Source organism: Mus caroli, unplaced genomic scaffold (assembly GCF_978045245.1).
Source record: "Mus caroli unplaced genomic scaffold, Mus_caroli_1 scaffold_8, whole genome shotgun sequence".
NCBI lineage: Eukaryota > Metazoa > Chordata > Mammalia > Rodentia > Muridae > Mus > Mus caroli.
In genome coordinates, this window is record NW_028227263.1 from 136,796,055 (window position 1) to 136,868,143 (window position 72,089).

At 37.6% G+C, this 72,089-nt stretch overlaps 1 protein-coding gene across 3 annotated transcripts; it reads right to left on the reverse strand.

Moving 5' to 3' along the window:
- Positions 1–11,416: 11,416 nt before the first annotated feature.
- LOC147003681 (vomeronasal type-2 receptor 116-like) lies at positions 11,417–30,437 on the reverse strand. Of its 3 annotated transcripts, none has more exons than XM_085842297.1 (6): positions 30,179–30,437; positions 27,084–27,375; positions 24,670–25,482; positions 22,994–23,221; positions 16,422–16,545; positions 11,417–12,343 (listed from the first exon to the last, which is right to left on the reverse strand). In XM_085842297.1, exons 1-6 carry the CDS (start codon positions 30,373–30,375, stop codon positions 11,589–11,591), a joined length of 2,409 nt encoding a protein of 802 aa, XP_085698423.1. In that variant the 5' UTR covers positions 30,376–30,437; the 3' UTR covers positions 11,417–11,588. The 3 variants fall into 3 exon arrangements, with proteins under 3 accessions (XP_085698423.1, XP_085698422.1, XP_085698424.1); XM_085842296.1 differs by having other exon boundaries at positions 11,417–12,493; XM_085842298.1 differs by lacking the exon at positions 11,417–12,343 and adding an exon at positions 12,951–13,039.
- Between the last annotated feature and the right edge of the window lie 41,652 nt (positions 30,438–72,089).

Consider the following 72,089-nt stretch of genomic DNA (forward strand, 5'->3'; position numbering starts at 1 on the left):
AGCTCAGACATGATCAAGTGCCAGGAAGTAGACATACGTCCCCAGATGGAGCTGTACACTCAATCTCTTAGGGAGATTGTTGTGATTATAGATGTGCCGAAATTTCCTTGAGCTACTGTGGGAAGCCACATCCTCCATTACAAGGTGGTGCTGGCTACCACCCATAAGTTTGGGTAAACAAGCAATGTGCACAAGTGCATTAGTTTTTTTGCCGAGTCACTGCCTGGCCCAAGGCATGCAAATGAGGTACTGAAAGCATAACCAATCAGGTGTAGACATGCCTCTCCTACGCCTATTAAAGCAACACCAGTTCTGGGGCTCGGGGTCTTTTCGCATTTGCAATCAAGCTCTCCCAATAAATGTGTGCAGAAGAATCCTGTTGTGGCATCTTTCTTGCTGGCTAGTCAGGCACTCACAAGTGGTGCTGAAACCCAAGATTAGATATCTTCAGGCAAGAGCAAAGACCCCTGTTACAGGGAGGATTCAGAACTGCATCACAGGGAGGAGAAGTGTTCCAGCAATAAAGGCTGTTGAGAAGGATTGTCTTCGTGGATTCAGAACTCTTCAGCTGGGGAACGGCTGTACTGGTAAGTAAAAAGTAATTAATGTAAGTCTCTGAGAGGTATGGTTTCCTACAGAGTAGATCCGGTAATTGTTTTGGGGGTTGTGCTGCTTGTTTTCTTTCTTGTCCTTATATTGTGTTATTGTCTTAATTTTCATCGCCCTGGACATGAGTGTATGTGCTGGGAATAGCTTGGCACATACATAAGATCATAAAGAGAGTGTAGATAAACTCGTGAGTCGATCTTGGGACTAAGAATTGCACGTAGATAAGTAAGTGTCTCAAGGAAACCTTAGTCCATGACTACCATGGGTACTGACCAGTCTATGCTGTTAGTAGGGCCTGTGCAAGCCTTGCTTAAAGAACAAGGTTTAAAGATTTCTGAAAGTACAGTGAGAGGGTTCTTAAAAGAGATAGACAGACTTGCTCCTTGGTTTGCCCCTACTGGGTCACTGACACTACCTAGTTGGGAAAAGTTAGGGAGAGATATAGCAAGAGAGGAAGCTGAAGGGAAAGTGAAAGCAGGAACAAGACCACTATGGAAGTTGATTAAGGCTTGTATCCAGGACAAGAAATTTGAACCAGCTGTTAAGGAAGGGCAGTGACTTTTGCAGGAGCACCAGGAAAGCATGTCAGAAACAGAGAGAAGTGAAAAGGAAGGAGCACACAGAAAAATAAGTAAAGGAAGAGATATAAAAAAAGAAAAGGAAAAGAAGCCAAAATATAGAGATTCAAAAGATAATATAAAGAATGACGATCGAAAAATTAAGTCAATCTACCCTCCTCTCGAGGACATTGAGTTATTAGAATTATCTAGCTCGGAGGACTTGGAATTATCAGCAGGGGAGGAGGAAGATTTGGAGGAGGCTCCTGCAGAGTATGAGGCGAAAAGATATGGTCCAATAGGGAGGAGTATCAGTGCTCCCCCACCACCTCCACCTTATACAGAAAAGAAAACAATTGGCAATGGCCTCTCTTTTTGTACTCCTAGAGGGTTGTGGAAAATATGTCAGGTTTTCCTGTTTTTTAGGATCAAGCTCAACAGAGATATTATGAGTCAATATCGCATAAACAAGTGAAAGATTTAGCAGAGTCAGTAAGGACCTATGGAGTCAATGCCTCTTTTACTCAGTCCCAAATTGATAGACTGGCTCACCATGCCATGACTCTTTCTGATTGTATGAGTGTGGCAAAGGCATGTCTTACAATGGGACAGTATCTAGACTGGAAGTCTATATGGCATGATCTGTGTTTGAGTCAGGCCTGTGCTGTGCTAATGCTACGGAAGGGCAACCAGCATGGAGCTTTGAAATGCTTACAGGTCAGGGTATATGGACAAACAATCAATTAGGATACCCAGTGCAGGTCTATGATCAAATCAAACAGGCAGCAGTGAAAGCTTGGAAACCATTGCCTAATCGAGGATAGGTATCTGGTAATTTGACAAAAAATATTCAAGGAGTTAATGAGCCGTTCTCTGAATTTGTGGCTCACATGATGGAAGCAGCCAGATGCATATTTGGTGATTCTGAGGATGCAATGCTGCTAATTGAACAACTAGTTTATGAGCAATATACAAAAGAATGCAGAAATGCTATCACACCTTGGAAAAGGAAAGGATTACAGGTGTGGATGAAATCCTGTAGAGAGATAGGAGGACCCCTCTCAAATGCAGGGCTGACTGCCTCAGTTTTGATGGTGCAAACAAAAGGAATAACCTGCTATAATTGTGGACAAATAGTTCACATACAAAAGCAGTGTACAAAGGGTAGAAAAAGTAGGTTTGAAAAGAAGGTACCAGATATGTGCTCAAAATGTGGGAAAGGAAGACATTGGGCAAATGAATGTAGATCAGTCAGAGATACAAAAGGAAGGCCACTACCTCAGTTTAAAGTGCAACAGCCAAAAAACGAAGTGAGGGGCCCCCGTCCCCAGGGCCCCCAAATGTATGGGGCACTCCAGACCACAGTGTCCATGAGGCCACCCAAAGACGGAGGAGAGCCACTCTGTGTTTAGCAGGATTGGACATCTCTGCCACCTCCAGAGTAATTCTTACACCTCATGATGTGCCAACCTATTTCTTCAGATTTTAGAGGTCCCTTACCAAAGGATACAGTGGGCCTACTGTTGGGTAGGTCCTATTGTGCCTTGAATGGATTGATGATACATCCCGGAGTTATAGACTCAGATTATGAGGGACAAGTTAAGATTATGTGTTCTGCACCCCAAGGTATTGTGGCCATTTCTCCTGGAGACCACATTACTCAATTGCTGATTCTTCCTAGTTTGCATAACATGTTCTCTAGTAGCCAGAATTCCCGAGGGGATAAGGGATTTGGTTCTACAGGAACGAATGTGGCCTACATATCTTTAGATTTGGATAATTGTCCCACTTTACAATTACAAATAGAAGGAAAAACCTTTAAAGGTATAATGCATACAGGAGCAGATAAAAGCATTGTATACAGTAACTGGTGGCCTGCTTCTTGACCTGTTAATCAATCATCACATAGCCTACAAGGATTAGGATATGAGGCTACCCCAACTATAAGTGCAAAATCCTTACAATGGAAGGATAAAGAAGGAAGTACGGGCTTTTCCAACTTTATGTGCTCCCTTTACCTGTAAATTTATGAGGAATACATGTGTTGTCAGCCATGAATCTTATATTGACTAATGATTATTCTCAGAAAAGCAAGGACATAATGAAAGGAATGGGATATATACCTAGACAAGGTCTTGGAAAATATTTACAAGGCAGAATTTCACCAGTTAAAGGAACAGAAAAATCAGATAGGAAAGGACTGTGTTTTTTCTAGAGGCCACTGAGGAGCCTTTACCCATTCCATGGCATATGGAGGAAGCGATATGGGTACCTCAGTGGCCTTTACCCTCTGAGACGTTAAAAGCCGCTAAAGAATTAGTACAAGAACAATTAGACCTGGGGCATGTAGAACCCACACAATCACCCTGGAATACCCCTATTTTTGTTGTACAGAAGAAATCAGGTAAATGGAGATTGTTACATGATCTACGCGGCATTAATGCACAAATGCTAGCTATGGGTCCTGTACAAAGAGGACTCTCCCTACTCTCATGATGCGTGTGCATCCCTTTTATATTCAGCATATTAGAGCACATACCTCATTACCTGGACTTATGGTTAATGGAAATGCAATTGCTGATTCAGCCACCAGAGATATGGTTTTGCTATCACAAAGTTCTATAGAAGGTGCTAAAAATTTTCATCAACTTTTTCATGTCCCTGCTTCTACATTGTGACAGAAGTTTAAGCTCACATGAAGAAAAGCTTGAGATATTGTCTTACAGTGTGGTAAATGTGTAGAATTTATTAATGCACCTGCCATGGGCATTAATCCTTGCGGAATGTGACCCCTAGATATTTGGCAAATGGATGACAAGCATATCCAAGCTTTTGGTAAATTATAATGTATACATGTGTCCATCGATACCAGTTCTGGTGTCCTTCATACCTCTCCCTTGACAGTGGAAAAGGCACTTCATGTCATATCCTACTGCTTAGAGGCTTGGGCTGCATGGGACAAGCCCCTGCCGTTAAAGACAGATAATGGTCTTGCATATACCTCTTCTAAATTTAGTCAATTTTGCAAACAAATGCAAGTGAAACACATTACTGGGTTCCCTATAATCCACAGGGCCAAGGAATCATTGAAAGAGCCCATCATACTTTGAAACAATATTTGCAAAAACAAAAAGGGGGGAATAGAGGAAATGACGCCAAAGATGGCTCTATCCCTTACAATATTTATTCTTAATTTTTAAAAAATTGGATGATGCTGGAAGATCACCAGCCGAAAATCATGGAAAATGGCCTCAACTGCCCAACGAAATGGTCAAGTAGAAAAATGTACTTGATAATAAATGGCATGGCCCAGGTCCCATATTGATCAGATCCAGGGGAGCTATTTGTGTTTTTCCACAGGGTGAAGATAATCCACTTTGGGTTCCGACTCAACTGACAAGAACCATGAAAGATCAAGATGAATCCCAAGATGATCCTGTTATTCTTACTCCTGGTGATTGAGACAGGGATAAGTGTACCTTTGTGGGCCATAGAGAAATCATGCCAGTACCCTTACCGGTACATTCCAATTCCTCTAACTTGCCTTTGCTTTTTGCAACTGAATGTTTTTTGGATGTGCCTTGTGAACGACAAACTACTCAAGAGCCACAGGTGTATAATAGTATGAGTTTTCATTTAAATTATACAATATGCTTTGTGCATAATGTGGATAAACCTTTTACACCCTATATGTTTTTAAAGAAAAAGATTATCTCTAATTGGGCAGATCCCATTTACCAAAATAAAGTGAGCTCTTGAGTGTTACTTAATGCTTTAACTCAAGTTGCTCAAGGAGCACAATCTGGCTCAAGTGATGTTGGAAATAATGTAACTTCACTTATAAACATCACCACTATCATGATAAAGGGAAATGTGACTATTCCGAAAAGATCACGATGGCCTGTTTGCAATGCTACTGCTATAAGCAGTGTGTCCTGGTGTCATCTGGACCTTGCATTTCCTATAGTTTTTTTTTTTTTCACCTTGTCAATCAAAAATTTTTCCTCAGAAAGAAATAGCAAAGAGTTTTGTTTTTCACCTCCATTGGATTTTGCCATAATGAATGATAAAGGAGATGCTACAGGAAAAGAAAATATTTGGCCATATTACCAATGGATTTTATGTAATGAGGCAGGTGCTAGTACCAGTTTGTTAGCCTTTGCATTGCTGACTGGAACCTTTCATGAGATATTGAATGTTTCTGACACACTTTCCAATACCTCTGTTCATTGAGATAATGTAACATCTAATAGAGGTATCAGAAATACGACTACTTCTCCAGTAGAAGTTTGTGTTAATCCTCCATTTTTCTTTATGTTGGCTGAATTTCAAAACAATTCAGAATGGTTAGATTGTACAAATGTCACTTGTTTTTTGACACAATGCTGGAATGGAACCACTTTCTTAGCCTTAGTGGTACATCTACCAACCTTTGTCCCTGTGCCTGTTGAGGCAGATTCAGAGAAGTTCCCAATTATGAGTCTTGTATGGCAAAAGAGAGATTTTGGAATCACAGCTGCCATTGTTACTGCCATTGTGGTGTCTGCAGAGTCAGTGGTTGCCGCAGGAATTGCTATGGCCAATCAAGTTAATACTGCTAACACCATAAGTCAGATAGCAGAAAAAACGTCTGAGGCATTGCTTAACCTTCGAAGGGTGGATTCTCATATTGCCTTAGGGTTAATATTAGTGAATCAAAGAGTGGATATTTTACAACATAACATGGAACAGATGATGGATGTCATACAAATGAGTTGTGTGACATCAACTCCACATGTGTGCATTACTCCCATTAGGTATATTAGTGATTCTTTTATTAAAAGTACAGATTTATCGAATTATTTGAAGGGGAACTGGTTGCAGGAGCTGGAAATTTTGCAGACGAAGCTGCAGATACAGATCCTGAACCTTAATGGAACCAGAGTGGAACCAGTGACCCTTGGAGACTTTACCTCTTGGCTTACCTCTGCATTTTCTTACTTTAAGGAATGGGTGGGAGCAATTTTGTTTGGTGCTGCCATATGATGTGGAATGGTATTCATGGTTTGGTTTGTTTGCAAATTCAGAACCCAACAAAAATGTGACAAAGTGATTATAACTCAGGCACTTTTAGTCATTGAAAACGGTGCCTCCCCTGAAGTTTGGTTATCTATGCTGAATAATTAGTCGGCATCTGAGTTCTCTGCTCTTTCACCACATGAATTTATGGATCCATTGCACTGGCATGAGAGAGACTCAGCGATCATTGATCAGCCCTTGCACATCTCTGAGGTTTCCTCATTGCACGCGGTAGGTTGATCATGATTTCCCTACTAATTCAGTCCCTTAAAACTTGGATGGCCTCTTTTGTAGAGTTCGCCCTAGGTCATTTAGCAGTTGCTATCACACAGCATCGCAGTATCCAAAGATGGGCAACTTTCTTCGTGCACAGACCAACCTAAGACACGGGGCCTGGTGGCAATAGGGTAACCCTATGATGGGTAAGGCTGTGACACTAGAGGAACAACCTAAAACAGGAGCCACGGCAGATGGACATAATTTCACAGGCCTAGACCAGCATCATTTTATTAAAATTAAAAGGGGGATATGTGGGAAGCCTCATCTGCCATTCCAAGGTGGTGCTGGCTACCACCCATAAGTTTTGGTAAACAACCAATGTGTGCATGTGCATTAGAGTTTTTTGCCAAGTCACTGCCTGGCCTGAGGCATGCAAATGAGGTAACGAAGGCATAACCAATCGGGTGTAGACACACCTCTCCTAGGGCTATATAAGCAGTGCCAGTTCTGGGGCTCAGGATCTTTTCGACTCTGCAATCAAGCTCTCCCAATAAACGTGTATAGAAGGATCCTGTTGTGGTGTCTTTCTTCCTGGCAAGTCGGTCGCTCACAAGCTACAAAGGCCTGGCTTTCTGAAACATTCCTAAATTACAGAACTGCTGGCAGAGGCAAGTTAATGTCTGGGATTAGAACCTAGCCTGTCACTGTGAGTTCCAGACCAGACAGGAAAACTCTGGGCGAGTTGCAGAGTGAACATGACCCTAAGCTGGGCCATGTGAGGAGAGGAGATCTGAAAAGAGAAAGAGGGGCCACCAACCAAGAGGGGCAGCCTGAGTGAATAGATTAGCAAGGCTAAAAGTGGCTGAGTTTTCTAGGTGTCAGAAGAGCAGGAAGGAGGAAAGCCCAGGGGATCACGTGGACTAGAAAGTTTGGGGGGGGGTCTAGGTTGGGGAAGCATGCCAGCCAAAAGGGATCTATATGCAGTAGAGACAGAGGGATGCTGAGAGAAACTAGAGGCCACTGTATACTTGATATGTAAATGGACACTTTAGTTCAACATTTTTGCCTTGGATTTAAGACCTATCTGGTTTTAGGCCTTTGCGTGAATGATACTTGACAGGTCTTTTTGCAAAGAAAACTCAGGAAATTACCACAGAGGAAGAAAGAAAGGACATATTTGAAATCGAGTATTCTTTCAACACTGATCTCAAGAATTCAAATTCTTCTCAGTTATACAAATCAGATATGATGTCATCACCAATAACTTTTCTATGGTGCATCCCCACATTAAGAGAAATTTGGAGATGTATAACGGAATTCAGCCCACAAATCACTTTGGTGTAGCACTGAGGATGTACTTCAGAAGGAAAGTCTAGAGCAGCAGCTTCAGTGGGGAAGGGAACACTGGAGCATATGTAAATGTGATCTAGTCTGCCGGGAGTCCCATTAACTCCTTACACTTTGGTTCTCCACTGTCCATCTCTGCAACTGCCCTGGTATCCATGGAGAAGCTGTCTGAACTACATTAACCAGAACCCACTGTGTGCATAAAGGCAGGAAGAGTAGAGGGAGTTGTTAGTGCATACATATAATCCCAGTGGATATCTGAGTTTGTGGCTAGCTTGGACTACCATCTAGTGCAGCCAAGGGTACACAGAGAAAGCCTGACAGAAAGGAAAGAAAGAAAGGAGAGAGAGAGAGAGAGAGAGAGAGAGAGAGAGAGAGAGAGAGAGAGAGAGAGAGAGAGGGAAAGGCATTCACCCTGAGCCTAGACAGGTCTGAAATTTGCACCACCACAGTATAACTCGTCTAAACCTTGGGTAGAATCACCCCTATTCATGTGCATGTCTGGACAGCCCTGTCTGAGGGCCTGGAGATGCTGGATGGGGTGGCAGAGGATCCTTAGTTTACCTGATTTTTGCAGCAATCTGTGGTGTGGGTCCTAAGCCCAGGCAGAGGGCTGATGCCCATGAGAGTGGTCCAGTATTACAGTCTTGTTTTATTTATTAATTTTACTCTTATAAAGATGGTATTTGCGGCCATGTGGCATTGGTACATATAGCAGACATATGATGGAGTTCAAGGTCAGCCTGGACTACAGAGTGAGTTTCAGGACAGCCAGTGCTACACAGCTATTATAAATATGGTTGCTATGAACATAGTGGCACATATATCCTTATTACAAGTTGGAACATCTTCTGGGTATATGCACAGGAGAGGTATTGCTGGATCCTCCAGTAGTTCTATGTCTGCCAATTTTCTGATGAAACAACAAATTGATTTTCAGAGTGGTTGTACCAGCTTGCAATCCCACCAGCAATGGAGGAGTGTTCCTCTTTTACCACATCCTCCCCAGCATCTGCTGTCACCTGAATTTTTGATCTTAGCCATTATGACTTGTGTGAAATGGAATCTCAGGTTTGTTTTGATTTGCATTTCACTGATCATTAAGGATGTTGAACATTTCTTTAGGTTCTTCTCAGCCATTCGGTATTCCTAAGTTGAGAATTCTTTGTTTAGCTTTGTTTGTACCCCATTTTTAATGGGGTTATTTGGTTTTCTGGAGTCCAGCTTCTTGAATTCTTTATATATATTGGATTTTAGTCCCCTATCAGATTTAGGATTGGTAAAGATCTTTTCCCAATCTCTTCATTGCCATTTTGTCTTACAAACAGTATACTTTGCCTAACAATAGCTTTGAAATTTCATGAGGTCTCATTTGTCAATTCTTGATCGTACATCATAAGCCATTGCTGTTCTGTTCAGGAATTTTTCCCCTGGGCCCATATAGTCGAGTTTTTTTTTTCACATTCTCCTCTATAAGTTTTAGTTTGTTTTTATAAGACACTACATATTCTATATACACAAATATGCATTTCTATATATATTTTTACATTATACATATATGTGATATATTTATATCATTTCTATATTATAATTATTTTATATATTGTATATTATAATTTATATTTATATATTTATATTACTTTATATTAAATATTTATATATATTATATAAGACCATAATTTTTTATAAGTTTATTTATATATACATATGTATATATATGTTTATATTATAGATGTATATTATGTATTTATTTTATTTATATATTTAATTTTATATATTATATACTGTAATTATATATTTGTATATTTTTATTATTTTTATATTAAATATTTATATGTAAATATAAGACATATATATATCATATAAGATAGTAAGTTTTTATGAGTTTTTATAAGACACTATTGCCTATGCTAGCAACATTTTCTGAAGGGACCCTGATATAACTGTCTCTTGTGAGGCTATGCCAGTGCCTGGCTAATCCAGAGGTGGATGCTCAGTCTCATCTATTGTAAGGAACACAGGGCCCCCAATGAAGGAGCTAGAGAAAGTACCCAAGAGCTGAAGGGGTCTGCAACCCTATAGGAAGAACAACAATATGAACTAACCAGGACCCCCAGAGCTCATGTGTTTAGCTGCATATGTAGCAGAAGATGAGCCACTCCACCATCATTGAGAGTAGAGGCCCTTGATCTTGTGACGATTATATGTCCCAGTAGAGGGGAATGCCAGGGTCTGGAAGCAGAAGTGGGTGGGTTGGGGAGCAGGGTGATGAGAGTATATAGGGGATAGTATTTGAAATGTAAATGAAGAAAATATCTAATAAAATAATAAGAAATAAAAAAGAATAAATTCGTGAAGAATTCCATTAAACCATAGTTCGAATATCAAATCTTTCTTTGCAACAATGCCGTCTTCCATGAATTTTCAATGAGTAAAATGTGGATGTTAATGAAGAATGTGTTCCTTAAAGGGATATTGCTAGTGATCATATTTCTATGAAGACTGACTTAGGGAAGTGATTGTTTTTGTTAATGCATTTTAGACCCATTTGGTTTCCCATTATATAATGAGAATTGATAAATGTGAAATATTTAGTGTAGCTGCAAACACTCAATTGTCTTATTGAAAATGTTGTTATCTAGAAAGCAGAGTAATTAAAGCATCTGCCTCTCATTCTGTTTTCCAGAATTTTCTGAGTCCAGAAACTCAATCAGAACTGCACACAAAGGGCAATTTCTGAAAAAAAAAATAGGTTCATGCAAATGTCAGTAGTTTTACCTATCCCTTCCATGACTACAATATAAATATCATGTTGACATATCTACATGCTTATTTAATTTTATTTTTTTATTTATTATTACTCAATTTCTTTTTTACAGTCTAGTAGTTATCTCCTGCCTGGTCAGCCCCCTGACTTCCTCATCTAACAGCTCCTCCCCCATCTCAAAGATAATACCCTACATCCCCAATGCCCATCCCATCCCAATCCCTGGTGACTTAAGTCTCTCTGGGGTTAGGTGTGTCTCTCCCACTGATGCTAGACCAGGCAGTCTTATGCTGCATATATATTGGGGGCTTCACATCAGCTAGTGTATGATCCTTGGTTAGAGGCTCAATGTCTGAGAGATCTTGCTTGTCCAGGTTTGTTGAGAATGCTGGTCTTTCTATGGGTCACTCTCCTCCTCAGCTTCTTACAACTATTCCCAATTCATCCACAGATTCCCTGGGATTGTGATCATTTTTGGATATAATATATTTGTATTTGACAGCAGAAAAGGAACATTTCCTCCTTAGATTATTGGCCAATAGCTTGAAGAACAGATGAAAAAAAGGCAGTATTTTGTTATGTGTGTGCTCTTACTGGAAATGAGAAAATATGTTCTGATTTCATCTTTGCTGATTATTTAGTTAGTCTGTGTTTCTCATTGATTATTTGATTTGGTAGATGGTTTCTATGTGTAACCCTTTCTGTCCTAGATCTCATTTTTCTACACAAAGTGATGGATTCAACTGCCTTATCAAAATTTTTTGGAAGTTACCAGAGGGAAATCTCCTTGAAAGCTAAACGAAAAATAAAATTGAATTAAATAGAGAGTTTAGTTCTGTGAGAATAAATGAAGCAAGTGAATGGGTGCAAGATTTTATGAACTCAGTATGGAAGTTCAGTAGATGTGATACTTCCTGATATCACTAGAGCAACCAGTGAGAGTGATTCTAAAACTAGGCACATGCACTATAACCCAATATTTGGTGGGTATGTACCAACTTTACATTTGACAGAATTCCTGAAATATTTGTTCAGAAATATGATTTTTCCCTGATCTTTTGGGTAGAATTTCTCTCTGGTCGCATTAAAATGATATATATCTTCGGTACAAAAATACATCCAAGAATCCCTGCACTGGATGCCAAGATGGAGAAGATCTCCACAGCAACCATGACCTTGCCCTTGGTGCTATGGTAGACAGGGAGGAAGGTGACCCAGACACTGAAGAACACTAGCATGCTGAAGGTCAAGAACTTGGCTTCATTGAATGTATCAGGCAGATTCTTGGCCAAGAAAGCCACAGAGAAGCTTCCAAGTGCCAGGCAGGCCAAATATCCCAGGATACAGTAGAATGCAGTTACTGAGCCTTTGTTGCACACAATTATGATGTGGCCATTTAGAGTGTGTTCATCAATATCAACAAAGGGAGGAGAAACTGCTAGCCAGATTGCACACAAAACACATTGGATTAGGGAACATATGGGAATAATGTAGTTGGGTGTCCCTGATACCAGGAAGTTTCTCATTCTTCTTCCTGGGTCTGTGACTTTGAAAGCCAGAACCACAGTGACTGTTTTGGCCAGAACTGTGGAAACAGCCACAGTGAATACTATTCCAAATGTGATTTGCTGTAAGATACATATGGCTCTGTTTGGAAGGCCAATGAAGAAAAAGGAGCACAGAAAACAGAACATGAGTGACATAAGTAATATGTAGCTGAGGCTTCTGTTATTGGCCTTCACAATAGGAGTGTCATGGTGCTTCACAAAGACACAAAGTACCACAGCTGTGAATGCAGAGAAACAGAAGGCCATTAAGGCAAGTGCCATCCCCAAGGGGTCTTCATAGCTTAGAAATGTGACTCCTTTCTGAATACATTTGTTCTGTTCTGTGTTGGCATAGTGGTATTCTGGACAATTCACACATTGATCCATATCTGATTTCCAAAGGAAAGCTTAGTTAAGTCTGCTTTAGAAATTTTATTGTCAAGGCATTTCAAGTAAGGGTAATGAAAGAATCCTTGCAATGCTGCCTTTGATGCTGAGAATGTAATGTGTAGGATATTGCTGCTGAGCATTGATTTCAATTCGTAATGTTCATAAAGATTTAAAGGAAATAAAACCAAGCAATTTTTTCTTTGTCTAATTAACTTGAGTGTATCATTTATGATGTTATTAGAAAGGGGTTTGTGGGATGTGGGGGGGGGGGGTGAGAGGGGAACCAAGCCCTGGCGACCAGCATAAAGAATACAAACAGGCAACTTCAGGTAATAAGAGGGTGGATGGACCCACCAAAATGCACCAGAGACTTGGGAGGTCAGAGACCCTAGATTAAATGTACTACAGTAGATAGAGGGAACATATACAGCCCACCTCCAGCGGGAAGACAGGACATCAAGTGAGTGATGGGGTTCCCATCCCGTAGTCACATCTCTGACCCATAATTATTCCTGTCTGAATGCAAAGATGAAATGGAGAGGAGCCTGAGGAAAAGAATTTCCAATGACAGGGCCAAAGTGGGATCTAGGTCAAGAGGAGGTCCTACGGTCTCACATTTTCCTGAGGCTCTGGAGCACTCAAAGAAAGAATCTATCATGACTGCCCTCCTAAATACAGTTATTTGCACCCAACCAATGGACAGAAGCAACTAACCACTGAAATAGGGAAGGCTGAAAGTAGTTGAGGAGTAAGGTGATCTTGCAGGCAGACCAGTCTCAATTAATCTTGACCCCAGAAATCTCTCAAACAATGTACCACCAAACAGACACAGTACACCAGCTGATATGGGACCCTCATTACAGTAAAGGGCTTCTGTGTCTGTGTTCATTCAGAGAACATGCAGCTAACCCTCAAAGACTAAAGGCCCCAGGGAGTTTAGAGGTCAGGTGGTATGCAGCATTGGTCTATGCATAGACAGGCTCGTCTCCAGTCAAACTGAGATGCTGAACCCTGGGACTCAGTGGTCATAATTTACCTACATAGGAGGGAAGGAGTTCTCTCATGGTCCTGGAACTCTGGCTCCTGCGAATGTTACCTTCCACTACAGCCCCCACAAGAGAAACAAGGCTAGAAATCATGTAGGCAATATCCTAAGCTTTTGGCCTTCAGGCTAAACTCCTCCCCAGTTACCTAGCAACAGAAAAGACAGCATATTTTAAAAGGGGCTGATTGGCCACTTCTTGCCCTCTCTCTCTCACTCCTTTGTTCTCTTGCTCTTACTCTCCTCTCACTCTCTCCCTCTTACTCTTTTTTTCTAGTCCCCCCCTCTCCTACATTGTTTCTTTCTCTTGGCCTTTCTAAAATAAAGCTCTAAATGCATAGACAGTTTCTGATCATGATGGATGTGCTCACTCTTGCCTGTGTGGGAACCTGTCTCTCTCTTCCCTCTATCCCATAACCCCTGCGTTACAGGGTGTTGCTCCATGTCCCCCAGGTTGGGCTTCCCCTTGTTCATCCCCTGTTGAGTGAGTCAGAAGCTTCGATGCCCACCTAGAGCTGAATGGAAAGTGTCTGGCAGCCCTCTCATATCTGTCTGTCCAGGGCATAATTGGACCTCTACGGGGAAATGGGTCCTCACTCCCCTCTCTTTTCCCAGGCTCCCTTTTAGTTCCTATAAGGTGGTGTGGGGGATGGGGGTTCAACGTGAAGACAGGTTGGGTTGGGGAGAAGGTGTGGGATGTGGAGTATTCAGTCGGTGTATGAGGGGATGGGGAATGGAATATGAAATGTAAAAAATAAATAAAAAATAATGTTATCAGAAAGCAAAGATTTCCTAAGCCATTTTTTTTGGTTCTATGTTAACATCAAGTAGATTATTTAATTCAGAGAAGATATATTCATAAACCACAATGTGGTTGGGTATATTTTATAAATACGAAACTCTATACTCTCTTTTTTTGAGATCACTGACTATTTTATGAATTTATTCTCTATGACACATTGAGACTGACCTACTGGGAAAGGATGTATAATAGCTACTGGAGAATTTACTTGCTCAAACTTGTTGACACAGAAACAACACAAAATTGAACAGGTAGGCTGTATATATGTAAATACTTATATGTGTGAGTTCATGTGAAGGTAGATATTGCATTATTGTATTTAAGTGATTCCTGTCATGTCATAGGAACAAGATGGAATATGAGAGGAAATATAATGTTTATGTTTGAATAGTAGAAAATATTAATGAAATAAGCCCTAAGATGTTTCCTCATCTGGCAGTAATTAATCAAAAGTTCTGGTTATTGTTCATGAGGTGCACTAATTTTTGCACTGAAGGAAAAATACCTCTGTAGATACTTTGTACTGAAAGATCCTTCACCTTGATTCCATCTTCATATGGAACGCTCAGCACTTTAATCCTTGCCTCACCGCCATTCTTATGAGAATCAAGGATGAAATCAGTGTTGAGAAACAGAATGAGCAAAATAACAGAGAAATCCTCTGGAAAGGATGGTAACCCAGGTGGTTTGTGTTAAGCAATTATACTCCATTCTAAAATTGTAATCCCCAACATGGTAACAACATTCACAGTGATTGTAATTGCACTTAATTTCCAAGTCATTTCAGAGAATGTTGATGTGCTTCTTTGGGTTTCAGAATTCTTATCTACAGCAATGCATATTTGGATAGATATTATTTGATAAGTTGCCTAAGAGCCTAAGAAGTTGGATTAGATATAAATAGAATATGTTCTACCAGGCAATCTGATTTCAGATCCCAGTACCCATGACAGATATCTCACAAGTAAATATAAATTTAATGACAGCAGTATTATTTGCTCATATGTACACACCTGAATATGTGTTATCCACTCCACACACTTAAGCAATTAATGCAATAAAATATTTTATGGATTTTTGTATTTAATTTTGATGTACGTATTAATTTCTTTTATGTCGAAAACAATTTCATATACTTTAAATTTGTTTTCAAGCACAGTATATGTTAAAATGGATGACTTCAAAAGACAACTTAGTAGATTGCTTGGTTTTACTCCATGCATCATGGGAATAAACTCAAACTGTAAGTCTTAGCAGCAAATGATTTAACTGTTTAAGTGTCTCACAGGCATAATATGTCTTTTAAGAATTTTAATTCGTTATGTAGAAGGAAAGACAAAATATTTGAAAAGGTAACCATAAACTTATTGCATTTTGCCAACCCTAAAAAATTATCTCAATAATGGGTGTAGTATGTAATATACTGAATATGAGTCTCGTGGTATATTCCAATTCATAGGTCAACTCTTATCCCCTACATCCTGGATTCTTACTACATCTGCTTTTGAACATGGCCCTCTTAATATCGAATACTTAGCCTTTTTCATAAATTTGCAAATACTTTTGTCTTCTATATTAATCTTACAGAGAACATGGACTTTGCACCTAGTAGTCTCATAATCTCATCCAGTAGATTAAATATAATATTCAGTTCTTCATGGGCTCTTATACGTACATAGTGTGCATAATCATATTTAGGATAGATAGATTCATGAAATATGACTAAATCAATACTAACAAAATTCGTGACTAAAATGTAAATGTACATGTAGTTTTATAATAGATCATCTCTTTGGAAAATCTTGTGCAGAATTCCTGCAAATTGCAGTTATATTTTCTAAAGTATTTTCTTTGTGAAATATAATCTACCATGAATTTTTAATGAGTCAATATGTGGGTCAAGGCACCAGGCATGTTTGTTTGCTTTTGCAAGACTTTGTTAAGGATTTTTGTATCTACAAGTAGTAAATGTGATAAGTAATATACTGTGTATCTACAGTTGCCTTTTAGCTGACTTCATTATTTTAGGGTGATGCAAGAGAAATACATAACTTCAGGATTTACCAAAGCAGCAAATACTCACTTGTCTCATTAGAAATTTCATTTTCAGGGCAGGGGCTGCAATCAAAACAGCAGGCTGCCATTCCCTCCTTCCATAATCTTCTGAATCCAGGACTACAATCTGCACTGCACACAGAGGATGGCATCTGAGAAAAATTAGACACATATTGATAATGAGTTTTAGAAGGTTCTTTTATGTTTTAGATTAGCACTTTAAGATTTCAATAAGCTCATTTTATTCACACAAACTAATTGACATATATTTGTTTGTTTGTTTGTTTGTTTTGTGTTTTGAGACAGGGTTTATCTGTGTAGCCCTGGCTTTGCTGGAACTCACTTTGTAGACCAGGCTGGCCTCAAACTCAGAAATCCACCTGCCTCTGCCTCCCAAGTGTTGGGATTAAAGGTGTGTGCCACCACCGCCAGGCCCCTGATTGACATTTTACACTGCCCATTATTTAATGGCCAGAAAAGAATATTGGAAATGCATTGAAGAAATTTTGCATAGTATGTGAGCGTCTAGTAATTTAGGAAAAAGTGCTGATATTGAGCTGTATGTGAAAACTACAACCTGTTGTTTTTTTTTTTTAATTAATTATTTTCAACTTGGTACTAAATGCTATGGACAGAGGAATCTTAATTGAAATATTCTCTCAGCCAACACTAGCATGTCCTCATATCTTTGAAGCATTTTCTTCTTTGGTAATTGATATAAGAATGCCCATCTTACTGTGGGTAGTTGAGCCAGTAAGTAGTGTTCTTTTCAGATCTCTTGGGGGAAAAACACAGCCTAAAGTAATGTTGGCAGTTTTTTTCCATTAATGGGAGAATCAGAACAATGTTTTGGGAAACTGATATTAAAAGATTTTGCCTTGCCTTATCATAAAGAACAAATCTATTCTTTAGTTCCAGTTTCCTGATATCCACACTTGTCTTTCTATAACTTGAAGCCATATGTCAAATCACACCTTCCTCCTCCCTTTCCTTATTATCAAAGTTTAATTAAAGAATCAGAGAGGCAAGTGAGTATTTGAAGAAATTTGAAATAGGAAAAATATGTCCTTCAGTCACAGATAACAAATATGACCTCAAATCAATTACTGTTGCAAAGCATGAGAAAATGTATATAAAAAATAGTGGAGTATGCAGACACTGGTTTAATATGGTTGGAGATGATAAATTATTCCATAGCGACCTTGATATTGGAGCATTACATGACGTCAAAATGCTCTACAGTGGCTTCAAATATTGGAAAAAGCTCGATAAATATTATATTGTTTAAAGTTAATTGAAGATTTGAAGAATTCTTTCTATATTTTTGATACTGTTGAAAATGGTCTTACACTTTCCCATCAAATATCATAGTATATTTCTCCTGTCCATCATTTTCTTTCTTTCTTTCTTTCTTTCTTTCTTTCTTTCTTTCTTTCTTTCTTTCTTTCTTTCTTTCTTTCTTTCTTCTTCCTTCCTTCCTTCCTTCCTTCCTTTCTTCCTCCCTCCCTCCCTCCCCCCCCTCTCTCTCTCTTTCTTTCTTTCTTTCTTTCTTTCTTTCTTTCTTTCTTTCTTTCTTTCCTTTTTCTCCATCATTTTCTTCCCTCCCCTCCCCTCCCCTCCCCTCTCCCCCCTCCCCCCTCCCCTCCTCTCCCCTCCCCCCTCCCCTCCCCTCCCCCCTCCCCTCCTCTCCCCTCCCCCCTCCCCTCCCCTCCCCTCCCCTCCCCTCTCCCCCCTCCCCCCTCCCCTCCTCTCCCCTCCCCCCTCCCCTCCCCTCCCCCCTCCCCTCCTCTCCCCTCCCCCCTCCCCTTCCCTCCCCTCCCCCCTCCTCTCCCCCCCTTCCCTCCCCTCCCCTCCCCTCCCTTTCCTTCGCTTCCCTTTCTCTTCCCTTTTCCTTTCTCTTCCCCTTCCCTTTCTTTTCTCTTTCACTTTCCTTCCCTTCCCTTCCTTTCCTTCGCTTCCCTTTCTCTTCCCTTTTCCTTTCTCTTCCCCTTCCCTTTCTTTTCTCTTTCCCTTTGCCTTTGCCTTTCCCTTTTCCTTTCCCTATCCCCTTCCCTTTCCCTTTCCTTTCCTTTCCTTTATTTCCCTCCCTCCCTCCCTCCCTCCCTCCCTTCCTTCCTTCCTTCCTTCCTTCCTTCCTTCCTTCCTTCCTTCCTTCCTTCCTTTCTTTCTTTCGTTTTTTTTTCTTTTTTCTTTTTTTTTTTTTTGTTTTTTGAGACAAGGTTTCTCTGTATAGCCCTGGCTGTCCTGGAACTCACTTTGTAGACTAGGCTGGCCTCGAACTCAAAAATCTTCCTGCTTCTGCCTCCCAAATGCTGGGATTATGGGCGTGTGCCACCCCACCTGGCTCCCATCATTTTATTTAGCTGTATATTAACCCTTTGTTATATTTGAAGACTATTTTGAGTTAGAGTATGGAAAGTCTGCATACTTTTGCACTTTATGATAACTTATTTTAAGGTAGTGTCTCCATATCACACATGACTGTTTTGGACTCACAATATAGGGTAGACTGGGATGAAACAGACAGAGATTTTCAGATTTTGTCTCTAAAGTGCTTGGATGAAAACATGAATCACAAAAACAACCTGACATTATTTCTGACTTTCATAGATAAAATTCACTCTGCATGTATTATAGTATTGTAAATAGTTTTGTGAAAAAAAAGTTCTAATATCAATATAAGTTCCTTCTGTTCTATCACTATTTTTGTTTCTATATCTATGAATTAATGTTGGAGTTGGCTAAGAGCAATTTCTGAAGGTTTTTTGGAAAATAATATAATTCTATATTTTGTCTTGTACTGAATTTAATGGAACTGCATATATTGAAGTATGCTTGCATCCCTGAAATAAATTTTCCCTTAGAGGAATAAATGAGTGTGGGGGGAAATAGGAGAAGAATCAGGTATGGTAGAATATGGAAGATGTGTACAGAGGTCCGGAAATAGAACAGAGGTGTATGTCAATCAGGGATGGGGTTCTTTGGGTAGCAACCAGAAAGTCCCAGATGCCAGGAAATCAATAGCATCCCAAGAACCCATAGGGATGACATTAGCTGAAATATCCCAGAATTGGGAAGAAGAGTCTGTTGATACCATATCCAGAGGTTAGGCATGGCCCCCCAGTTGAGGAATAGGGCCACCCACACATCTACAAAATTTAACCCAGAATTGTTCCGGTCTAATGGAAATAATGGGACAAAGAGTAGAGCAGAGACAGAAGGAAAGGACACACAGAGACTATTCCACCTCAGATCCATTCCAAATGCAGTCACCACACCCACACAATATTGTGGATGGCAAGAAGTGTTTACAAACAGTAAATACAGCTATCTGATACAGCTATCTCCTGAGAAGCTCTGCCAGATCCTGACCAATACAGATATGGATGCTCACAGTCAACCATTGAACTGAGTACAGGGACCCCAATGGAGGTGTTAGGGAAAGGACTGAAGGAGTTAAAGTTTCCTATCTAGCATCAATGGGAGGGGAGTCCTTTGGTTCTGTGAAGGCTTGATGCCCCAGTGTAGAAGAATACTTAGGTGCTGAGGAAGGAGTGGGTAGGTGGGTGGGAGAGCACCCTCATAGAAGAAGGGTAAGGGGGGATGGTATAGTGGGTTTGTGGAAGAGAAAGAGGGTAGAGGAGTAACATTTGAAATGTAAATAAATGAAATCTCCAGTTGAAAAAAATTTAAAAAATGCCACAAATAGCAAAATCACCATAAACATGGAAGTATAATTCATGTGTAGCTTCTAGCCTAACACATACTAGGTTCAATCTTCAACCCTAAGAATTTAATAACCCACAGCAAAATAAGACCATTTTTTTGTTGTTTGTTTTGTTAAGGCTTTATATGTCTTACTTTTATAAAGCCAAAGGCAGCTTAGCATTGTTGTACACACCTTTAATCCCAGCGCTTGGGAGGCAGGGCAGGCAGATTTCTGATTTTGGTCTACATAATTAGTTCCATAACAGCCTGATAAAACTAGTTTTTGTTTTGTTTTATTTTGATTCTTTTTGTGTTTGATTTTTTTTTTGGATTTAGTCTCTTTTATACCAGTTGAATGTTAGGTATATGATTGAAAATTTTTCCCATAAAAGCCCTACTACATATCAGGATCTATTGAAGGCACAAAGGTAAAAAATAATAGAGTTGTATATATATATATATATATATATATATATATATATATATATATATATATACAAGTAAGAATTGTATATATATGTACATATATAAAAATATATACATATATATTTTTTCTATATATATATAGAAAAAATAATAGAGTTGTATATATATATATATATATATATAAAACTCTATTATTTTTTCTATATATATACTCAGCAAGTATATGTATATATATATATATATATATATATATATACTTGCTATTTACTTACTGTTTCTTCATATAAAATATTAAAATATACTGTGATAAATGATACTTTCATGCAGTGTGCCACATAGATACATGTGAGGGGTGTCTAACACTCATTTATTGTCATGTAGTGCTTCTTAAATATTTTATAAGTAGCACAGCTCCAAAAATAACAATTTTCAGAGTGAATGATAAAGAGTTGATGAAAATCCAAAGTAGAAAAAAGAATGAGCAAGCCAGGATTATCATCAGTTGTGGAGGTGTATTAACTCTGATTAGTTTGCAAGCAAAACTGAGAATTGGTCTCATCCCACAAACCTCAAGAAATCCTGTCTACAATAGATGGAATAGTCGAGTGGAAGCAATTAGTTGGTCTCATTTGGGCTCAAATATCAATGTGATTGTATTTTCACACTTTTGTTCCCAAGTCCTGAGTACATTCAGTTTATATAAGATTAATTTCCAGGGAGGGGAACAGGGCATTTGTGAGTTACAAAAATTTTCCTAATGACCCTTGTATTTGGTAATTATGTTATGGTTAATCAGTGATAAAAGAAGATACCAACAGTGTTTGACTACCAGATTCTTGTGTTTTGGCTGGCCCTGAAATTACAGTCTATTTCATGGTGTTTGTGTAGAATTCCCATTGACATATAATATCACTTTGTCCAAGGAATTCCTTTTGTAGTTTGACATTAATAGTTTATAGGCGCTTCTTCTTATGTTTATTCACATGCAAATGTGGAATAAATGATTTGTATCAGTAGTTCCAGATATTCTGATTATCGAACTGACAGTTTGAATTATATTTTCAAAAATAAAGCATTCTTAGTCCTAAACTGGGAATAACTGTCACTCAATTGTCTATCACTAACTCATGATTCACTCACTACTATTCATATGAGGTATGAAGTAGGATTTCGTGGTCTTTTCACCTAGCTCCATTTCATATGTCTGGTTACTATAATGTGTTATGAAAATTTTTTTCTATTATGATGGCTTAGTTTTGTTTAATCCTGTTTTATTTTATTATTCTCCCATAAAATCCTGTCATTTTCTAATGAGTAACATAAAGTTGATCTGATGAAAAAGGAAGGAAATAGGAATATTAAATATGATATATTTGCCAGTAGAACTGACAATTGTTCACATCCCAATAGAAGGAATGGAAACTGTAATTAGGATATATTATGTGAGAATAACAAATTATTTTCAATAAATAAAACAATCAAAATTTTAAAAAACTCCCTGTTCTCAGACAATGATCTTCTGTTGTGTGTTTTGTTCTTTTGGTAGGTGTTTTGTCAAGAATTTTTCCATTCATATCCATCAAATGTAATGTTCTTGAATGACATTTTTTTCCTCTTATTAAACATTATACAGTTTTCCTCCATTTTTTAATAAAGAAAATTTCTCCTCTTGTATATGAATGTGTCTTCTTACCCTCTGCAGGCAACTTAGGAATGCCTTAAAAAATAAACCAGTTTTGTTGTCTTTGATTTCATTTAGAGAATGTTAACAAAAAAGTTCAATGATAACTGAAAATTATTTGTTGCTTCTGTCTGGTTGCTCTTATTGCTGTACTTGAGGTGTGTTAATATCCTTTATTTTTTCTGTTGTTCTAGTTCTGTCTATAGGTTCCTTTGACCTTCTGGTCATCTTATGTAAAAGAGTGAATGGATTCTTCAAATTTACTAAAAAGTCTTGTTTCTATGAATATGATTTTCTGTAATTGTGTTCATTAGTGAATGTGTTGAATGTCCTTTTATTATATGGTAAATATTTTTGGATATAATGACAAGGGTTAGCAATTATGACTATTGGTGTTTCATAACTGTAACATTAGCCTCTTTCATATCAATACCTGTTCCAGAAGTTTAAGGTAAGGGAGGAGATTACTGTTTCATTAGAGCAATTATGTGAAGAAAATTTTTTTTAATTTAAAGGAAAGAATATCTAAGAGTGGTGAAGAACAGGTTTTTTTTTAATTTATTAAATTTCAAAAAATTGTTCTGATATGACAAAGGTATATTTTATGCATGTTTGTAATCTTCAAATAATTGGTAAAAATGTGAAAAATGAAAAAAAAATATCATACTGGAACTAGAAAGTGATTCCTTATGTGACTAAATTGTTCTTTTCAATATGTTGCCGTGAATTCATCTGACACTGTATACTGCTCTGTATTATAAAGCAATAAGCTAGCACACACTTACCTTTCTTCTTCCTGTGGCCAACTCAATCATGTCTACGTAAAAGTGAAAGTGTCGACCATGTGGTAAATATGGGCTGAACTTTCCTAACTTCATCTTCATCCCAAGATGTTGTGAGAAATTCCCAAAGTGAATAATGTCATATTCATCCTGCATTATTACTCTTTGTTTCATAATCACTTTGTCACCGAGAGGATTAATGAAGTAGGACCTTCTTAGAAAGGAGTTTACCTAAAATACAAGCATTGCACTATAATGTATATATCATTCCTTCAAGTCATAAAATTCATTCTGATTTCATAGCAAAGGCACACATATTTAAAGAAAGAAAGAGAGGTATCAAAACTAATGCAATTGTATAAATGAAATTATCACAATGTTACAATAATTTCAGTTTTCTCAGTGAAGAATACCAAACACAAACAGAGAAAAATGCAGATCCAAACACAGGTATGCAACACACACACACACACACACACACACACACACACACACACACCAAACACACACAAACACATAAATATACACACAGATACTGAGAGAGTCTCACATCTTTTTTAAGTCACACATATAGTACAGCTATATATTTATTTACAAACAAATATACGTACATGTTGGCACGCATATGTAAATATTCAGGGACATAAATGACAATCATATCCACTCAAATAAAAACACAGGTATGAAATCACAAAAAATAATACACTGGCACACATACAAAAATACACACAGATATACACACACACGGAGCAAGAGAGAGAGTGAGAGAGAGTGAGACAGCAAAACAAGGGGAGAGGTTTAAATATTTAAGGAACAGCCATGAACAATATTGACACACAGAGATTTTTATACTCACACCTAAAGACAAAAAAGCAGGAAAAGGCCTTGCCGAGTACAAAGAAATATGCAGACACATACTTAGTAAAGCACGTACAAATCCATATTAGTACTTATAAACACTTACAAAATACATACATTGTACACAATGAAACCTACTCTGACAAAAACCCCAAAGAAACATATACACATATATAAACAAACACTGATAGAAAGAAATTCCTACATAGAAAAAATTGTTGCTCATTTCCACTTTCATACATAGAGTTAAACATATATGTTGAAAGTAATACAAATATAAACACAGACACATAGAAAGAGTAGAAAATATATATATACTCAATGAGAAGCATACATTCACACATATAAACACATTTCTACATACAGAAATGAGTACCAACACTATTTCTTGTTCAGTTACTCTCAGAAAACCCAGAATGCTCTCCAGAGCCTACACACTTGGCAGAATCACTGGATTACACTAATGAAAATAATTCCTCCAAATGATTTCCATATGATTGACAAATATAAGTAAAAACTTATCTTCTAATCATGGAGATAATTAATGAGGAAAGACTGTTTATATCCAATATTGGAAGGGGCATGCTAATAGATATGTGAGTGCTCTGTATAAAACCACACATTTTCATTGCTAATCTGTGAATTCTTTTTCCAATCACATTCATAACAATCTATAGATTTGCTTTTGTTAAGGTAAAACGTTTGGAAAACTATCTATTTTGGAAAATATTTCTTATTTCTTTAAGTCTGGGCATCTGAAAGACTCTAAACAACTATGCAATTGAAGCCACCAAACCTCGGCCAATAGAAGAAACTTTTACCTTCAAGCAGTGAGAACTGGCTCCTTTTCCATTGTCTATTGCCTGATTATCAGCCTGTTGCAGATTCATCTCGTGGAGGGCATGGGCTATGGCATGCACCGCATTGTATATGTTATAAGTATTCTCACTAAAGGTCATGTCAAACTTCTGTTCCTTTAGCCAATCAAATGAGGCATCAGATGAATTGTTCTTCAGTATTTTACAGTTAGATGTTGAGTCTTCATAGTTAAAATATTTCCACTCTGGCATTACTAGATATAAATCTGTTTTTCTGAGATGAAACCATGTCTGTACAAAATTTTTAAAGCCAGAAATCTCACCATGGTGGGGTAGAAAAGTAAGTGAACCATAGAATGTGCCATGACTTATGTCTGTCTTACTGGTAGGGAAATTCAATTGTTTTGTGGTGATCCATATTCTCTGTAAAATGGGAGGGTCCCATATTCGGAAGATCAAATAAATGAAATTGTTTGTTTCTTCATAAATGATAATAACATTTGTTAATGACATCACAATTTGGTTGTAGTACATTTCAGTGTTTTGTGGAAATGAAACTTCATTAACAGGGATCATTTTCACAAAGGCAAAGCAAATTTCCTTGTTTTCACTCTGTTTCTTCAACTCTAAAAGAAATTGGTTTCCTTGATCGTCATCTGGGATGACAAGTCCAATCCAGTTCCATTTGAAGTAAAGTATGAAGGAGACCATTGCCAATGCTAGAGATGTGTCCTTTGGGGCCATCTGATAGAGATAGGGATATTGTTCATCATCACTGAACATAGAATGGAAAGGTCCATAGGTAAGCTGGAGGAGCTACAACACAAAGAGCAGCATGGGGTGTGGTGCATGGGAAAACTCTTGTAATCATATTTACCTGCAAACAGTTGATTACCTGTGACTTTTTCTCTCATATCTGATTCAAATTAGCAAACGTGGAAGCCTGGCACATCCACTTCTAATGGGAACAGCAAGCTTAGCTGTTTGATAAAAATGTAACAAATATATTCACATGTTATAATGACTGCCTTTCTATCTTTCAGTTTTAGTCTTGATATATGTGTTTCAAATGTTTGAAGGGATTTTTATACTTTTACAATTTGGGGATATATGATTAATATTTTTTAAAAAGGCTTTTATGCCATAATAAATAAATACTTCTAAGATTGAAGAGGATAGTCCTGCACATAATACTGATATAGCATTTGGAAGATATATTCTTATATTGCCCTACTTGACAGTAATATTGTACACTAGAGGTTGTGACCCACATAAAACTGCCAGAGATCTCCTTTTTAGGTTTTGTTCTGAATTACAATGTCTGCCTCTGTGCCTCCCCAAGAAACAGACAATAAGATCAAAGAATTTGTAAAAGTATAAACTAGATTTTGCACACTAAAAGTGTTAGTAGCAAATTGTATTAGAAAATCTCTTCATACTATATATTGAGGTAATTCTGGTCTGTAGAGTATATAATAATATTATATACTGATAATAATATAATAATTTAAATTATTTACATTAATAATATCATCATATTATTAAAGAAAATGACTTATTACAGGTAATAAGGTATCACATCCATATTCACTATGGGTGTGAAATTTTTGCCAGGGATGTAATGTCAATTTAAATTCTGACTTTTAATAGTTGGCCATACACCCACAGGTATTCAAATGACTAACTCCAGAGACTGGATAGGAGCTTTTCATCCTTTCTAGTACCACTGAAACATCATGAGTTTCCAGATTAAGAATGGTATCTCATGCCTTTTCAAAAATAAAAATACTCCAGATAGTTAAAAGTTACGTTATAGTGAAAATGTTGGTAAAATTTATTTCTGTTCCATCACAGTTTATCTCTGATGACTAAACTCATAACACCACCATAATTCTATTATTTCATAGTTTACCAATGATAATTTAATCTTATAACCAAGATGAAGATAACACCTATCTGGGGACAGAAATAACATGCTTTATATTTTGGAAAAGCATGAACAAATCTCTGCTTGCTGAGATTGATATAAATAATGAAACACTCTGACGGACAGTCAGTGAAGGTTGTAAGATACCTTCTACCACCATGCCAGACTCAATTCTCTATGGCCTCTTCTATTCTGTCTTGCTGGTATCTTTCTACTTCTGGTGTTAGCCCTTAACAGAAGGCCTAACATGTTTCTTCCATCATGACAACTTAATTCTACATAGCCTTCTCTATTCCTCCTTGAAGGTATCTGTCAACTTCTGGTGGTAGCCCCTAGTTGAAAGCATATCATATTTCTGAATAGTAAGTATCCTGGAACTACCTAGATTGACATAAGCATAAGTCCAGCCATATCCATTAACTTTCTTAATAGCTATCAAAGTCCCCCAAAGAGACATGGTGTTAAGAATTCCTGGCCTATGATAACTCACACGTGGGGATAAGAAGCTGTCCAGGTACTTCCAGAAACTTGAAGATACCTCCCAATTGGGTCCTGAAAGTAGAAATGAACACATACTCTCTTCATTACAGAAATAATTAGGGATAGGGCTGTCTTTATTTCTATGAAATAAATATGGTGTAGGTGTAGAAGTTTTTCCATCACAATGGCCCAAACTGTATCTTATAATCAAAGACATATTTGGTAAAAGATCAGGATTTCTGTTGATTTCATCCATTGCAAACACCAATGCCAAAGCATATTTGTGGTTTTTAGTTGTTTTTCTGTAAAAGAGTACAGAATTTATTATGGACAGATGATTATACATGCACATTTGTACTCAATAGAAGCACTACGCTATACTGGAAGTTTCTGAATCTGACATCTAAAGACGGGAACAAATGGCTTTTGTTATAAGATTGAATTGACAGATGGACCTGGAAAATAGAAAGCACTTCAAATGTTCATGAAGGTGTTGTTCCCATAAATAAGAGATGGTATTGTCCTCATCCACAGAGATAATTTCCATTTTTGTTTTTGAGCGCTTGATCAGAAGGTAAAGAGAGAACCACAGATATTGACAAAATAGTAATTCTGATCATGTTTTCATTTTGAAATTATTAAGCAGTAAATAAAATTGTTATTAGAGCCACTGATTTCATAATATTTTCTTGTGAAATTAACTGAATTGTTTAAGGAAATGAAAACATAGCCAGGAGTGGTGTCACATGCCTTTAATCCCAGCACTTGGGATGCAGAGGCAGGTGGATTTCTGAGTTTGAGGACAGCCTGGTCTACAAAGTGAGTTTCCGGACAGCCAGAGCTACACAGAGAAACCCTGTCTCAAAAAAAAAAAAAAAAAAAAAGTAAAGTAAAGAAAGAAAGAAAGAAAGAAAACCTTGATCTATCAATGAATAATTGTCTCTGTCTCTAGCAATATTTGATTCCTGTACTCATAATCACTTACAATTATTGGCCAAAATTCTTGACACATCCCTTCATATCTATCCTCATGCTCTTATTTTGTCAATCTTTTATTGAAATAAAATATTTTCTAAAGATTTATTTGTAAGTAAATTCAAATATCAAACACGAATTTCGTAATTGATGCATGTCAATATTTAAGTTTGTATGAATTTGAGCAAGGACTATTTAGGGTATAAGATTGCAATACATCCAAATGTTTTATAAGTCACTTTCCTGTAGACTAACCTCAATTCAAATGCACAGTTATGCAGCAGTGGCAAGTGTTTAGTGCAGAGATTAAGGGCTTGTCCCACCACTGATGTATCATTCTTCTACTTCCTATTTACAAAGGAGTGTGATATATATTCACTCTGAGTATTTTATTCATTATAAATTAATTTCTACGAAACATATTTGACAACCTTTGTCATTACACTAAAACCGTATTAGGATCCTACTGAGAACTCAGAAAACAAGGAAATCTGTGTGATATTTGTATATGCCTGCATTATAAGCTTATGATATGGAAGAGATATTTTTGTGTAAATTTATGTAATATATTCGTTGTTTTTATTTTTTTTTTTAATAACGGTGGACCACTAGACTTTGGAAATGGAATAATACCAGATTGGTTGTTTATGTTTTTGAAAAGAATAATATCTCTCATTTTATCATTGTCATTTCATATAATTTTATCAATAAACTCTATATGTACACCTGCATATTTAATGATTAGAATGAAGTAAATACAATCAGTCTTTCAATAAAAATTATACAACTATTGTGTTTTCATTCTATATCCTATAAAATAGGTCATTTTAGAATATTATTTATTACCACACACACACACACATACAAATCTCAATTAAAGTTTTACTAATATACAAAATAAATTTGAAAGTAGACGTTGTACAATGCTCAAACTACTACCTATAACTGAAATTTAGGAAACATCAGTTACTTAAGATGTCGGTGTAGCCTAGTAGTCTAAAGGGCTGTGTTTGAAAACAATGAACAGCAATCCACAAAATTTATATGGATACCACGTTGGTAACATGTGCACTAATATTTACTAAAATTATTGAAATAAGTCCCACAAGATTTAGATATTTTAAAAGGGTCAGAGATTAACCAACTCATACATGAATGGAGAAGACATTTTTCTTAAATAATGACAAAAAACTAATATAAAGCTCCTGTATCACTGTCCACAAACGTTCTAACTATCCCACAATACAATTGTCACCCATGCCAGTGATAAGGGAAATAAGCAGTCACCACTGTTATTGATAGCCTGCCTATTCAAAGAATGTAATCATATCATTGGATTCCATATGTTCCAAATATGGTTTATTCTAAAGAGAGACTACCCAGTTGAACTTTGCAAAACATAAAAGCCAGTGATTGTACATAAGTAGTGTGAAGTAGAAAGCCACAGTGCTTTTGGATTTTATCTTTTAAAACACTTCGATGTATTGACCCCTAATGAGGTAAATATTCCTTGCACATATACATACAAAGATATGCATCCAGGTATTCACATGAAGTAGGAATTTCTGAGTGTAAGTATCTTCTCTTTCCAAACCTGATGAAGTTTTAGAAGTCGATAAGTGACTACATGCAATAAATTTGAGACAGTAAGTTCGTATGTATGTAAAGTTTTTGACTATATGTGCCATGAATATTTTGGGAACCAGAATATGCTCTAGGAGCAACAAACTTATGGAAAGACTGTCAGCAAAACTTATGACCATTTATTTACATGTACTTGGGATAAAACATAATGAAATATTACGGGATCAATTTCAGTAAGTCATCTCTGCCTAGAGTGCAATATAAACTGTCAAAAGGCAGGCTTTATGTTAAAGATCAATGTAGATATTCCATATTCCAACGCTTCCAAACTTTAAATCAGAAGCCACCCGGAAGAAAACCAAAACTTCCACTGAATTAATTAAATGGAGAAAATAGGATTAAATCTGTAAAGGAATTAAGTTTTTTTTCTTGGAGTTCAGACTTAGTACAAAGACAGAAGACTCAAGAATTTGCCTCATCTTCATCCTCAGAGCACTCAAGAAATATTTATGTTCTCATTTCAATTTAAAATACAAATTTACTTACAGAACATTAAGAGTCTTGTTGAAATAATCATTTTCAATGGGTGTTTGAACTGCTGCCAGGATGAAAGTACAAGATAATCCCACAGGTTTATTATTTACTTCATCCAAATTTATTCTCCAAAAGCACCTGGGATCAATGAAATTGGCCATGAGAAGTGTAATATTAAGGAGGAAGAAGACCCCCATGAAAATGAACATATTTTTCCTGCCTTAAACCTGGGCAGTGTGGATTGTGAAGTGACATGCATATTAGCACATCAGATTTCTACCAGCTTTTATTTCTTGGGCTAAGGACATGTTTATTGCATATTTATGATTCATTTTATTTTTAGGTTTCTCCTGAGCCCTGGAAGAAACTTAAATACTTTCTGCCCTGGGGCTCTCTCTGCAACTGGTGTCCATGGCTCTTGGAATGAACACGTGTAGTTAAATTCTTAGGAGGATAATTCATTCTCAGTTTCCATGATATCATTCATGTTTGTGAATCTGTGGAAGGAAGCCCCTGTGTTCAAATTTGGTCCTTGAAAATTTTCAACAATCTGATTATGTGACGACAGTTAGAAATGATGTCAGTGGATTGAATCAGATTCATAGTGACACATCCAGTACTAGCAAATCTGGAGCTTCTGAGGACATAGGGGACACTGTATTACACAGTCCAAGTCATGCAGATGCAGTCTCATGTTTATAGTCACTGATATCCACAGACCATGTAGAGTGTGGACTATGTCACAGAAGTGATAGATAAGAATATCTAAACAAGACCTGTGCTACCATTATCTTGAGATTCTATAAACAGATAAAATCCCAAGTATAGGTAATCCAGCTCTATCTGAAATCATACATTCTTCCCATATCGACAGTTAATTTACATGGTAAAGATTGAGTTTTAAAGGCTCAACAGAACCCAGTAAATATGCCATGCTTTGTTCTTTATTTCCAATAAAACAAAAAGTCACCCTACCTTCCAAAAATTAATTAGTAACGAAAAAATCATGCTAATATTTGAATTCCAAGCCATTATCTCCCTCCCATGTGCTCCATTTTTCTCAACTTAATAGCTTATGCTGACCCATGTATTACAAATATATATATTTGTTTGTTTGTTTGTTTTGTTTTCCTACATTGTTTTTTGTCAGTTTACATCGAGGTAGTGGCTCTTAAGGAATCTTATTTAAAAATAGGTTTTAAATATCTTAGAAACAAATAGTGACTTGGCGGGACACTGTGGTTCAATGTGTAAACTTTTCCTATACATTGTTTCTCCCCATGTATATTTGGTTGTAGTCTAGAGTCAACAGTGACAATATGAGCTTTTACTGAATATTGTACACTCATGAACCTGTTTCATTGGATTTGGACTGGAAACAGGCAGAGTTTATATAGGCAGTTCATCAGTTTGGGCGATGATATGCCCCATTTTATGTCTCAATGACACAAACAAGTTTAGTGTTTTGCATTGTATATTTCTACATTATGTAAAAGTCACTGTTTTTTCCTGTGTATGACGTCTGAATCTCTGATAAATTCAGAGTACAGAGTTGTATCTAGAGGAATTAATTATAATGAAGCACTCTTTCATAAGAATACTGAGGAGGGCTGGGCGTGGTGGTGCACACCTTTAATCCCAGCAGTCGGGAAGCAGAGGCAGGCAGTTTCTGAGTTTGAGGACAGCCTGGTCTACAAAGTGAGTTCCAGGACAGCCAAGGCTATTCAGAGAAGCCCTGTCTGGAAAAACAACAACAACAACAACAACAACAACAACAAAACCAAAAAAAAAAAAAAAAAAAAAACAGAGGAAATTTTTTTTCAAGTGTGCAAATGAAATTTTCAGTAATTAAGATTTGGTAATTTTTTAAAATAATTATTATTTCCCAAATTGTATCTTATATATCAGGTGTTCTAAGTTTCTGGGATAATATCCACTTATCAGTGACTACATATTGTGTGAGTTCTTTTGTGATTGGTTTACCTCACTCAGAATGATGCCCTCCATGTTCATCCATTTGCCTAGGAATTTCATAAATTCATTCTTTTTAATAGCAGAGTAGTACTCCAATGTGTAAATGTACCACATTTTCTGTATCCATTCCTCTGTTGAGGGGCATCTGGTTTCTTTCCAGCTTCTGGCTATTATAAATAAGGCTGCTATGAACATAGTGGAGCATGTGTCCTTCTTACCAGTTGTAACATCTTCTGGATATATGCCCAGGAGAGGTATATCTGGATCCTCTGTTAGTACTATGTCCAATATTCGGAGGAACCACCAGACTGATTCCAGAGGTTTGTACAAGCTTGCAATGTCATCAACAATGGAAGAGTGTTCCTCTTTCCCCCACATCCTGGCCAGCATCTGCTGTCACCTGAATTTTTAATCTTAGCCATTCTAACTAGTGTGAGGTGGAATCTCAGGGTTGTTTTGATTTACGTTTCCCTGATGATTAAGGGTGCTGAACATCTTTTTAAGTGCTCCTCAGCCATTCGGTATTCCTGAGGTGAGAATACTTTGTTTAGCTCTGAGCCCCATTTTTTAATTTGTGAAGCACATGAAACGCAAAAAGAATGAAGATCAAAGTGTGGACACTTTGCCCCTTCTTAGAATTGGGACAAAACCACCCAGAGAAGGAGTTACAGAGACACAGTTTGGAGCTGAGATGAAAGGCTGGACCATCTAGAGACTGCCATATCCTGGGACCCATCCCATACTCTGCTTCCAAACGCTGACACCATTGCGTAGACTAGCAAGATTTTGCTGAAAGGACCCAGATATAGCTTAGTCTTGTGAGACTATGCCAGGGTCTAGCAAACACAGAAGTGGATGCTCACAGTCAGTTATTGGATGGATCACAGGGCTCCCAATGGAGGAGCTAGAGAATGTACCCAAGGAGCTGGGGGGATCTGCAACCCTATAGATGGAACAACAATATGAACTAAGCAGTGCCCCCTGGAGCTCGTGTCTCTAGTTGCATATGTACCAGAAGTTGGCCTAGTCGGCCATCAGTGGAATGAGAGGCCCATTGGTCTTGCAAACTTTATATACCTCTGTACAGGGGAACACCAGGGGCAAGAAGTGGGAGTGGGTGGGTGTGGGAGTTGGTGGGGGATCCTGTGGGGAACTTTTGGGCTAGCATTGGAAATGTAAATGAAATAAATACCTAATTAAAATAATAAAAATAAAAGTAAATGAATATTTACAGTAACTGGGGATATTTAGTTATAGAGTTTATATAATTAACTTGCATATCACCTTAAACCTTTATATGTAATAAACATTCAGTATGTGTCATTTTAATGGAACTTTTCTAGTTTAGAATGATCTATTGTATTATAATAAAATAACCTTGAGAATAATTAATGAAGCTTTGGGGAAACAAGTTATAATAGCTATAGAATTTTAAAAAATATGATTTATTGAACATAAAAAAATTATTATTTCCAGGAAATTACCATCCATTATTGTTTATTATTACCATGTATTATTGTTTCATTGTGGCACATTGACACAAATGTAGCATGTACTTTACTGGTATCTGTACCACCATGACCCATGTCTGTTGCCCTTCTTGCTGCTGTCTCATTCCTCCATTCAATCCACCTTCTTCCCCTACAAGACATTCTGTGTCTTGCTCAATTTGCAACTGAAGAATGATATTTTTCTTTAAATGTTCTAACTATAGGCTTCACATTTCCTTTATTCCTTTATAACTTCCCAATTCCTTTATGCCTTTTTAGACAAATAATTTCTCACTTTCTTCAGTTTTTTACTTCTAGGTCTATTCTTTTATTTTATTTTTATGTATATGCATATTTTATTAATAATTATTGGTTATTCTATTTCTTTGGATTTCAAATGTTATCCTCATTCCATGTTTCCCATTTCAACCCCCACAGCATAATCCCCTCCCTTCTGATTTTATGAGGGTGTATGCCTACCCATCCACCCACTCCCACCTTACTACTCTAACATTTTCTTCAGCAATAGCATCAAGCCTTCACAAGACTTAGTTCCTCCACTCCCATTGATGCCAGATAAGACCCCCTGCTTTTATATATGCAGCTGGAGCCATGGGTCTCTCCATGTGTATTCTTTGGTTGGTGTTTTAGTTCCTGGGAGTTCTGGGGTGTCTGGTTGGTTGACATCATTTCTCTTCCTATGGGTTTGCAAACACCTTCAGCTCCTTTAGTATTTCTTTAACTCCTCCACTGGAGTTCTCTGCACATTCAGTGGTTGCCTGCAAACATTTGTATCTGTATCTGTCAGGTTCTCATAGTGTCTTTCAGGAGACATCCATAACAGTTTCCTGTAAGCAAGCACTTCTTGATATCAGCAATAGTGACTGGGATTGTTGACTGCCTATGGCATGGACGTCAGGTCGGACAGTCTCTGGATGGCCTTTCCTTCAGTTTTTGCTCTACTCTCTTTCCCTGTGTTTCCATTAGACAGGAGAAATTCTGGGTTAAAATTCTGAGAAAGGGTGGGGTGGATCCAACCCTCAATTGGTGGCCATTCCTAATATCTGGATATGGTTTGAACTGCTCTCTCCCCTTGGTTGGGCATGTCAGCTACGGTCATCCCAGTTTTGTCCTGAGAGCCATTTGCTTTCCCGGCATCAGGGACTTTCTGTTGGCTACCCCCAGGTTTCCACCTCCCATTGCTACACACCTCTCTTTTATTTATTGACCCATTGTATATCTTCCTCATCTCCCCTCACACTTGATCCTGCCCCTTTTTTCTTCTTCCCTTCTCCCTTTCTCCCAAATCCTTTTCATCCTCTACCTCCTGTGATTATTTTCTTCCTACTACTAAATAGGACTGAAGCATCCACACTTGGTCTTCCTACTTCTACAGCTTTGTATGGTCTGTAAGTTGTATCATGGGTATTCCAAACTTTTTACCTAATACCCACTTATCAGTGAGTATACACCATGTGTTTTCTTTTGTGACTGTGTTACCTCACTCAGGATGACATTTTCTAGTTCCATCCATTTGCCAGTGAATTTCATGAATTCATTGATTTTAGTAGCTGTGTAGTAGTTCACTGTGTAAATGTACCACATTTTCTGTATCTATTCTTCTTTTGAGGGACATGTTGTTTGTTTCCAGCTTCAGGGTATTATAAATAAGGCTGGTATGAACATAGTGGAGGATTTGTCCTGGTTATATGTATAGGATGTGTCCTTGTTATATATATGAACATCTTTTGGTTATATTCCCAGGAGTGCTATGGCAGGTTTTTTAAGTAAGACTATTTCCAATTCTCTGATGAACCATCAGAATGATTTCCAGAGTGGTTGTACCTGCTTATAATCTTCGTGAAATGGAGGAGTGTTCCTCATTCTGCACATCCTCACCAGTGCCTGCATTCGAGATTTTATTTTCCTCCTGTCCCACCCTCTGTCTCTTTCACATTCTGTACCTCCTCCCTGCCCCCATCTCCAGAAGGAAATCCCTACTACCCACCCCCCAGAAATCTAATCTATCTTGGGCCTCCAGTCTCTTGAGGGTTGTGTGCATGTTTTCTGAATGAACCCTGACCCTGCAGTCTTCTGCTGCATTTGTGTTGGTGGATTCATATCAGCTGGTGTATACAGGCTGATTGGTATTCCGGTGTCTTAGAGATCTTGGAGGTTCAGGTTAATTGAGACTACTGGGCTTCCTACAAGGTTGCTCTCCTCCTCCTCATCTTCCCGGATTTCCATAATTGAAACTCAGTGGTCAGCAGCTTCAGTCTGCTCCTTGGGGGCAAATATCTGTATCTGACTCTTTCAGCTTCTTGTTGGATCTTTCAGAGAGCAGTCACGATATGCCCCTTTTTTTTGTGAGTGTACCATAGCCTCAGTAATAGTGTCAGGCCTTAGGACCTCCCCTTGAGCTGGATCCAACACTGGGCCTGTGGCTGGATCTAATTTTAGACAGGGTCCTCTCCATTTCCATTCCTGTACTTCTTTCAGCAGGAACAATTATGGGTCAGAGTTTTGAATGTGGCATGGAAATCTCCTCCCTCAGTTTATTTTATTTATTTATTTATCTATTTATCTATCTATCTATTTATTTATTTATTTATTTATTTATTTATTTATTTTTTAAGAAAAATTGAAGAAAATGCAGTTGTGGGCTTGAATGTCCTCTCAGTGGATGAAGGTTTGCTACATAATAATATGGACCTTAGTTGTGAACCCTCACACTGTTTGACATGCTATCATTACTTATTCCTAGAAATGACTGTACTGGTACACACTATCTAAATTAGGCTGGTGTTGGGCACAAACTCTGTTTCCTTACCTATTTAGTCCTGGGATTAATTATGTTTGCCAACAATTTTGTAGGGAAACAGTTTTTGTGTATGCCCGGCTTTAGTTGATTAGACAATTTTCTCTTGGTATCCATTTTTTTCATCATGAAACATAACGTTATCCTGGTAGTATTTGTAAACAAAGTGCTAGAATACATGTATATATCATTTTTTTTTGATTTATACCTTGTTTAAATTTTGTTCAACCATGGCTGAATAATATGAATTAGGAAAAATGTCTGCTTCCTGGAGAAAATCAAAGCTTTGGTGGAAACCTAGGTACCTCTTCTGAACTAGGGAGGTTATGAATCTTAGCGGAGAATCTGCTGTTGACAATTTACTAAACCAGCATTATTCCTCAATACATGGTAAATGTTTATCCTTATACTCGCAAAAAACTATAGCTCTCACAACTCTCAATAGACATATGGCATGAAACAGATCAGTTCAGTTACTGGGGACCAAACTGAACAATATCCAGAGAATAGGAGATCATGTGGTACCTATCCCTATCTGTTTCATCCACAGGACAATAGTTCATAAAGCTCAGAGATCAGAGTGGAGGACACTACAGAGCACCCAGGAAATAAGCCTCCAACTAATGAGTACGCTTATAGGGTCTCATGGCTCCAACTACATATGTTGCAGAAGATGACCTTGTTGGACATCAATGGGTGGAGAGATTCTTTGTCCTTGGTAGGCTTCTTCCCCCAGTGTAGGGGAATGCCAGGGAGGGAAATGGGAGTGGGTGTATGGGTTTTTGAGCACCCTCATAGAAGAAGGGGGAGGGAGAATGGGATAGGAGTTTCTGGAAGGGAATTCAGGAAATGGGGTAACATTTGAAATGTAAATAAATAACCAATTAAAATAAAACAAAGGTGAGGGCAGGTTGAAAATATGGCAAGAGCCTGAGAAAGAGGACGTTTGCTGTGAGAACACCTCTCCTACAAATGGTAGAAACATATCAATGATGTCTCATCAATGTGGTACCTAAACAAAAATGGAAAAGGTGATGCTGATTGACATGGGAACATGGAAGTGTTTAACTTCATGAAAACTCAACAATATGCAGAGAACTACAGACAACCAAGGAATGCTGAAATTGGGAGATGTAATCTACCCAAGAGAAGAGATTTTCAGTTGGTTATGCAACACAAAGATTTCAGCCCTGAAGTATTTATACATACAAGTTATGTACTAAGTAATTTTTATTAATATATTCAGAACATTCATAAACGTATACCATGAATATGAAAGTGTTTGAGGAGTGTGCATGGGAATGATTGAAGTGTTGAATGAAAGGGGGAACTGATAAAACTATATTTAAATCTTAAAATTAAGGATGTTGAACATTTTTTCAGGTGCTTCTCAGCCATTCAGTATTCCTCAGGTGAGAATTCTTTGTTTAGCTCTGTAACCCCATTTTTTAATGGGGTTATTTGATTTTCTGGAGTCCACCCTCTTGAATACTTTATATATATTGGATATTTGTCCCCTATCTGATTTAAGATAGTTAAAGATCCTTTCCCAATCTATTGGTGGCCTTTTTGTCTTTTTGACAGTGTCTTAGCCTAACAGAAGCTTTGCAGTTTCATGAGGTCCCATTTGTCAATCCTCGATCTTACAGCACAAGTCTTTGCTGTTCTAGTCAGGAATTTTTCCCCTGTGCCTATATCTTCGAGGCTTTTCCTTACTTTATCCTCTATAAGTTTCAAGTTCTCTGGTTTTATGTGAAGTTCCTTGATCCACATAGATTTGACCTAAGTACAAGAAAATAGGAATGGATCGATTCACATTCTTCTACATGATAGAAACCAGTTGTGCAAGCACCATTTTTTAAAAATGCTGTCTTTTTTCCACTGGATGGTTTTAGCTCCCTTATTGAAGATCAAGTGACCATAGGTGTGTGGGTTCATTTCTGGGTCTTCTATTCTATTCAATTGGTCTACTTGTCTGTCACTATACCAGTACCATGCAGTTTTTATCACAATTGCTCTGTAGTAAAGCTTTAGGTCAGGCATGGTGATTCCACCAGAGGTATTTTTATACTTGAGAAGAGTTTTTGCTATCCTAGGTTTTTTGTTATTCCACATGAATTTGGAGATTGCTCTTTCTAATTCGTTGAAGAACTGAGTTGGAATTTTGATGGGGATTGCATTGAATCAGTAGATTGCTTTTGGCAAGATAGCCATTTTTACAATGTTGATCCTGCCAATCTATGAGCACCGGAGACCTTTCCATCTTCTGAGATCTTCTTTCATTTCTTTCTTCAGAGACTTGAAGTTTTTATCATACAGATCTTCACTTGTTTAGTTAGAGTCACTCCAAGATATTTTATATTATTTGTGACTATTGAGAAGGGTGTTGTTTCCCTAATTTCTTTCTCAGCCTATTTCTCCTTTTTGTAGAGAAAGTCCATTGACTTGTTTGAGTTAATTTTATATCCAGCTACTTCACCGAAGCTCTTTATCAGGTTTAAGAGTTCTCTGGTGGAATTTTTAGGGTCACTTATATATACTATCATATCATCTGCAAAACGTGATATTTTGACTTCAGATTTTCCCATTATTATCCCGTTGATCTCCTTTTGTTGTCGAATTCCTCTGGCTAGGTCTTCAAGTACTATGTTGAATAGGTAGTGAGAAAGTGTGCATCCTTGTCTAGTCCCTGATTTTAGAGGGATTGCTTCAAGTTTCTCACCATTTACTTTGATGTTGGCTACTGGTTTGCTGTAGATTACTTTTATCATGTTTAGGTATGGTCCTTGAATTCCTGATCTTTCCAAGACTTTTATCATGAATGGGTGTTGAATCTTGTCGAATACTTTTTCCGCATCTAAGGTGATGATAATGTGGTTTTTGTCTTTGAGTTTGTTTATATAATGGATTACCTTGATGGATTTCCGTATATTAAACCATCCCTGCATCCCTGGAATGAAACCTACTTCTTCAGTATGGATAATTGCTTTAATATGTTCTTGGATTCTGTTAGAGAGAATTTTATTTAGTATTTTTGCATCTATATTTATAAGGGAAAGTGGTCTGAATTTGCTATCTTTGTTGGATCTTTCTGTGGTTTAGGTATCAGAGTAATTGTGGCTTCATAGAATGAGTTGTGTAGAGTTCCTTCTTCTTCTATTTTGTGGAATATTTTGTGCAGAACTGGAATTATCTTCTTTGAAGGTCTGCTAGAACTCTGCACTAAACCCATTTGGTCCTGGGCTCTTTTTGACTGGGAGACTATTAATGACTGCTTCTATTTCTTTAGGGGATTTGTGACTGTTTAGATCGTTAACTTGATGCTGATTTAACTTTTGTACCTGGTATCTGTCTAGAAATTTGTCCATTTCGTCCAGGTTTTCCAGTTTTGTAGAGTATAGCCTTTTGTAGAAGGATCTGATAGTGTTTTGGATTTCTTCAGGATCTGTTGTTATGTCTCTCTTTTCATTTCTGATTTTGTTAATTAGGATGTTGTCCCTGTGCCCACTAGTGAGTCTAGCTAAGGGTTTATCTTTCTTGTTGATTACTTCAAAGAACCAGCTTCTCATTTGGTTGATTCTTTGAATAGTTCTTCTTGTTTCCACTTGGTTGATTTCACCTCTGAATTTGATTATTTTCTGCCGTCTACTCCTCTTCTTTTTTTTCTAGAGCTTTTAGATGTTTTTCCAAGCTGCTAGTGTGTGCTCTCTCCAGTATCTGTTTGGAGGCACTCAGAGCTATGAGTTTCTCTCTTATAAATGCTTTCATTGTGTCCTATTAGTTTGGGTATGTAGTGGCTTCATTTTCATTAAACTCTAAAAAGTCTTTAATTTCTTTCTTTATTCCTTCCTTGACCAAGGTATCATTGAGAAGAGTGTTGTTCAGTTTTCACGTGAATGTTGGCTTTCCATTATTTAAGTTGTAATTGAAGATCACCCTTAGTCCATGGTTGTCTGATAGGATGCACGGGACAATTTCAATATTTTTGTATCTGTTGAGGCCTGTTTTGTGACCAATTATATGGTCAATTTTGGGGAAGGTCCCGTGAGGTGCTGTTAAGAAGGTATATCCTTTTGTTTTAGGATAAAATGTTCTTAGATATCTGTTAAGTCCATTTGTTTCATATCTTCTGTTAGTTTCACTGTGTCCCTGTTTAGTTTCTGTTTCCACGATCTGTCCATTGATGAAAGTGGTGTGTTGAAGTCTCCCACTATTATTGTGGGAGGTGCAATGTGTGCTTTGAGCTTTACTAAAGTGTCTTTAATGAATGTGACTGCCCTTGCATTTGGAGCATAGATATTCAGAATTGAGAGTTCCTCTTGGAGGATTTTACCTTTGATGAGTATGAAGTGTCCCTCCTTGTCTTTTTTGATGACTTTAGTTTGGAATTCGATTTTATTCGATATTATAATGGTGACTCCAACTTGTTTCTTCAGACCATGTGCTTGGAAAATTGTTTTCTAGGCTTTCACTCTGAGGTAGTGTATGTCTTTTTCTTTGAGATGGGTTTCCTGTTAGCAGCAGAATGTTGGGTCCTGTTTGTGTAGCCAGTCTGTTACTCTATGTCTTTTTATTGGGAAATTGAGTCCATTGATATTAAGAGATGTTAAGGAAAAGTAATTGTTGTTTCCTTTTATTTTTGTGTTAGAGTTGGCATTGTGTTCTTGTGGATGTCTTCTTTTTGGTTTGTTGAGCGATTACTTTCTTGCTTTTTCTAGGGCGTGATTTCTGTCCTTCTATTGTTTTTTTTTTCTGTTATTATCCTTTGAAAGGCTGGATTCGTGGAAGAATAATGTGTGAATTTGGTTCTGTCGAGGAATACTTTTGTTTCTCCATCTAAGGTTATTGAAACTTTGGCTGTGTATAGTATCCTGGGTTGGCATTTTTGTTCTCTTAGTGTCTGTATAACATCTGTCCAATCTGTTCTTGCTTTCATAGTTTCTGGTGAAAAATCTGGTGTAATTCTGATAGGCTTGCCTTTATATGTTACTTTACTCTTTTCCCTTACTGCTTTTAATATTCTATCTTTATTTAGTGCATTTGTTGTTCTGATTATTATGTGTCTGGAGGAATTTCTTTTCTGGTCCAGTCTATTTGGAGTTCTGTAGGCTTCTTGTATGTTCATGGGCAGCTCTTTCTTTAGGTTTGGGAAGGTTTCTTCTATAATTTTGTTGAAGATATTTGCCGGTCCTTTGAGTTGAAAATCTTCATTCTCATCAAATCCTATTATCCATAGGTTTGGTCTTCTTATTGTGTCCTGGATTCCCCTGGATGTTTTGAGTTAGGATCTCTTTGCATTTTGTATTTTCTTTGATTGTTGTGCCGATGTTCTGTATGGAATCTTATGCACCTGAGATTCTCTCTTCCATCTCTTGTATTCTGTTGCTGATGCTCCTATCTATGGTTCCAGTTTTCTTTCCTAGGGTTTCTATCTGCAGTGTTGCCTCACTTTAGGATTTCTTTATTGTGTCTACTTCCCTTTTCATGTCTTGGTTGGTTTTATTCAATTCCATCACCTATTTGGTCATGTTTTCCTGTAATCCTTTAAGAGATTTTTGTGCTTCCTCTTTAAGACCTTCTACCAGTTTAGCATTGGTCTTTTGTATTTCTTTGAGTGAGTTATTAAGGTCCTTCTTGATGTCCTCTATCATCATAATGAGATATGCTTTTAGATCCAGGTCTAGGTTTTCGGGTGAGTTTGGGTGCCCTGGACTGGGCTAGGTGGGAGTGCTGGGTTCTGGTGTTGGTGAGTGGTCTTGGTTTCTGTTAGTAAGATTCTTAAATTTACCTTTCACCATCTGGTAATCTCTGGAGTTAGTTGATTTAGTTGTCACTGGTTACAGCTTGTTCCTCGGGTGATTCTGTTAGCCTATATCAGGAGACCTGGGAGACTAGCTCTCTCCTCTGAGTTTCAGTGTTCAGAGCACTCTCTGCAGGCAAGCTCTCCTCTTACAGGGAAGGTGCAAAGATATCTGGCATTAGGCCCTCCTTCCTGGCCGAAGACGAAGGCCCAAAACAGGACCTGTCCTGAAGCTGAGTTGCTTTGGCCTTTCCTAGAAACTGTTAGCTTCTGTATTCTACACTCTCACCTGTGTACAGTACTCTCAGCGGGGTCCCAGAACCAAGATGTCTGCCGCAGATGCTCAGGCAAAGCCCTCCCGGGCCGGTCAGACCCCTATCCTCTGGCCGGGAAAGTGGTCAGATATCTGGGGCCTGAAAAGGGGGCTATCTTAGAAGCTCTGTGGCCCTGCCTGTCAACAGGAGTAGGAAAACAACTAAGTTAGAAATAAAGAAAAGGAATAAAAGAAATGAGGAGTTTGTTCTTAAAAAAACAAAAACAAAAACCAAAACAAAAAACAAAACCACAACAAAAAAACCTTGCCACTTAAGCACTTAGCCATTCTAGAAAAATAGATCGCAATAACCCTAAGATTCATGGAGGCATTTGTTGAAATTCTGTACTCAAATATATTGGAAAATCCAAGAGAAATGTTTAATATTCTCAATGGATATCACTTAGAAATTTTTGGTCAATTACAAATCCGCATTTCAAGTAAACCTACAATCCTGAAGGAAACAAGCGACCATTAAAATCTGATAATCTGACTACAGTGTGTCCTACAGAGCTAAAGTAATGAAAATATATGGTATTTGTATAGGAACATACTGGTTGATCATTGGATTAAAATTAAAATCCCAGAAATAAAACTGCACAGTTGCAGACATTTGAGTTTTACAAAGAAGGCAAAATAATTCCAAGACAAAAGCAGTGTATCTTCACCAACTGCTGCTAAACTAACTGAATATCTGCACGTGGAAGAATGCAAATAGACTCATGTTTTTCACCCTGCAGAAAACTCAAGTCCAAGTGGCTCAAAGTCCTCAATTTTACATTTAAAATACCTCAGGCCTCATGCCCCTTAAGAGCATTACAGAAACGTGTCACAGAGTGTCTGTTGATGAAGATGAATGACTTCTTGGGAAAGTTTATTCATATCAGCAAGCCAGGCAAATACATTAACTGAACAGTGAGTATCTCAGAGGGACAAGTTAGAAGTGTGGTAGTATCCCTTCACTCTAGTTATATCAGGAACTGAACAAGTCTTGGGAAGGGGATCCAACAAATCTTGTATTGTAGAGACAATAGACTGATGGAAAAGTATGAGGTTTCAACTACTCTGCTCTCCTGCAGTCTGGGTTTCCAAACATTTATGAGCAATTGTTCTATAGATGCCTTGAAAATGTTGTTGTGGGACTGAATGCTCTCTTAGTGCAAAAAGGCCTGAGTTGTGACCCCTAGCATTATATGACATGCTATCAGTACATATATTCCTAGAAATGTTAGTACTGAAATACACTCTATAAACCAATCTTGACTTGGTTACATAATCGTCCTCTTTGCCTTCTTTGTCCTGGGATTAATGAGGTCACAACTTAAAACTGGAAACTGTTTATTGTGTGACTAGCTTTAATTGCTTAATACAATTCTCTCTTGGTATCCATTTTTTCTTCATGGTACATAACTTTGACTTAGATAGTATTTGTAAACAAAAATATAGAATACATGTACATATCAAATTTTGTTTGATATTTATCTTGTTTTGATTTTAGGTTACAAGTTGCTAAACTAAATAATTTAAGAATACTTTCTTCTTTGTTGAGGAAATTAAATCTTTGTTGCAATCCTACATAAATCCAGAACTAGGGAAGTTATGAATCTTAGAAGAGAATCTGCTACTCCCATTTTAATAACCCAATATTATTCCTTACTATATTGTAAATATTTATTCTTATACTCACAATATCTTAATTTCTTATACCTTATTATCATCTTATCTTAACATCTTATCTCTCACACTTCTTAAGAAGAACGTGGATTGAAACAGATGGGAGCCATTACTGAGTACCAAACTGAACAAAATTCAGATAATAAGAGATCATGTACCTATCCCTGTCTGATTGTTGTGTAATACAACTGCATATAAATCAGGGATGAAAGTGGAATAGAGGTTGAAAATGTTGCAAGAGTAAGGGGAACAGAATGATTGCTGTGAGAATACCTTCTGATGCCATAAATGATGTCTCATAAATTTGGTTTCCTAAACAGAAATTGAAAAGGGTAATATTAATAGATATACTAACATGAATGTGTTGAACATCATGAAGAATCAACCATATGCAGAGAACTACAAACAACTACAGAATGCTGAAATTAGAAGAAATAATCTCCCCAAATGGAGAGTTTTTCAGTAAATATTCCAACACCATGAGTTCAGTCCTGAAATAATATACATTTAAGTTATGTTTTATGAAGTACTCTGGTTTTATTTATATATTTATAACCTTCATAATTGGACACTGAATACAGGTGTGTTTGAGGGGTGTATATGGGAAATATTGAAGGGTAGAATAAAACGGGGAAATGTAATTACATTTAAATTTTAAGAGAAAAGAATATTTTTTAACATTTAAAACATTACAACAGAACAATATTTTCCCAGAATATTTTAATTTCCTTATTATAAAAATGTTCTTATTAGGTTATATTTGTTTTCTCTCTGCCAGCAGGTCTGGAAGAGAGGAGAGAATACTGACAAGCCAAGTCTCTCCAGGATTATGCAGGATGGTGAGTGAGGCCCAAAACAAACACCTTACAGGGAGTCTGTTAAAGCATGAACTCATTTTATTGTATCAGTCCTTTGTTTATACAGGGTTGAGAAAGAAGGTGGGGATTTTGGGTGAGGAGAAATGATGTTGGTAGCTGGAAATGGTGAAAGAGGGTATGGGGTGAGATGGTGTATAGGGTGTTCTGAAGATGACAAGGGGTGTGGGGTTATCTAACAGGGCCCATAAGAAATTGATACAGTATGAGCTAGACAGAGGCAGTCTTATTTAGTTTGGTAAATCATGCTGAGTCATTCTCAAGCAAATGACAGGTCTCAAAAATTGAGCCAGGCTCAGGTTTGTCCTCATGGCCCAAACCAAGGCCAAATAGGGCCCAGCAATACTCAGTGTTCTAATGATCTCAATTGCCTCACAAGACAGTAAGTTTCTCCTTTTACTCCTAATTCTTTAGAAGTTGTTTCTGATGCAAGGGCCTATATTACTTTGATGAGTATTGGAAAATATGACAGGTTCGATATTTCAAAGATAAGAAATAAATTGATGCTTAGGATATGTAATGTTTAGCAGTAATGGTATTCATAAAGTATGTACTCATTACTGAAGATACCCAACATTTGAGTCAAAGAACATCAAGAAATCAAGGTGGAAGCATCAACTATACTGTATATTTTTATTGTCCTAATAGTAATCATGAATATTACCCAATTGTGAGCCCTGAGTGGCATAACAACTTTATGCCTGTTGGAACAGTGTTGTGCCCATTCTAAGAGTAACCAATGACTTCATAATTGAATTGAATATACACTTCACATGTTAGTAACCACACTTGGCACCATTATCATGGAGAACAATAGGTGACTATAGAGTTTCATAAACCATGGAGAAAGATCTAAGAGCTGAACCCACCAAAACAGTATTCGGAATACCACGAATCAGAAACTCGATAGTCTCTGTACCTACAAAAATAAATGCTGCTATGTAAAAATAATACAACAATAAAATAACTTGTGGTGTGATTGGATTATACATGAGTCCCACCATATATTTTCTTCAGTTGGTGGTTTAGTCTCAATGAGCTCTGGTGGTACTGGTTATTTCATTTTGTTGTTCCTCCTATAGAACTGCAAAGCCCTTCAGCTCCTTCAGTACATTCTCTAGCTCCTTAATTGAGCATCCTGTGCTCATATCAATAGATGCTTGTGAGCATCCACTTCTGTATTAGTCAGGCACTGGAAGAACTTATCCAGAGACAGCCTTTCAGGCTCCTGTCAGCAAGCTCCTGTTGGCATCTACAATAGTGTCTGGGTTTGGTGATTATATATGGGATGGAGCCCCATGTGGGACAGTCTCTGGATGGTCATTCATTCTGTCTCTACTCCACACTTTTTTCTGTAACTCCTTCCATGGGTACTTTGTCCACCCTTCTAAAAAGGATGGACAAAGGAAATATCCAAACTTCTGTCTTTCTTCTTGAATTTCAGGAATTTGGATTAAAGATATATATATATATATAAAACCCTATTTCAAAATGTGGTACTGAGCTAAAGAAAGAATTCTCACCTGAGGAATACCTAACGACTGAGGAGCACTTAAAAAATGCTCAACATCCTTAGTCATCTGAGAAATGCAAATCAAAACAACCTTGAGATTCCACTACACAACTGTTAAAATGGAAAATATAGAAAACTCAGGTGACAGCAGATAATGGTGAGGATGTGGAGATAGAGGAAAATTTCTCCATTGTTGGTGGGATTTCAAGCTGGTCCAACCCCTCTGGAAATCAGTTTAGCAGTTCCTAAGAAAATTGGACAGAGTACTACTGGAGTACCCAGCAATACCACTCCTGGGCATATACCCAGAAAATTCTCCAACATGCAAAAGGGCATAAGCTCAAGTATGTTCATTGCAGCCTTATTTATAATAGCCAAAAGTTGGAAAGAACCCAGATGTCCTTCAATAGTGGAATCGATACATGAAATATGATATATTTACACAATGGAGTACTACTCAGCTATTTTAAAAACTGAGTTAATGAAATTCTTAGGCAAGTGGAAGGATCTGAAGGATATCACCCTGAATGAGGTAACCCAGTCACAAATGAACAAACATGATATGTGTTTACTGGTAAGTTCTTTTTTTTTTTTCATATGAGGATGAGAATTGTTCTTTCAAGGACTATAAATGATAGTGTTAATATTTAGTTTGGTTTTGCATTGAATCTGGAAATATCCTTCGGTAATATCGCATTTTTTAACTCTGTTATTGTACCTATACCCGAGCACTAGGGTCTTTCCAAATTCTGATACCACTTCAATATCTTTCTTCAGAGTCTTAAACAATTTTTCATATATGTCTATCACTTGATATTTAGAATTGTACCAAGACATTTTAAATTACATTGTAAGCAATTTATATTACTTACACCTTTAATTTTTCTCGATATAGAACTCCAAGTTGTATGTTGAATAGTTATGTAGGGAATAGCAGCCTCAATTTTTGTGAAATTGCTTAAATATCCCTTGACTAATTTGTTGATGGCTCTTGCCTGGTGTATATCGCTTGTATTATGTTTAGTTATATAACATGTATACATTGTCGCTTCAAGACTTTTATAAGAAGGTGGTGTTACATTTTGTCAAAGAAGGATAGAATCAAATAAATTAATTACAGATTACTTTTCTTGCAAATTTTATTAAAGGTTGATTATGTTATTGTTTTGTATATGGAACAATCTATGCAAATCTGCTATACAGTGGACTTGATCATGGTTAATTATGTCTTTAATGTATTCTTGGATTCCCTTGCACATATTTTGCTGTGTATTTTTTCATCTATGTTCATGAGAGACAGTGATCTGAAATTCTCTTTCTCTGTAAAACCTTTGTGTGTTTTAGATATCAGGTAACTGTGTCTTCATAGAATAAGTGTGAAAATGAGCCTTTAGTTTCTATGTTGTGGAATGGTTTGAGGAGTAATGATGTTATCTCTTCTGTGATAGTCTTGAAGAATACTGAGCTAAATCCTTCTGTCCCTGACATTTTATATTTTGGTTGGGAGATTTTAATGACTGCTTCTATAACCTTAGGTTTTATATAACTAATTAGATATTTTATATGACCTTGATTTATCTTTAGTATTTCATAATTATCAAGAAAATCTTCCAATTTATGTAGATATTCCTTTTGTCTGGTTTATAGGCTGTTGATGTAGCTAATGATTCTTGAAGACCTGATGGTTGTTTTTTTCCCTCATTTTTCTCTTATGATGTCTCCCTATTTACTTTGATTTGTGGATTAGAAAAGTGTCACTTTCCCTTTCAGTTAGTTTGGCTGAGTGTTTATTAATCATCTCAATTTCTTTTTTTAAATTTCATTTTATTAGATATTTACTTTATTTAAATTTCAAATGCAATACTGAAAGCTCTCTATACCTCCCTCCCCCCCCCCCGCCCTGCTCCCCTACCCACCCACTCCCACTTCTGGGCCTGGCATTCCCCTGTACTGGGGCATATAATTATTGCAAGACCTAGGGGCCTCTCTTCCCAATGAAGGTCGACTAGGCCATCTTCTGATTCATATGCAGCTAGAGACACGAGCTCTAGTAGTTTTCCTGATTCTTTATTTTGTTCTCTCTGTGTTCTGTTTTCTGTTTTAGTGATGTCAGCCCTGAGGTTGATTATTTCCTGTTCTCTACTGCTGTTGTGCACGTTTGATTATTCATTTTTTCTAGAGTTTACAGTTCTACATTTGTGACCTTTCTCCAATTTATATATGAAGTGATTAATGCTATTAGCTTTACTATTAGCATAGATTGTGTCCTATAATGTTGGGTGTTTTGCTTTCATCCTCATTGCATTCTAGGAAGTCTTTAATTTCTTTCTTTTCTTCCTTTACACATTGCTTGTTCATTGGAGGGTTGTTTTATTTCCTTGAGTTAGTAGGCATTTATTTTTGTTTCTGTTGCTCTCAGAATCCAGCTTTAATCCATTCTTCTCTCTTAAGATACAAGTAATTATTTCAATTACCTTATATCTGTTTCTGCGTTCCTTGTAACAGAGTAGATAGTTAAATTTGTTGATAGTTCTGTGAGGGGCTAAGAAGAAGTTATATTCTTTTGCTTTTGAGTGATTTGTTTTATACATATATTTGAACCCTTTGATTCCTAACACCACATAGATTTCTCATCTCTGCATTTAGTTTATGACTTGTAGACTTGTCAATTGGTGACAATGGGGTGTTGAGGTCTCCCCAGATTAATGTGTGTTTTTTGATGTTTTATTTGAGCATCATTAATATTTATTTTATTCATCCTTACATTTTACACAAATGCAGTTGCATTTGAGGCAGAGATAACCAGAATTTAATGATAGCATGTGGATACTATAAAGTATATTTCCCCATTCTTTGGATTGAATTTAGTTGCTCATCTATTTTATTAGATATTAGAATTGTTACTTCAGCTTGCTTCTCAGGTCTGTATTCTTGGAAAACCATTTTCCCTCCCTTTGCTCTCAGGTACCACTTATTTGTGTTGCTGAGTTGTATTTATTATTTATAGCAGAATTAAGAATCTGTTTTCACATCTATTCTATTTGCATGGTCTTCACATTGTTGGAAAATGGTGAACATTAATGTATATAAATTCTAACATTAATCAATTTTAATTTCAGGTATCATTAGATTGCTAGTAGTAGCAGATATGTGTCTCTCTGTCTCTCTCTGTCTCTCTCTGTGTGTATGTGTGTGCTACCATGTCTTTAATTCTACAAAAAAGAGAATTATCAAGAAACATTGTAAAATTCACATTAAAAATCATTCATTTTAGAGAACAATAGTTTAAAGGAAGGAAATATGTGGATATAATAGTATTTATGAGTCATTATACCTGTTTATAAATGCTTCTAGGTCAATAGTTGAAGAGAACCTTCTAGTATAATAATTTAGACATTTGACTGAAGTAGAAAATGTATAAGTAGATTTTGTAGTCATATCCAGCTAAGCATCAATGTAAGTCTCAAAATCAGCAAAGGAACATTATACAGCTACTTATCAAAGTTTCCTTGTATACTGTAAATCAAGAACTAGTATATAAATTATATAAATAATAAATAAATCTGATCATCAAAGAATATTTTAGCATGATTTTTAAAAGTAATGAGACAAAATATTCTCAGAAGCTAAAATTCAAATGACTGAGCAACAAGATATGAGAAAGTTAAACATTCTTAGACACAAAGAAACAGAGAATTAAATCCAATTTGAAGAAGTAGTGGAAAGTGGGAAACATAGAAGGGAAATTGGAGGAACTAATTGGAGTAACAGCTAAAATTAAAGTTCATTTGTGGAATATTATTACAAAAGAATTGCCCTAAAGTACTTATATCCATGAAAGAAGTGTAAAAAGAATCACTAAGTAATAGGATAGACATAGCCTCAGATGGCCAGCTCTTTCAAGTAAATGACCTGTTGAGTACTGACATTGGATGATATTTAATTAAATTGTTGGCCAAAGGAGTCCATGGGAACCTACCAACATCTCAAGAAATGAGTAAATCATCTTTTATATTATTCAAACTGATGGCAATGACTCATTATTAAAGAAAACATCAATATTACTCTTTAAACATGGAGCAGTTGTCCTTATAACTTTATAGGGGCTGCATCCTCTCTTCTAAACAATTGGCACAGTAAGATAATTTGATGGTAGTAGAAATGTAAGCAATAGAGAAATCTTTGATCCATAATGTCCTGCCTACAAGATAGTTAGGGAAATGTTAGCTCAAGATTTGTGTGGATAATAAGCAAAAAATATCTCATTTATCAGAATAGACAATTCACAAAATTTAGCCAAGGATACACTAAATGAATGATAAAGTATGAGATACTAAATTGTCTAGGTACCTATAAAACCAAATCCTATTATTCACAAATTAGTTGTAAAATTATTTGTAATCTTCTTTCTTCTCTAGTTAGAAGAAATCAAGAGGTTAACACCGAGATATTATGTGGAGAGTAACAACTTAAGTATGAAAGAGATGTCTCCATTAAATATCTGCCTACATGCCTCAGGAAACATCATGGTGTTGGAGTCAAATGAATGCAACAGCTGGGCAGAGAGCACACAAAGGAACCAATTCCTTTTACATCAACAGTATTGGCACTGTAGAAAACACAAAGATTTAAACAAAAGGAATATGATCTCCACGGATCTGCCCCAGTTGGTGTCCTAGTGCAGAAAATTGATGTGGACATATACCTCATCTCTATCCCAGAAGCAATGCTTGATTCATAAGAATCTTATGATGCAAAAGTCTCCAAAGAAGAAGACTCATCAGAGAAGTAAAGTGTTCTTAATGTTAGACTGCACGGTTGGCAAAAGACAACCAAGAGGAAAGGAATCACACTGCATCTTTGGAAGATCTTGTCTGAAAATGTCATGTGATGGTTCTGAGCCTCAACACTGTTATCTAATAACACATACATACATTCATACATATATACATACATACATACATACATACATACATACATACATACATACATACTAATAATTGCATACATATATACACATGCACATACACATATATACATATATACACAGACACATATGTGTGTGTGTGTGTATGTGTATTATGCTGTCCAGGTTCCATTTATTGATAATATTACTTTATATTGTAAAATATTAGTTTCTGATTTTCATTACTTCTTTTAGGCTCCACCCTTTATGTTCTTTTAGTTATTGTATATTTCAATTCTGATGTATTGTTTTAATTTAGTGTGCTTTTGTTTTTTCTTTTATGGCTTTGGGGTTTTGTTTGTTTTAATTTTAGTTTGGCTCTCCAATTTCATTGAGCTTTATCTTTATATTTGAAGGAATTAATAAAAACAATGGTAGAGTGTGACAGAATGTATTCTTTCTTACTATTTTGTAGCTAGGATATTATTTTCTAAAATATATTTTATATGTATTTTCTGTGTATGTATTTTTCTCTACCTGCTCGTCTGTGCATGACATGAATTCAGTGCCTATGTAGACCAGAAGAAGGAAAAAGATACACTGGAATCGCAGTTACTGAGAATTGTGATTCCCAATTAATGTTTTTAAACTAAATTGAGGTCCTCTTCGAGAGAAAGAATTATTAAGGTGGTGTGCCATCATTACAGCCTCTTTTTTTCTTTTTCCTTTTAATTATTTTATATTTACATCCAGCCATTAGACACCTTCCTAATTCTTCCTCCCACAATTTCTCATTCCATTCCTCCTCCCTCTTGCCTCTGATAGAGTGCTCCCTTACCTCCCACTCTACCCCTAAATAAGGCATCTCTTTTCTCTGGAGCTTCAAGTATGTCAAAGACTAGACATCACTTCTCTTATTGAGGGCAGACCAGATCATGTTTTGCTATATATGAGCATGGGGCCCATGTCCATGTATGGTGCCTGGTTGGTATCTCAGTTTGGGGTATTCCCAGAGGACTGAGTTAGTTGAAACTGCTGGTCTTCCTATGGGTAGGCCCTCTTCTTCAGCTGTGGGAAGCTGCAAACGCCATTACAAGATTGCACTGGCTACCCCTGGCCACCACCCGTGATTATGGGTAAACAACCAATGTGTGCATGTGCATAAGAATTTTTTGCTGAGTCACTGCCTGGCCCGAGGCATATTAATGAGGTAATGGTAGCATAACCAATCACGTATGGGCATGTCACTCTTAGGCCTATATAAGCAGCACCATTACTGGGGCTCTGGGTCTTTTGCCTACAAGTCAATGCTCTCCCAATAAACGTGTGCAGAAGGATCCTATAGTGGCGTCTTTCTTGCTGCAAGATGGTCCTTAATATGGATACATCCACATATATCCCCTAATAAGACTATAGAGCATTATCCCACCATGGTGGCAAATATGGCCCATAAAGGTATAAAAAGTCCAATTACTCACTTTGAAAAAAATGCCTGATAGAATAATTATTCCATATACTGCTGCACAAATGCAAATATTGTGTGCTACTATAGATGAATGGGCCATTCTTAGATGCAGTTATTCTGGTTTAATTGATAATCATTATCCTAAACGTCCTTGATTACATTTTATGCTATTGCATCCCGTGATTTTTCCAAAGGTGACAGCTAATACCCCTATAAAGGGAGCTATTGATATTTATACGGATGTATCCAAAACAGGAATTGGAAGTTATGAGATTAATTAAAAGTCTGTAATTTGGCAAATTACACCAGGAGCCCCTATATTGGTGGAATGTTTGGAGGTTTTAGAAGTTTTTAAATGGTTCCTTATGCCCATAAATATTATCTCTGATTCTGTTTATGTAGTTAATGCTGTATTTGCATTAGAGACTGCCGGAAATTTGAAGCAGTCTAGTCCATATCTGAAATTTTGATGAAAATACAAGTTTGTATTTTGATGCATGAGCATCCCCTTTATATTCAACATATTAGAGCACACACATCTTTACCTGGACCTATGATTAAGGGAAATGCAATTGCTGATTCAGCCACCAGAAATATGGTTTTCATATCACAATTTTCTATAGAAAGTGCTAAGAATTTTCATCAACTTTATCTTGTGTCTGCTTCTACGCTGCGACAAAAGTTTAAGCTCACATGAACAGAAGCTCAAGACATTGTTCTACAGTGTGGTAATGTGCAGAATTTATTAATGCACCTTCTGTGGGCGATCATCCTCGCGAATTTCAACCCGTAGATGTTTGGCAGATGGATCTGATGCATATCCCAGCTTATGGTAAATTACAATATGTACATGTGTCCATCGATACCAGCTCTTGTGTTCTATATGCCTCTCCCTTGACAGGGAAAAAAGAAGTTCATATCACATCTCACTGCTTAGAGGCTTGGGCTGCATGGGGCAAGCCCCTATTGCTAAACACAGACAATGGTCCTGAATATACGTCTTCTAAATTTAGTCAATTTTGCAAACAAATGCAAGTGAAACATATTACTTGGCACAGGGCCAAGGCATCATTGAAAGAGCTCACCGTACTTTGAAACAATATTTGCAAAAACAAAGAGGGGGAATAGAGGCTATGACACCAAAGATGGCTCTATCCCTTGCAATATTTACTCTCAATTTCTTAAAATTGGATGATGCTGGAAGATCATCAGCTGAAAGGCCCATTGAAATGGTCAAATGAAAAAATGTCCTTGATAATAAATGGTATGGCCCAGATCACATATTAATCAGCTCCAGGGGAGCTATTTGTGTTTTTCCACAGGGTGAATATAATCCACTTTGGGTTCCGACGTGACTGACAAGGACCATGAAAGAGCAAGATGAATCTCAAGATGATCCTCTTATTCTTACTCCTGATGATTGAGACCGGGATAAGTATGCCTTTGTGGGCCATAGTATGATCATGGCCAGTACCCTTACTGGTACATTCCAATTCCTCTACCTTGCCTTTGTTTTTTGCAACTCAATGTTTTTTAGATGTGCCTTGTGCACGACAAACTCCTCAAGAGCCACGGGTGTATAATAGTATGAGTTTTCATTTAAATTATGCACTATGCTTTGTGCATAATGTGGATAAGCCTTTTACACCCTGTATGTTTTTAAAGAAAAAGATTATCTCTAATTGCGCAGATCCCATTTACCAAAATAAAGTGAGCTCTGGAGTGTTACTTAATGCTTTAGTGCAAGCTGCTCAAGGAGCACAATCAGGCTCAAGTGATATTGGAAATAATGTAACTCCACCTATAAACATAACCACTATTATGAATAAGGGAAATGTGACCATTTCCAAAAGATCACAATGGCCTGTTCACAATGCTACTGCTATACGCAGCATGCATTGGTACCATCCGGACCTTGCATTTCGTATAAGTTTTTTCACCTTGTCAATCAAATATTTTTCCTCGGAAACAAATAGCAAAGGGTTTTGGTTTTCACCTCCATTGGATTTTGCCATAATGAATGATAAAGGAGATGCTACAGGAAAAGAAAATATTTGGCCATATTACCAATGGATTTTAAGTAAAGAGGCAGTTGCTAGTACCAGTTTGTCAGCCTTTGCATTGCTGACTGGAATCTTTCACGAGATATTGAATGTTTCTATCACACTTTCCAATATCTCTACTCATTAGGATAACGTGACATCTAATAGAGTTATCAGAAATATGAGTACTTCTCCAGTAGAAGTCTGTGTCAATCCTCCATTTTTCTTTATATTGGCTGAATTTCAAAATAATACAGAATGGTTAGACTGTACAAATGTCACTTGTTTTTTGACAGAATGCTAGAATATAACTAATTTCTCAGCCTTAGTGGTACATTTACCAACCTTTGTCTCTGTGCCTGTTGAGGCAGATCCAGAAAAGTTCCCAATCATGAGTCTTGTTCGGCAAAAGAGAGATTTTGGAATCACAGCTGACATTGTTACTGCCATTGCAGTGTCTGCAGCATCCGCTGTTACAGCAGGAATTACTATGGCTTATAAAGTCAATACTGCTGATACCATAAGTCAGATAACAGAAAAAAAATCTGAGGCATTGCTTACCCTGCAAAGGGTGCATTCTCATATTGCCTCAGGAATAATGTTAGTAAATCAAAGGGTAGATATTTTACAACATAATATGCAACAGATGATGGATGTCATACAAATGAGTTGTGTCACATCAACTCCGCATATGTGCATTACTCCTGTTAGGTATATTAACAATTCTTTCATTAAAAGTACAGATTTATAGAATTATCTGAAGGGGAACTGGTCACAGGAGCTGGAGAGGTTGCAGACGAAGCTGCAGATACAGATCCTGAACCTTAATGGAACCAGAGTGGAACCAGTGACCCGTGGAGACTTCACCTCTTGGCTTACCTCTGCAATTTCTTACTTTAAGGAAAGGGTGGGAGTGATTTTGTTTTTGCTGCTATATGCTGTAGCCTGGTGTTCATGCCTTGGTTGGTTTGCTAATTCAGAACTCAACAAAAACATAACAATGTGATTATAACTCAGGCACTTTTAGCCATTGAAAACGGTGCCTCCCCTGATGTTTGGTTATTTATGCTCAAGAATTAGTTGGCACCTGAGTTCTCTGCTCTTGCACCCCAAGGATTTATAGATCCATTGCACTGGGATGAGAAAGACTTGACGATCATTGATCAGCCCTTGCACTTCGCTGAGGTTTCCTCATTGCACACAATAGGGTGATCATGATTTCTCAGCTAATTCATTCCTTAAAAAACTCTTGCTCTTTTGCAGAGTTTGCCCTAGGCCATTTAGCAATTACTGTCACTCAGAATCACAGTATCCAGACAGGCGACCTTCCTCATGCACAGATCAAACTAAGACATGGTGCCTGGTGACGATAGCGTTACCCTATGATGGGTAAGACTGTAACATAGAGGAACAAACTAAAACAGGAGCCATGGCAGAAGGACATAATTGCATAGGCCTAGTCCCGCATCATTTTATTAAAATAAAAAGGGGGAGATGTGGGAAGCCGCGAACGCCATTACAAGATGGCTCTGGCTACAACTGGCCACCACCCATGATTATGGGTAAACAACCAATGTGCACATGTGTGTAAGAGTTTTTTGCTGAGTAACTGCCTGGTCCGAGGCATATTAATGAGGCAATGGTAGCATAACCAATCAGGTATGGACATGTCACTCCTAGGCCTATATAAGCAGCACCATTACTGGGGCTCTGGGTTTTTTGCCTACAAAGTCAATGCTCTCCCAATAAACGTGTGCAGAAGGATCCTATTGTGGCTTCTTTCTTGCTGGCAAGTCAGGTGCTCACATTCGGCTCCTTAAATCTTTCCCCTGAGTCAAACATAGGGATCCTTCTCTTCAGTCAAGTGGTTGGGTATATGTATCTGCATGTGTCTTAGTCAGCTGCTGGAAGGGTCTTTCAGAGGACATCAATGATAGGCTTTTCTTTTTAAAGAAACTATATAGTCAGTAAAAGTATGAGGCCTTAGTTCTACCCCCCAATCCCCATGAGACAGATTACAATTTGGGCCAGTCAGTGGACTGCCTTTCCTATAGTCTCTTCTCCATTTTTTCCCTGTAATTATCTTGGACAAGAAATTTTCTGAATCAGAAACTTTGACTCTGTGTTCATAACTCTGTCCCTCCAAATAGAGGCAGTGTTTATCTCCTGAAAATGGTCTCTTTGTGTTCCCTCTCCCCACTTTTGTGCAATTTGTTTAAGAATACCTCCATTAAGTCCTGGGAGTCTCTTACTTCTCAGGTCTCTAGTACTTTCTAGAGGGTCTACCCATTTACCTTCCCTGGAGGCTGCACATTTCAATTAATTCTCTTAGATCTCTTGACTTTCTCCAGCACCTACCTCCAAAAACACCTGAGATAGTTCCATTTCCTGTCTGCCTCGTGCCTCTCTCTGTGTCCTGGGATTCTTTTGTTCCCCCTTCTAAGTGGGATGGAAGCAATCTCACTTAGGCTTTCTTGTATGTTAAACTTCCTAAGATATGTGGAATATGTCTTGTGTAGTCTCTACCATTTGGTAAACATCCAGGTATTTTTGAGTTCATAGCATGCATAACTTTTTGGGAACTGGATTATCTCAATCAGGTTGCTGTTTTTATGTTCCATCTAATTGCCTGCAACTTCTTGATGTCAAAATGTTCAATACATGAAGAGTATTCGTTGTTTGAATGAACCACAATTTTTATATCCATTCTTTGATTGAGGGACATCTGGATTGTTGTTTCTAGCTTCTGCCTATGACCAATAATATTAGTATGAACATAGTGGACTACATATCCTTGTGGTATGTTTGGTGAGTCATTATTTGGACATATGTCCAAAAGAAGGAGAGCTTGGTCTTCTGATAGAACCATTTCCAGAATTCTCAGGAAGTTCCAGACTCATTTACAGAGTCATTGTTCCAGCTTTCAATTCATCTAAAAATGAATGAGTGCTCCTTTTTCTCTAAGTCCTCACCAGTATGTGCTTGAATTTTTGATCTTAATCATTCAAAGTCTTTAGTCACTAGGGAAATGAAAATCAAAACGACCTTGGTATTCTACCTTACATCCACGTTACAACATCTTAGTGTATTTTAAATATAAAAAATTATATTAAATAGAATCCTAATTGTTCTTTAATTAGAGATACAAAGGAATGGATTTAGATGAAATGATATAATGAGAGGAACTGGGAGTTTTATAGGGAGATCAATCCATATTCAGAATATATTGGGTGAGTAAATATATATTGAATGAATGAGATAAAAGTAAACCAGTTGTTTCATAACTTCTGTTAGTTTCACTGTGTCCTTGTTTAGTTTCTGTTTCCATGATCTGTCCACTGGTGAAAGTGGTGTGTTGAAGTCTCCCACTATTATTATGTGAGGTGCAATATGTGCTTTGATCTTTACTAAAGTTTCATTAATGAATGTGGCTGCCCTTGTGTTTGGATCATAGATATTCAGAATTGATAGTTCCTCTTGGAGGATTTTACCTTTGATGAGTATGAAGTGCCCCTCCATGTCTTTTTTGATAACATAGGGTTGAAAGTCGATTTTATTAGATATTAGAATGGCTACTCCACCTTGTTTCTCCAGACCATTTGCTTGGAAATTTGCTTTCTGTCGTTTTCCCTGAGATGAATTTCCTGTAAGCAGCAAAATGTTGGGTTCTCTTTTTCAGCCAGTCTCTTTTTTTTTTTTTTTTTTTTTTTTAAGATAGGAACAACAGGTCCCCCAGGCAATACGAATAAAAACAGCAGAGAGAAAGATGTGTGGTGGGAAGCTCTTCTCAATTTTCCAGCACTCAGCAACATTTATATATAGTCACTCCCAACCTTTTTTTTTAATTTTTAATATTTTTATTACATATTTTCCTCAATTACATTTCCAATGCTATCCCAAAAGTCCCCCATAGCGCCCCCCCCACTTTCCTACCCACCCATTCCCATTCTTTTGGCCCTGGCATTCCCCTATATTGGGGCATATAAAGTTTGCAAGTCCAATGGGCCTCTCTTTCCATTGATGGCCGACTAGGCCATCTTTCAATACATATGCAGCTAGAGACAAGAGCTCCGGGGTACTGCTTAGTTCATCATGTTGTTCCAACTATAGGGTTGCAGATCCCTTTAGCTCCTTGGGTGCTTTCTCTAGCTTCTCCATTGGGAGCCCTGTGATACATCCAATAGCTTACTGTGAACATCCACTCCTGTGTTTGCTAGGCCCCGGCATCTTCTCACAAGAGACAGCTATATTTGGGTCCTTTCAGCAAAATCTTGCTAGTGTATGCAATGGTGTCAGCGTTTAGAAGCTGTTTATGGGATGGATCCCTGGATACGGCAGTCTCTAAATGGTCCATCCTTTCATCACAGCTACGAACTTTGTCTCTGTAACTCCTTCCCTGGGTGTTTTGTTCCCAATTCTAAGAAGGGGCACAGTGTCCACACTTTGTTCTTCATTCTTCTTGAGTTTCATGCGTTTAGCAAATTGTATCTTATATCTTGGGTATCCTAAGTTTTGGGCTAATATCCACTTATCAGTGAATACATATTGTGTGAGTTCTTTTGTGATTGTGTTACTTCACTGAAGATGATGCCCTCCAGGTCCATCCATTTGGCTAGGAATTTCATAAATTCATTCTTTTTAATAGCTGAGTAGTACTCCATTGTGTAAATGTACCATAATTTCTGTATCCATTCCTCTGTTGAGGGACATCTGGGTTCTTTCCAGCTTCTGGCTATTATAAATAGGGCTGCTATGAACATAGTGGAGCATGTATCCTTTTTACCGGTTGGGACATCTCCTGGATATATGCCCAGGAGAGGTATTGCTGGATCCTCCAGTAGTACTATGTCCAATTGTCTGAGGAACCGCCAGACTGATTTCCAGAGTGGTTGTACAAGCTTGCAATCCCACCAACAATGGAGGAGTGTTCCTCTTTCTCCACATCCTTGCCAGCATCTGCTGTCACCGGAATTTTTGTTCTTAGCCATTCTGACTGGTGTGAGGTGGAATCTCAGGGTTGTTTTGATTTGCATTTCTCTGATGATTAAGGATGTTGAACACTTTTTCAGGTGCTTCTCTGCCATTCGGTATTCCTCAGGTGAGAATTCTTTGTTCAGTTCTGAGCCCCATTTTTTAATGGGGTTATTTGACTTTCTGGAGTCCACCTTCTTGAGTTCATTATATATATTGGATATTAGTCTCTTATCTGATTTAGGATAGGTGAAGATCCTTTCCCAATCTGTTGGTGGTTTTTTTGTCTTATTGATGGTGTCTTTAGCCTTGCAGAAGCTTTGCAGTTTCATGAGGTCCCACTTGTCAATTCTCGATCTTACAGCACAAGCCATTACTGTTCTATTCAAGAATTTTTCCCCTGTGCCCATATCTTCAAGGCTTTCCCCCACTTTCTCCACTATAAGTTTCAGTGTCTCTGGTTTTATGTGAAGTTCCTTGATCCACTTAGACTTGACCTTAGTACAAGGAGATAGGAATGGATCGATTCGCATTCTTCTACATGATAACAACCAGTTGTGCCAGCACCATTTGTTGAAAATGCTGTCTTTCTACCACTGGATGTTTTTAGCTCCCTTGTCGAAGATCAAGTGACCATAGGTGTGTGGGTTCATTTCTGGGTCTTCAATTCTATTCCATTGGTCTATTTGTCTGTCACTATACCAGTACCATGCAGTTTTTATCACAATTGATCTGTAGTAAAGCTTTAGGTCCGGCATGGTGATTCCACCAGAGGTTCTTTTATCCTTGAGAAGAGTTTTTGCTATCCTAGGTTTTTTGTTATTGCAGATGAATTTGCAGATTGCATTTTCTAATTCGTTGAAGAAATGAGTTGGAATTTTGATGGGGATTGCATTGAATCTGTAGATTGCTTTTGGCAAGATAGCCATTTTTACAATGTTGATCCTGCCAATCCATGGGAGATCTTTCCATCTTCTGAGATCTTCTATAATTTCTTTCTTCAGAGACTTGAAGTTTTTATTATACAGATCTTTCACTTCCTTAGTTAGAGTCACACCAAGATATTTTATATTATTTGTGACTATTGAGAAGGGTGTTGTTTCCCTAATTTCTTTCTCAGACTGTTTATTCTTTGTGTAGAGAAAGGCCATTGATTTGTTTGAATTAATTTTATATCCAGCTACTTCGCCGAAGCTGTTTATCAGGCTTAGGAGTTCTCTGGTGGAATTTTTAGGGTCACGTATATATACTATCATATCATCTGCATAAAGTGATATTTTGACTTCATCTTTTCCAATTTGAGATCCCTTTGATCTCCTTTTGTTGTCGAATTGCTCTGGCTAGGACTTCAAGTACAATGTTGAATAGGTATGGAGAAAGTGGACAGCCTGTCTAGTCCCTGATTTTAGAGGGATTGCTTCAAGCTTCTCACCATTTACTTTGATGTTGGCTACTGGTTTGCTGTAGATTGCTTTTATCATGTTTAGGTATGGGCCTTGAATTCCTGATCTTTCCAAGACTTTTTTCATGAATGGGTGTTGGATCTTGTCAAATGCTTTTTCCGCATCTAACGAGATGACCATGTGGTTTTTGTCTTTGAGTTTGTTTATATACTGGATTACGTTGATGGATTTCCGTATATTGAACCATCCCTGCATCCCCTGGGATGAAACCTACTTGGTCAGGATGGATGATTGTTTTGATGTGTTCTTGGATTCGGTTAGCAAGAACTTTATTGAGGATTTTTGCATCAATATTCACAACGGATATTGGTCTGAAGCTTTCTATCTTTGTTGGGTCTTTTTGTGGTTTAGGTATCAGAGTAATTGTGGCTTCATAGAATGAGTTGGGTACAGTACCTTCTGTTTCTATTTTGTGGAATAGTTTGTGAAGAACTGGGATTAGATCTTCTTTGAAGGTCTGATAGAACTCTGCACTAAACCCATCTGGTCCTGGGCTTTTTTTAGTTGGGAGACTATTAATGACTGCTTCTATTTCTTTGGGGGATATAGGGCTGTTTAGATCATTAACCTGATCTTGATTCAACTTTGGTACCTGGTATCTGTCTAGGAACTTCTCCATTTCATCCTGGTTCTCCAGTTTGGTTGAGTATAGCCTTTGGTAGAATGATCTGATGGTGTTTTTGATGTCTTCAGCATCTGTTGTTATGTCTCCTTTTTCATTTCTGATTTTGTTAATTAGGATGCTTTCCCTGTGCCCTCTAGTGAGTCTGGCTAAGGGTTTATCTATCTTGTTGATTTTCTCAAAGAACCAGCTCCTTAATTGGTTGATTCTTTGAATAGTTTTTCTTGTTTCCACTTGGTTGATTTCGCCCCTGAGTTTGATTATTTCCTGCCGTCTACTCCTCTTGGGTGAATTTGCTTCCTTTTGTTCTAGTGCTTTTAGGTATGTTGTCAAGCTGCTAATGTGTGCTCTCTCTAGTTTCCTTTTGGAGGCACTCAGAGCTATGAGTTTTCCTCTTAGAAATGCTTTCATTGCATCCCATAAGTTTGGGTATGTTGTGGCTTCATTTTCATTGAACTCTAAAACGTCCTTAATTTCTTTCTTTATTCCTTCCTTGACCAAGGTATTATTGAGAAGAGTGTTGTTCAGTTTCCACGTGAAGGTTGGCTTTCTATTATTTATTTTGTTATTGAAGATCAGCCTTAGTCCGTGGTTATCTGATAGGATGCATGGGACAATTTCAATATTTTTGTATCTGTTGAAGCCTGTTTTGTGACCACTTATGTGGTCAATTTTGGAGAAGGTACCATGAGGTGCTGAGAAGAAGGTATATCCTTTTGTTTTAGGATGGAATGTTCTGTAGATATCTGCCAGATCCATTTGATTCATAATTTCTCTTAGTTTCTCTGTGTCCCTGTTTAGTTTCTGTTTCCATGAGCTGTCCATTTTTGAAAGTGGTGTGTTGAAGTCTCCCACTATTATTGTATGAGGTGCAATGTGTGCTTTGAGATTTACTAAAGTTTCTTTAATGAATGTGGCTGCCTTTGTATTTGGAGCATAGATATTCAGGATTGATAGTTCCTCTTGGAGGTTTTTACCTTTGATGAGTATGAAGTGTCCCTCCCTGTCTTTTTTAATGACTTTGGGTTGGAAGTCAATCTTATCAGATATTAGAATGGCTACTCCAGCTTGTTTCTTCATACCATTTGCTTGGAAAATTGTTTTCCAGCCTTTCATTCTGAGGTAGTGTCTATCTTTTTCTCTGAGATGAGTTTCCTGTAAGCAGCAAAATGTTGGGTCTTGTTTGTGTAGCCAGTTTGTTAGTCTATGTCTTTTTATCGGGGAGTTGAGTCCATTGATATTAAGAGATATTAAGGAAAAGTAATTGTTGGTTCCTATTATTTTAGTTGTTAAAGTAGGCATTATGTTCTTGTGGCTGTCTTCTTTTAGGTTTGTTGAGGGATTACCTTCTTGCTTTTCTAGGGCGTGGTTCCTGTCCTTGTATTTTTTTTTTCTGTTATTATTCTTTGAAGGGCTGGATTTGTGGAAAGATAATGTGTGAATTTGGTTCTGTCGTGGAATACTTTGGTTTCTCCATCTACAGTAATCCAAAATTTGGCTGGGTATAATAGCCTGGGCTGGCATTTGTGTTCAATACGTGTCTGTATTACATCTCTCCATGATCTTCTGGCTTTCATAGTGTCTGGTGAAAAAATCTGGTTTAATTCTGATAGGCTTGCCTTCATATGTTACTTGACATTTTTCCCTTACTGCTTTAATATTCTATGTTTATTTAGTGCATTTGTTGTTCTAATTATTATGTGTTATTATCATGTGGAATTTTTTTTCTGGGCCAGTCTATTTGGGGTTCTGTAGGCTCCTTGTATGTTCATGGGCATCTCTTTCTCTAGGTTTTGGAAGTTTTCTTCTATAATTTTGCTGAAGATATTTGCTGGCCCTTTGAATTGAAAATCTTCATTCTCATCTACTCCTATTATCTGTAGATTTGGTCTTCTCATTGTGTCCTGGATTTCCTGGATGTTTTGAGTTAGGATCTTTTTGCATTTTTTATTTTCTTTGATTGTTGTGCCAATGTTCTCTATTGAATCTTCTGCACCTGAGATTCTCTCTTCCTTCTCTTGTATTTTGCTGCTGATGCACAAATCTGTGGTTTCAGATTTCTCACTTAGGGTTTCTATTTCCGGCTTTGCCTCACTTTGGGTTTTCTTTATTGTGTCTATTTCCCTTTTTAGGTCTAGTATGGTTTTAACCAATTCCATCATCTGTTTGGATGTGTTTTCCTGTAAGGACTTGCAACTCTTCAGCAGTGTTCTCCTGTATTTCTTTAACTGAGTTATTAAAGAACTTCTTGATGTCTTCTACGATCATCATGAGATATGCCTTTAAATTCTGGTCTAGTTTTTCTGGTGTGTTGAGGTGCCCTGCACGGGCTGAGGTGAGAGTACTGGGTTCTGATGATGGTGAGTGTTCTTGGCTTTTGTTAGAAAGATTCTTACATCTGCCTATCGCCATCCTGTAAACTCTGGAGTCAGTTGTTATAGTTGTCCCTGTTTAGAGCTTGTTTCTCTTGTGATTCTCTTATTCTCTACCAGCAGACCGGGGAGACTAGCTTTTTCCTGAGTTTCAGTGGTCAGAGCACTCTCTGCAGGCAGGCTCTCCTCTTTCAGGGAAGGTGCACAGATATCTGGCGTTCAGACTTGCCTCCTGGTAGAACATGAAGGCCTGAAACAAGACCTGTCCAAGAAGCTGTTAGCTTCTGTAGTCCATACTCTCACCTATGCAGAGTAGTTTCAGTGGAGTGCAGATCCAAGTTGTCTCCTGCAGATGCTCAGGCAAATCCCTCCCAGCCTGGCCAGAAACCTATCTTCTGGCAGGGAAGGTTCCCGGATGCCTGGAGCCCGAATAGGGGCCTGCCTCAGAAGCTCTGTGGCTCCCTCCTGTCCCAAAAGCATTTAGCTTTGGTAGTCCATGCTCTCACCTGTGCAGAGTAGTCTCAGTGGAATCCAGGATCCAAGATGTCTCCCACAGATGCCTAGTTAATATTTTTATTGGCCTCAACATTTGGTCACCTGGGCAGAGAATGTGTAGCCCTGTTCCTCTACTCTCATTAGGTTTTTCACAGCTGTCTCTGTGTTTAACTCCAGGGTCACTGGATGCCTCTCACTTGTAGCTACACTTGTAAATACATACAAGCACTCATGTACCTACTGCACACACATACATATAAGTAAAATATTAAAAATGATTTTTGTTAAAATTTTGTTGTATTTATTGTTCTAAATATGTTTGCTTCTTATTTGTTTAATACAAATAATTTTATAACACTTTTATAATAAATTTGAGTATGTGTTATTTGAGAATATGTTAATTTCAGAAGACACATTCTAGGGTTTTCATGTTTTTTAAATAGTCCTGAGGATGGAAGTAGTTCATCATATTTAGGATTAAGATATTTAACTCCTTATCCATCTTACAAGCCACAAATGTCCTTTAAAGACATTTACCTCTTTACAAATGATTACAGGCTAAATATTTCAGTCTCCAATGTATATGTAGCCAACACTAAACAAAGAACCTTTTGAATAATATTGATTCTGTAGTATAGAACACAATTTGAATAATTTTGGCTAAGTGTGCAATAACATTTTAACCCAATACATTGCAGCACAATACACTTGGTGTGCTTAAAAATATCAAGTATAAGATTCCTCATATTCCATACATCATTAATGAAAAATTATCCACAAATATTTAGAGATTAAGTCATGTGAATTTTTGAAATGGACGTGTCTAGATGATGAATAAAGCCTTCAATCCCTTCTTTAGAAAGATTTTTTAAATGTTACAAGAAATCAATTTTTATCCCCTTCATTAATCTAACAGAGGTCTTGTTCCTGGACCTCCAGTATCCAACTAGTACTGTCCACTTCACCTTTTGTTATTTTCTGTTTTCCTCTGGCTCCTGTACTTCCATGTATTTGAAAGCAGAAAAGGCACATTTCCTCCTTAGACTATTTGCCAATAGCTTGAAGAGAAGCTGAAAGAAAGGCAGTATTGTGTTATGTATGTGCTCCTACAGGAAATAAGAAGATATGTTGATTTCATCTTTGTTGATTAGTTTGTTTGTTTCTCTGATTGATAGTTTGATTTGGTAGATCATTTCTATATGCAAATATGTGTGTCTTGGATCTCATTTTATATACAAAGTTATGGATGAAACAGCCTCAACAACTTTTATTGGAAGTTACGGGGGGGGTGTACCCATGAAAATACAATGATGAATAAAATTGTAATAATGATTTGAGAGTTTTAGTTATGTCAGAGGAAATGAAGCAAGTGAATAAGTCATGGTAGTATGGTTTTATGGTTTTATGTATGCAAGATCTGTGGATATGATTCATCTTGATTTCACTAGAGCAACCAGTGAGAGTGATTCTAAAACTAGAGGCATGCACTACAAAACGATATTTGGTGTGTATGTTCCAACTTTACATTTGACAGAATTCCTGAAATACCTGTTCAGAAATACAATTGTTCCCTTACCTTTTGTATAGTATCTCTTACTGATCTCATTAAAATGATGTAGATCGTGGGTGCAATGATGCATCCATGCATCCCTGTACTGGATACCATGATGGAGATTTCCATTGCAACCATGACCTTGCCCTTGGTGCTATGGTACACAGGGAAGAAGGTAACCCAGACACTGCAGAATAATAGCATGCTGAAGGTCAAGAATTTGGCTTCATTGAATGTGTCAGGAATATTCTTGGCCAACTAAGCCACAGCCAAGATTCAGAGTGCCAGGAAGGCCAAGTATCCCAGGACACAGTAGAAAGCAATAACTGGACAACTCCCTTCTGGTCAGCACAAGCACCAGGTCACCTTGGGTGCAGAGTCCGCGGACACCCCCAAGGTCACAGAGGATTCTCCACACAATCTTAGAACCTCTGGTGAGTGGAACACAACTTCTGTTCCAATTCAATTGCACAGGACCCGAGTCAGCATTAGGGAAGCAGAAAACCCAGCCTGACGAGGGTCACAAGTCCCTTCTGGTCGTCACCAGCACGGGGTCACCTTGGGCATGGAGTTGGTGGACATCCCCAAGGTCCCTAGAGGACTCTTTACACGATCTTAGGACCTCTAGTGAGTGGAACACAATTTCTGCCAGAAGGCAGGTCTGAACGCCAGGTATCTGTGCACCTTCCCAGCAAGAGCAGATCTTGCCTGTAGAGAGTGCGCTGACCACTGAAACTCAGGAGAGAGCTAGTCTCCCAGGTCTGTTGTAGAGACTAACAGAATCACAAGAGGAACAAGTTCTAACCAGAGACAGCTATAGCAACTAACTTCAGAGATTACCAGATGGCAAAAGGCAAACTTAAGAATCTTACTAACAGAAACCAAGAAAACTCACCATCATCAGAATGCAGCACTCTCACCTCACCTAGTCCTGGGCACCCCAACACTAGACCTGGACTTTAATAACTCACTTAACGAAGTACAGGAAAACTCTGCTAAAGAGTTACAAGTCATTAAAGAAAAACAGGAAAACACATCCAAACTGGTGATAGAAATAAACAAAACCATACTAGACCTAAAAAGGGAAGTAGACCAATAAAGAAATCCCAAAGTGAGGCAAAGCTGGAGATAAAAACCCTAGGAAAGAAATCTGGAACCATCGATGTGAGCATCAACTACAAAATACAAGTGATGGAAGGGAATAAGAAGGTGACCAAGCAGACTGCAGAAGCTACAAAGCTTCTGGGACAGACCCCATTTAGAGCTCCAGACATCCGGGCACCTTCCCTGCCAGAGGAGAGGTGCTGAATGCTGAGCAGGTGAGGGAGCCATCTTGGGTCCCGGGTCTCTCAGAGACCAGTCTCCACCATAGAAAGTGTGGAAGGCAGAAGCCACACAATTTCTGGGACAGACAGAAGGGACAAAGCCTTTGGGACAGACCCCATTTTGGGTTCTAGACATCTGGGCATCTTCCCTGCCAGAGGTGAGGTGGCTTCCTAGGAGGGCTCTGACCACCAGATCAGGTGAGGGAGCCATCTTGTGTCCTGCAGTCCCCAGAGACCAGAATGTGTAGGTGAGCATGCAGACTGCAGAGGCAACACATCTTCTGGGACAGGCCCTGTATCAGGCCTTCATCTTCAGCCAGGAGGTGGGTCTAAATGCCAGACTTCTGTGCACCTTCCCTGCAAGAGGAGAGCTGGCCTGCAGAGAGTACTCTGACCACTGAGACTTGAGAGAGACAGCTGGACTCTCAGGACTGCTGACAGAGGCTAACAGAATCACAGGAGGAACAAGCTCCAATCAGAGACAACTATAACAACTAACTCCAGAGAGTTTACGAGATGGTGAAAGGCAAATGTAATTATCTTACTAACAGAAACCAAGACCACTCTCCATCATCAGATCCCAGCACTCCCACCTCAACCAGGCCCAGATACCCCAACTCACCCGAAAAGCAAGATGCGGATTTAAACTCATATGTCATGATGCTGGTAGAGGACATCAAGAAGGGCATTAATTAAAGAAATACAGAAGAACAGTGATAAAGTGGTAGAAGTCCTTAAAGAGGAAACACAAAAATCCCATAAAGAGCTACTGGAAAACACAACTAAACAGGTCATGAAATTGAATAAAACCACCCAATACCTAAAGAGGAAAGTAAATCCAATAGAGAAAATAAAAAGTGAGACAACTCTGGAGATAGAGACCCTAGGAAAGAAATCAGGAACCATATATGTGGGCATCAGCAACAGAATACAAGAGATGGAAGAGAGAATCTCTGGTGTAGAACATTCCATAGGGAACATGGACACAACAATCAAAGAAAATGCAAAATGCAAAAAGATCCTAACTCAAAACATCCAGGAACTCAGAGACACAATGAGAAGACCAAGCCTACAGATAATAGGAGTAGATGAGAATGAAGATTTTTCAACTTAAAGGGCCAGGAATTGTCTTCAAGAAAATTATAGAAGAAAACTTCCCAAACCTAAAGAAAGATGTCCATGAACATATAAGAAGCCTACAGAACTCCAAATAGACTGGACCAGAATGAAATCCCTCCTGACACAAAATAATCAGAAAAACAAATGCACTAAAAAAAGATAGAATATTAAAAACAGTAAGAGAAAAAGATCAAGTAATATATAAAGCCTGACATATTCAAATTACATCAGAATTCTCACCAGAGACTATGAAAGCAAGAAGATCCTGGACAGATGTAATGAAGACCCAAAGAGAACACAAATGTCAACCCAGGCTACTATACCCTGCAAAACTCTCAATTACCATAGACGGGGACACCAAATTATTGCATGACAAAACCAAATCCACAAAATACCTTTCCACGAATCCAGACCTTCAAAGGATAATGAAGGGAAAACACCAACACAAGGACAGAAACTACACCCTAGAAAAAGCAAGAAAGTAATCCTTCAACCAACCTAAAAGAATACAGCTGCAAGAACAGAATCCCAACTTTAACAACAAAAATAACAGGAAGCAACAATTACTTTTCTTTAATTTCTCTTAACATCATTAGACTCAATTCCACAATAAAAAAGTATAGACTAATAGACTAGCTACATAAACAGGACCCAACATTTTTGTGCTTAAAGGAAACCCACCTCAGGGGAAAAGATAGTACCTCAGAATGAAAGGCTGGAAAGCAATTTTCCAAGCAAATGGTCTGAAGAAACAAGCTGGAGTAGCCATTCTAATATCGAATAAAATAGTCTTCCAACACAAAGTTACCCCAAAAGAAGGAGGGGCACTTCATACTCATCAAAGTTAAAATATAACAAGATGAATTCTCAATTCTGAATATCTATGCTCCAAATTCAAGGGCATCCACATTCATTAAAGTAACTTTAGTAAAGATCAGGGCACATATTGCTCCTCATATAATTATAGTGGGACACTTCAACACTCCACTCTCATCAATGTCAAGATCCTGGAAACAGAAACTAAACAAAGACACCTGCACACTAACAGAAGTTATGAAACAAATGGTTTTAATCGATATCTACACAATATTTTATCCTAAAAGAAAAAGATATACCTTCTTCTTAGTGCCACATAGTACCTCCTCAAAAATTGATCATATAAGTGGTCACAAAGCAGGCCTCCACATATACAAAATTATAGAAATTATCCCGTGCATCCTATCTGATCACCATGGACAGGGCTGATCTTCAATAACAACATAAATAATAGAAAGCCACCATTCACATGAAAACTGAACAACACTCTACTCAAAGATTCCTTTGTCAAGGATGAAATAAAGAAAGAAATTAAAGACTTTTTAGAGTTGAATGAAAATGAAGCCACATCATAACCAAACTTATGGGATATAATGAAGGCAGTCCTAAGAGGAAAACTCATAGCCCTGAGTGTCTCTAAAAAGAATCTAGAGAGACCATACACTAGCAGCCTGACAACACACGTTGAAGCTCTAGAACAAAAGAAAGCAAATTCACCCAAAGAAGTAGATGGCAAGAAATGATCAAATTTAGCGCTGAAATCAACCAAGTGGAATAAAAAGTATTCAAGGAATAAACCAAACAAGGAGCTGGTTCTTTGAGAAAATCAACAATATAGATAAACCCTTAGCCAGACTAACTAGAGGCCCCAGGGACAGTATCCTAATTTACAAAATCAGAAATGAAAAAGGAGACATAACAACAGAACCTGAGGAAATCCAAAACATCATCGGATCCTACTACAAAAGGCTATACTCAACAAAACTGGAAAACCCAGATCAAATAGACAACTTCCTAGACAGATACCAAGTGCCAAAGTTAAATCAGGATCATATTAACTATCTTAACAGTCCCATTTCACCTAAAGAATTAGAAGCACTCATCCATAGTCTCACAACAACAACAACAACAACAACAACACCAACAAGCCCAGGACCAGATGGGTTTATTGCAGAGTTCTATCCGTCCTTCAAGGAAGACCTAATTCCAACTCTTGTTAAACTATTCCATAAAATAGAAACCGAGGGAAATCTACCCAATATATTCTATAAAGCCACAATTACTCTAATACCTTAACCACACAATGTTCCAAAAAAGAAAGAGAACTTCAGCCCAATTTCCCTTATGAATATCAATGCAAAAATACTCAAAATCCCCTCGCAAACTGAAATGAAGAACACATCAAGACGATCCTCCATCATTACCAAGTAAGCTTCATTCCAGCGATGCAGGGATGGTTTAATATACAGAAATCCATCAATGTAATCCACTATATAAACAAACTCAAACATAGAAACCACATGATTATCTACTTAGATTCTGAGAAAGCATTTGATAAAATCCAACACCCATACATGATAAAAGTCTTGGAAAGATCAGGAAACCAAGGCCTATACCTAAACTGAATAAAAGCAATATACAGCAAACCATTTGCCAACATCAAGCTAAATGGAGAGAAATCCAAACAATCCCACTAAAATCAGGAACTAGAGAAGGCTTCCAACTTTCTCCATACCTATTCAATATAGTACTTGAAGATCTATACAGAGCAATTAGACAACAAAAGGAGATCAAGTGGATACAATTTGGAAAGGAAGTAGTCAAAATATCACCATTTGCAGATGATATGATAGTATATATATAAGTGAACCCAATAACTCCACCAGAGAACTCCAAAACCTGATAAACAGCTTCAGTGCAGTGTCTGGATATAAAATTAACTCAAACAAATCAATGGCCTCTCTCTACTCAAAGGATAAGCAGGCTGAGAAAGAAATTAGGGAAACAACACCCTTCACAATAGTCACAAATAATATAAAATTCCTCGGAGTGATGATAACTAAGGAAGTGAAAAATTTGTATGAAAGAACTTCAAGTCTCTGAAGAAAGATATTGAAGAATATCTTAGAAGATGGAAAGATCTCCCATGTTCATAGATCTGCAGGATAAATATAGTCAAAATGGCTATCCTGCTGAAAGCAATCTACAGATTCATTGCAATTCCCATCAAAATTCACTGAGTTAGGAAGGGCAATTTGCAAATTCATCTGGAAAAATAAAAAGTCTATTATAGCAAAAAACTATTCTCTACAATAAAA

Excerpts from the sequence above, each read along its gene's own strand:
- LOC147003681 (XM_085842296.1), bottom strand. The coding sequence starts at position 30,375 with ATGTTCATTTTCATGGGGGTCTTCTTCCTCCTTAATATTACACTTCTC. Across the intron at positions 25,483-27,083 it reads ACAGCTTCTTATCCCCACGT|CTCCTCCAGCTTACCTATGG; the intron begins GTGAGTTATCAT and ends TTTGTGTTGTAG. Across the intron at positions 23,222-24,669 it reads CCAGTTCTCACTGCTTGAAG|GTAAACTCCTTTCTAAGAAG; the intron begins GTAAAAGTTTCT and ends CTTGTATTTTAG.